General features: G+C 35.8%; 6 protein-coding genes across 8 annotated transcripts in view; 4 read left to right on the plus strand and 2 right to left on the minus strand.

Moving 5' to 3' along the window:
• The first annotated feature begins 9,115 nt into the window (after window positions 1-9,115).
• LOC144562002 (selenium-binding protein 1-like) lies at window positions 9,116-13,610 on the plus strand. Its single transcript, XM_078311122.1, has 7 exons — window positions 9,116-9,379; window positions 10,076-10,271; window positions 10,818-11,045; window positions 11,436-11,667; window positions 12,341-12,448; window positions 12,662-12,934; window positions 13,061-13,610. Exons 1-7 carry the CDS (start codon window positions 9,268-9,270, stop codon window positions 13,340-13,342), a joined length of 1,431 nt encoding a protein of 476 aa, XP_078167248.1. The 5' UTR covers window positions 9,116-9,267; the 3' UTR covers window positions 13,343-13,610.
• A 6,923-nt stretch (window positions 13,611-20,533) lies between these two features.
• On the plus strand, window positions 20,534-22,608 carry LOC144562005 (glycine-rich RNA-binding protein 4, mitochondrial-like). The gene is made up of 4 exons (XM_078311127.1): window positions 20,534-20,708; window positions 21,182-21,250; window positions 21,740-21,846; window positions 22,239-22,608. The coding sequence occupies exons 1-4, from the start codon at window positions 20,576-20,578 to the stop codon at window positions 22,398-22,400; spliced, it is 471 nt and encodes a 156-aa protein (XP_078167253.1). The 5' UTR covers window positions 20,534-20,575; the 3' UTR covers window positions 22,401-22,608.
• A 3,295-nt stretch (window positions 22,609-25,903) lies between these two features.
• On the plus strand, window positions 25,904-27,316 carry LOC144562117 (uncharacterized). Its single transcript, XM_078311279.1, has 3 exons — window positions 25,904-26,208; window positions 26,652-26,779; window positions 27,133-27,316. Exons 1-3 carry the CDS (start codon window positions 25,904-25,906, stop codon window positions 27,162-27,164), a joined length of 465 nt encoding a protein of 154 aa, XP_078167405.1. The 3' UTR covers window positions 27,165-27,316.
• An 831-nt stretch (window positions 27,317-28,147) lies between these two features.
• LOC144561808 (pentatricopeptide repeat-containing protein At4g14050, mitochondrial-like) lies at window positions 28,148-30,072 on the minus strand. Its single transcript, XM_078310903.1, has one exon. The coding sequence runs from the start codon at window positions 30,023-30,025 to the stop codon at window positions 28,163-28,165; it is 1,863 nt and encodes a 620-aa protein (XP_078167029.1). The 5' UTR covers window positions 30,026-30,072; the 3' UTR covers window positions 28,148-28,162.
• Window positions 30,073-35,273: 5,201 nt separating this feature from the next.
• THO2 lies at window positions 35,274-57,351 on the minus strand. 3 transcript variants are annotated; one of them, XM_078311124.1, is made up of 33 exons: window positions 57,071-57,351; window positions 56,157-56,282; window positions 55,449-55,490; window positions 55,157-55,216; window positions 54,729-54,791; window positions 54,204-54,284; window positions 53,636-53,710; window positions 53,491-53,538; window positions 53,129-53,197; window positions 52,715-52,848; window positions 52,221-52,296; window positions 51,616-51,809; window positions 51,239-51,319; window positions 50,588-50,798; window positions 49,833-50,048; window positions 49,423-49,503; window positions 48,993-49,112; window positions 48,535-48,594; window positions 48,130-48,257; window positions 47,159-47,255; window positions 46,842-46,970; window positions 46,340-46,443; window positions 45,585-45,765; window positions 45,132-45,286; window positions 44,446-44,697; window positions 43,003-43,357; window positions 42,566-42,670; window positions 42,117-42,353; window positions 39,664-39,745; window positions 39,037-39,209; window positions 36,229-36,891; window positions 35,805-36,046; window positions 35,274-35,485 (listed from the first exon to the last, which is right to left on the minus strand). In XM_078311124.1, exons 1-33 carry the CDS (start codon window positions 57,212-57,214, stop codon window positions 35,416-35,418), a joined length of 4,854 nt encoding a protein of 1,617 aa, XP_078167250.1. In that variant the 5' UTR covers window positions 57,215-57,351; the 3' UTR covers window positions 35,274-35,415. The 3 variants fall into 3 exon arrangements, with proteins under 3 accessions (XP_078167250.1, XP_078167249.1, XP_078167251.1); XM_078311123.1 differs by having other exon boundaries at window positions 35,274-35,488; XM_078311125.1 differs by lacking the exons at window positions 56,157-56,282; window positions 57,071-57,351 and having other exon boundaries at window positions 35,274-35,488; window positions 55,164-55,216.
• Window positions 57,352-70,118: 12,767 nt separating this feature from the next.
• LOC144561945 (uncharacterized) overlaps window positions 70,119-72,089 on the plus strand; it is a 2,028-nt gene continuing 57 nt past the window's right edge. The window contains exons 1-2 of the mRNA XM_078311053.1: window positions 70,119-70,482; window positions 70,839-72,089. The exon at window positions 70,839-72,089 is cut by the window's right edge and continues 57 nt beyond it. Of these exons, the coding sequence (XP_078167179.1) occupies window positions 70,175-70,482; window positions 70,839-72,048 (1,518 nt within the window). The 5' untranslated portion in view covers window positions 70,119-70,174 and the 3' untranslated portion in view covers window positions 72,049-72,089. The remainder of the gene's footprint in view (window positions 70,483-70,838) is intronic.

Genomic DNA, 72,089 nt, shown 5'->3' on the forward strand with positions numbered 1-72,089 from the left:
GGGCAATTTTTAAGTGATGATATCTCACGATCTGTTCAGAAATTTTAAATAAAACTTCACAGACTTGTTCTACGATGTCAAGACTACATGGAAGCATGAGTACCTTCCCGAAGACCTCCAGGTTCTTAATTTATTCTCCTTTCATATGTGCAGTTATAAAGTTTCATGGTATTTTGTAGTTGCAAACTAAACCCTGCATTTTGTACTTTCAACAAAACTCCAGTTTGTTTCTGGGTTTTCTCAATTGATTCACTAGAGTTTTTTTTTCATTTGGTTAATGTGTCTGTGAATTGGAGATAAACATTTTTCATTAAGCAAGCTAATACCTTTTTATTCAATTGATTTTTGGAATATCTTATCAGTTATCACGGTCTGACAAACCTGTCAGAATTCAATTGGATACAGATCTTCATTGTGGGCAACTCAAAATCTTTGCTATTTGGAAATATATATAGAACAAATGTTGGTTTATTTGTTGCAAGTATTAGATATACCGGGTCTTATTTTTATGTATTTGGTGAAATTTGCATAACAAAATATTTTTGGATTGTTTTTCCTAGTTGCTTTCCTGTCGATCTTGGCATCGTAGAACAAGTCTGTAAAGTTTTATTTAAAATCTCTTAACAGATCGTGAGATATCATCACTCAAAAATTGCCTGAACTGCTAAAGGAGTGCTTCTGAGTCCAACTTTGCATCCCTGGTTAACATAGGAAAACATCTTCAAAATTCATGAAAATTGATCGACATGTAGTCTTAACATCGTAGAACAAGTCTGTGAAGTTTTATTTAAAATCTCTGAACAGATCGTGAGATATCATCTCTCAAAAATTGCCCGAACTGCTAAAAGAGTGCTTCTGAGTCCAACTTTGCATCTCTAGTTAACATAGGAAAATATCTTCAAAATTCATGAAAATTGACCGACATGTAGTTTTGACATCGTAGAACAAGACTGTGAAGTTTCATCCAAAATATCTAAACAGATCGTGAGATATTATCACTCAAAAATTGCCTAGGCCATTTGAAAAAAGCAAAAAAAAAAAAAAAAAAAAATTCGGAACACAAATATTCTAGGCGGTCCGAATTTTTAAATCCAAAAAAAAAAAAAATTTCGGACCACATATATTCTATACGGTCCGAATTTTTAATTCATGCCGCACATACGGTTTGGGTAAAAATAAAATTTTTCGAAAAACGTGGTTATTTATAATAAAATTATTTATTTTTTTGGATAAAAATAAAAATCTCGGAAAATTTTATATAAGCTTCATTTTTTTTTTTTGGAGTAAGAGAAACTGTCGTGGTCAGCGTATTACATAATACCATGCATACAAATATTGATGCATTGAAATAAATATTTGTATTTGATTCATCAAACACGTGCGTACATATTGTATTGGATGTATTAATAATTTCACCATCATCCAAATAAGCGTTTGGATTTTGCGAACTACAATTAACAAAACTAAAAAAAATTCATCAAATTTAGTTGCTATGTGAGGCGCCTCTAGGTGTGGCGCTCCACTAGCTATGTGAGGCGCCCGTCTGTCTGGCGCTCCATGGGGAGTATGGGCCGTCCGTGGGCCTGGCGGTCAGGGCATAAATAAAATAAAATCAGATATAGGGTTATTTTTAAAATTTTCTTTTTTGAAGGGGATATTAATAAAAATGGCCGTTTAATTTCACATGATAGCTGGGGACACCACCAGTCCACCACATGGGACAGATCAAATGGGAGAAAAATAATAATCAGCAGGCAACTCTCGCACAAATAATAATAAAAGAAGAAAAAAACAGTACAAATGTACAATATTCAAGCCATACTGCAGTGATATATAAGACAAACAGAAGTGACCAGCAAATAATAATAATAAAAATAATTGAGTGAGATACATGGTCACGTATTAGAAATTTATATCTCTATTTTTAAAATTAAAATAATCAACTTAAACCGTTAAATATAATCTCCGTATTTTATTTTTTTACTTGGAAACCAAAATTTATATTTTCTTAAAAAAAATGCTATTTTTTAAAATAGATAGAAAACCACTTCGTCTCAATTTTTGAAACATCCGAAAAATAATGACTTTGTACTAATTTTGAAAAATTAATAAAAAAAAAATTTAATAATTCTAATCGACTATTAAAACTTAAAAATAAAAGTATAAATCCACATAGCACAGCACAGACTGGATCTGTAATATAGATAATAGTTGACTTCAATATGATAAATTAAAATTATAGGAGTGATAATAAGAATAATAAGATAAACAGAAAAGTACAAAAAAAAAAAAAACGTGTGCACGCCCCCAATTCAATTATTAAAGCACCGTGGCCCGTGGGGACACAGATCCAATAATTACGAAATGGTCCAAGATTCTCTGAGATTTCTCTAGTGGAACTAGTAGAAGGAGAACTAGCTAGCGTCTTAGCCATGTTTGGTTGTGGAGTAAGAGATGGAGTAAACCTCTTACTCTATACTTAAGGAGTCAAACGAGGAGTAACATAAACGGTTTAAGATGAAGTAAGATTTGAGCTAAACCGGAGTAACTTATACTACCTAGAGAGGTGGTTTAGCTTATTTCACCAAACATAATTAACTTACTCCGGTTTAGTTTGGAATAAGAAATTTAATCTGATTTAACTAGGAGTGAATCCGGAGCCGGGCATAGAAATCCTGCAAACCAGATCCAGATCCATCTCTCCGGGCTCCGGCCGTTCATTTATAATCTGATGAAATTATTATTGGGTTTTAAAAACACACAAACCAATCAGCTATTCAGCTCAGCTAGCTTATAGATCTATCGATGCTGCCCTGCATTAACTCAAATTCTTAATTAATGCACAAAAATACGTGTTCTCGGTCTCGGGTTGTATGACATACTGTCATCTCTAGACGTGTCAATTAATTAATCCGATTTAGATGGGATGCGATGGGATGCTAACTGGATTTAATCACGTATTTAATAAAATTTTAACTACAATCTACATATATATAAATTTGACTTATAATTTGGAGATTTCTAACACAAATAGTAGAGTAAAACTATGGTGTTCTTAAGCTCATCAAGGTGTTTGGTGTGCAACTTCAAAATATATTATATCGGTTTTAAACGACAAATTCAAACCGTTCAAATCCATCTAGTTCACAAGTGATGAATTTACATGCAAATATTTTGAGTTTTTGAATTATTTATTTTATTACAAAGTCAAGCGGTCAAAATTAGAAGGTTTATAATTAATTTTAGTGCATTTATTTTTTGAACATTTTTGACCAATTGACTTTATACAAAGTTAATTTAAAATTCTAAAAACTTTACATGTAAATTCATCACTCGTGAACTAGATTGATTTTAACGGTTTGGATTTATTGTTTAAAGCTAATCTAGTAGGTTTTGGGGTTAAGCTCACCAAACACCTTGGTGATCTTAAGAACGTCCTAGTTCTACTGTTAATTTAGTAGATTTTGAAATAAAGCCATATCATATTTCAGATGTATGAAAATATTTTTTTTGTAACAAAATGTTTGTACGAAAACAACGAACATGATTGCACGTTACACTGTCAAAGTACAAATGGAGAAGGCAACTTAAATCAACTAACTGATAAGATATAATAAAATATCCTTCTATTTAAAAGTAATTATCTTCCTATTAAAAATTAAAAATTCAAGCAATCTCCCATGTCCCATAGGTAGTGTTATAATGACGGGCAGGGCATGAACGGGTCGGGTATACTCGGGGACGGGCACGGACATGGCGGGTATACGGGTACCACGGGTCGGGCATCACAGGGTTTTTTTTTTTCAAAAACCCTGCCCTGCCCGTCTTATACCCGTGTCCGTGGTACCCGTGGGGGGCCGGGAGGTCCAGCCCGGTCCGGTTTTTTTTCTTTCTTTTTTACGGTGTTGTACGGATATTATTACGTGTTTATAAATTATAATTCGACTTTTTTAATCTGAATAGTTCAATATCAAATAGTGTATATAAATAAATAAAATTTGTAACTTATATATAAAAATTATTTGTGCGAAAAATTTGTATATTTATTCGGCTAAGTACAAATCTATTTATTTATTTATTTCTTTACACGTGTTTATAATTTATTTATATCTCGAAATTTTTAGTTTACATTTTAAATTGATACTATATTTTATAAATCAAAATTACTAATTATTTTAAAACAATGTTGCTTAAATCAATTACTTTAAATATAAATCAAAATTACTAATTATTTTAAAACAATGTTGCTTAAATCAATTACTTTAAGGGGAAATTAGTTCCATGCCACTCCAAAATGGTGAATTTAGAAAAATGACACTCCAAAATTTCTCTTTTGCTAAATGCCACTCCAAATTTTATTTATTAAGAAAAATACCACAAATATCATATTAATATATAATTTTAAATTAACAAATTACATAATAACTGAAGTTATCGAAATAGCCTTAATCCAAATTTATTTTTCTCCTTAGAAACGCGATTTCAAAATTAACGCAAGATGAACAGAATATCACTGTGAAAGTTTGATCGTTGTGAACAAAATATCACTGTGAAAATCTAATATCGTCCTCCAAATTAACTTCTATCTCTATGAAAGTTCTACCAATCTATTCCACGCGTACTAAAATTCAAAATTTATTTGGTGCATCTGTCTAAACAAAACTTTTCCATAAAAACTCCAACAAAACCCCTAAAGACTCACATAGTGTCAGTTTGTTCAGAAACTCAGAATTTACCATCTTGACTGTAACTCATAATTTAACTCCAACAAGATGAACAGAATTAACGCCAGATGAAGCTATGAACGGAAAGGGTTAGGGACTGAGGGTATTTTTGGTATATACGAAAATACTCAACATATTATGTTTATTTTTTATTACAAATGTATAATAATATGATATTTGTGACAATTTTCTTAATAAATGTGATTTGGAGTGGCATTTAGCAAAAGAGAAATTTTGGGGTGACATTTTTCTAAATTCACCATTTTAGAGTGGCATGGAACTAATTTCCCCTTACTTTAAATATAAATCAAAATTACTAATTATTTTAAAACAATGTTACTTAAATCAATTACTTTAAAAGTCGATCTAAACCGTTAGATGCTTATAAGTTATTTTTTCATTAGATGCTTATAAGTCGATCTTAACCGTATATGTATATATAATATAGAGGTTGGCTACTCTACTTACATAAGCATATGAGGGTATATGCTTATAAGTCATTTTCTCGTTTTCAAAATCCAAAAAGTCAATCTGAACCGTTAGATGTGATCTCTATATTGAAATGAGCTAGAGACCAAATTTTATATTTTTCTGATTTTTTTACTATTTATTAAGCCACTTTGAAAATACCGATCATTGTACGTCTATCGTCGAATGAAAACTTAAACTGAATTTTTTAAGCACTAAACGACATTTTTTTGAAATTCTAATATTTCCGATGTGACAATGCCCGATGTACCACCGGGTAAAATCGGATCCGCCTCATCCTCCCCTTGCCGAAAAGTGCTCATATGCGTAAATTCGACTTTCCTAGCCAAAGTTATGGCTGTTTAAAGTTTTTTCGAAAATTAAACTTTGAAAATTTATAACTAATTGTAGAAAAATCCAAATAAGTTGAAATTTATATCAATTCTGTGTATTTTTGAATGCTCTACATGCTGGTGCAATCACTTTTATAGTTTAGTCCCTGTATCAATCCATACTTGCTGATTTACCAGCAGAGGTCAAATGCCGCATGCGCCGCATTTGATATACATATACATATATTATATACATATATTATAGAGTAGAACTAGGGTGTTCTTAAGCTCACCAAAGTGTTTGGTGAGCTTGACTTCAAAACCCGTCAAATCGGTTTCAAATGACGAATCCGAACCGTTGGAACCCGCCTATTTTACGTGTGATGCATCTACATGTGAAATTTTTAAACTTTCGAATTAGTTTAGTATAAAGTCAATTGGTCAAAATTAGAAGGTTAATAAATTAATTTTAGTGCATTCATTTTTTGAACATTTTTTGACCGCTTGACTTTATACTAAACTAATTCGAAAGTTTAAAAATTTTACATGTAGACGCATCACACGTAAAATAGGCGGGTTCCAACGGTTCGGATTCGTCATTTGAAACCGATTTGACGGGTTTTGGAGTCAAGCTCACCAAACACTTTGGTGAGCTTAAGAACACCCTAGTTCTACTCTATATTATATATACATATATATACATATATTATACATATATTATATGAGGAGGGATCAAGTTATGACATTTTTTGAATTACAACAAGTTACAACAAGTATTTTCTACATTTTGAAAGTCCAAATCGTCGATCCAAACCGTTAGATGTGATCTCTACAATAAAATGTGCTTGAAGACCAAATTTTATATTTTTTTGCTATTTATTAAGATGGGTACAAAATTCAATGGTTTGAATTTGACTAGTTTTTGCACTCATCTTAATAAATAGTAAAAAAAATTCCAAAAAATGTAAAATTTGGTCTTCAAGCACATTTTATTGTAGAGATCACATCTAACAGTTTGGATCGACGATTTGGACTTTCAAAATGTAAAAAATGCTTGTTGTAACTTGTTGTAACTCAAAAAAATATTGTAACTTGATCCCTCCTCATATTATATATACATATTAAACCTTCTTAAAATATTTTTATATGTTTTTTCTTTAAAATTCATAATATCATATTTAACCTTCTAATTAAATCATCTTTGTTCGATATATTTTTAAAATATATCAAACCCATCAGAAACTCGGATTAGTCAAGTTTAAACTAAAATGACAACTTTTATTAATAAATTAATTAGACACTAAATTATATTTTTATTTTAACTCCATGCTGGCAGCTTGGCATCAAGAAAAATGAAGTTAAACTTCATATAATTATACACTAATTATAATAACTTTTATGTATGAAATAAATATAAAGCTTGAAGTTTAGCTTAAGATTTGAAGGAAAATATTTATTTGTAATCATACATGAAGATTTCCTTGGATATACTCATATACATATATATGCACATGTGCAGTCACAAGAAAAATTGCATTTTGAATTTTATATGCACACCCGTGATATTATAATTGCATTTTGAATTAAGTCATTAGCATTTTTTAATAATCATTAGCATTTTGAAAAAATTATAATACATATAAGCCCGTGCCTTTTTTTTCTAATGAATGCAATAAAGAGAAAAAATTGTATATGTATATATAATATAATACATGTATAATATATGTATAAACATATACATATACATATACATATACATATACATATACATATATATATATATGTGTTTATTTGTTTACATATTGAACATATTTATTAAAAAAAAATTGTATATGGAGAATTGGAGGGAAATTTGGTTTAAATTTTGAATTTTTTTTAAAAAGAAAAAGAAAAAAGGGTATCATGGGTACACGGGCAGTCGGGCACTAAGGACACGGATATGGCGGGTCCGGGTATGCCCGGATTTTTTTTCCGAAAAACCGGATCCAACCCGTTTAATACTCGTACTCGCCATATCCGTTTACGCGCCTATACCCGGGCTAGGACACGGATACCCCGGGCAGCAGGCACGGGCTGCCCTTCTGGGGTATTATCCAAACACTGCCCATAGGCCATAGGCTATCTGCCTATCTCTATCTCCACAAAAAAAAGTCAAAGATCAACAACTCAGAAGTCAGATCAAACAAAAACTTACCGTTTACTATTCTACAGCTAGCGCCAATATGATATATGAACCGTCCGATTTTCATGATTGATAGACACCCAGGGCCAGGGCCCCAGTCCCCAGTCCCCAGGCTCTAACAAAAGTACAATCTGCAATCGATCATCAGTTCATCACTCACTCTTTTTTTGAGAAACAATCATAAGTCGTGTCGTGTATAAGCATAGGATAGGATAGGAGCGGATATGGATGGAGTCTATGAATTCGTCAATATATGTTTATCTGTGAGATTTAAAGACTATATATGGATAAATTTGACAACCTTTGGCTGACACCGCTTCCGCTCTCTTCTCTTCTCTTGAGTCTTGGTGCAATCTAACACGTGATATTAACCCTTTTAAATCTTGCTTTCATTTCATTTCAGTATTAAGTCAAAAAGCACATCTGACTTGTTAATGACGCTGCTCTACTGCATATATATATAGTATTATATATTGTTGCTGCTGCAATAACTCCGATTTTTTGGAACTGGAATTGTGTAGTTTACCTCTACTGAGTAAATGTATATGATACATTTTATATGTTGCAGAGCATAATGGCTGCATTTTGTGTTTTGTTTCTACGGACCAATTACGCCTGCATCATTATGTCACTCGGCAGGTATTGATTTTGTAGTAGAACTAGGGTGTTCTTAAGCTCACCAAAGTGTTTGGTGAGCTTAACTCCAAAACTCATCAAATTTGTTTCAAATGACGAATCCGAATCGTTGAAATCCGTCTATCTTACGTGTGAAATTTTTAAACATTCGAATTAGTTTAGTATGAAGTCAATCAGTCAAAATTAGAAGATTAATAAATTAATTTTAGTGCATTCATTTTTTGAATGATTTTTGACCGCTTGACTTTAGATGTTAAACTTAAATACGAATATGTACTGTGTGTCAGTGTCCTGAAAATAAATGAAGAAGGAAAATATGGGATCTTCAATTTGTTAGCCACCCGGCACACTAAATAATGAACTGCGAGCGTAACAGGAGGTCAAGTTTTATCTTTTTCATTATTGGACAAATATGCGTCCAGATACGGACAAAGACGTTGAGATGGAGATCCTCTGATCTTCTCCATTCATTACTCAAAGTAGACATCTTTTTCTCTAAAAACATATCATTGACTGGAACTGGAAGTCTGGAACTCTATACTATACTAATTAATAATTAATTATACATCGTTTTCAGAACTTGAGAGGATTTGTAAACAGAACAGACTACCACGTTTAGAAACGGCTCTCTCATTCATTATCATGTCATGTCTTAGGTACATCCCACCTGGACCCATTTCAGACCCATCCAACGCCAATCTGCCACGTACCACTCAAACCCTCATAAGTACACTCCTTAAATCAGCGCACACACCAGCACTCGGAAAAACAACACACCTCATCTGATCTCATCTCTCTTCTTCTCTCCTTTATCTCTTACCAGTTTGGCAGTTACCATAAGGTAATTGAGAGGATTTTGTCTGGTCGAACCCTTTAGATTCGAAATATTGAGATCGATCGGGAGAGGCGACCTGAGAAACACAAAATGGGGGAGGGTAATGGATGCTGTGCTAAGAAGGGACCGGGATACGCATCTCCCATCGACGCCATGACTGGACCTAGAGAAACCCTTATCTATGTCACTTGCGTCTACAATGGTATTTTTCTTCTCTGTCTCCTTACCTCTGTTTTTGTTTGTTTGTCTCTAGTTTTTCCTCAATTTAGTTTTGGTTTCAGGATCAGTGAGGTTTTGGTTTAATTGCTCTTATATTTCTGAAATTTGCTCATGCCTGTCTTACTACAGCTGTATTTCAGGTTCACTTCGGATTTTTTTCAAAGTTTCTAGTGAATTTGACTTGGGATTTTGATTTTTGAGGCTGGGAAGGATATTGAAACCTTCTAAATATAGTGGATTGGATCAGTATCATCAGTTTTAGGTTTCAAAGGCTGAAAAGCTTACTGGATTAAGTTAGATTGTGGTTCGACTTGTTCTTTATAAAAGAAGAAGAAGAAGAAGAAGTTAAAAACAGGGATTTAGCTCCAGTTGTTCTTTTGAACAAGTTGACGGGTAGCAATAATGTTTTTTTTTTTTTCTAAAAATAAATAATACTTAAGCAAGTTTTGCATTCGAGCAAAAAAATCCCATAAAGAAAAACGTCCCTAATTGGAATGTTGTCCGTAACAATCTTCTTTATAGAATTTGTTTGTTGAATATGTAATATTTGAGCCTTTTTGAACCTTAATTATAAAGTTAGAAAAGAAAATTAAAATTAAAATTAAAATACTGCACTATATCAAAGAAAATAACAAAATTCTATCTATATTTTTTTAATTCTTATTTTTTTTTTTTATAGGTACTGGAATAGAGAAACCAGACTACCTTGGTACGGTTGATGTGGACCCCAACTCGCCAACCTATTCCCAAGTGATACATAGATTGCCAGTGCCGTACGTTGGTGACGAATTGCACCACTCTGGTTGGAACTCGTGCAGCTCCTGCCATGGTGACCCCACTGCCATGCGGCGTTTCTTGATCATGCCTTCTTTGTTGTAAGTTTCTTATGAATTTATCATTTTTCTTCCTAAAAAAATAAAGCAGTATTATATGTACTTGAGCCAAAATTAGCAATCATCCCCCTTTCCTGCACAAAATATCAATAATATTACATGCGCCCCCTTACAAACACTAAAACTAATCTGCAGTGAACATCAGAAGTTCCACTTGTGAATTGTCCCCAAAATTCTTAAACATTATCTAAAGATTTGTGTAAAATGAGTCTTAAGGATATCTTTCGTGCTTTATGCCGGATTTATGTGAGTCTGTATCCCCTCAGGTTCCATACCTGCAATTAGGGAAAAAAATGGTATGGATTTGGTTCCAGCTGGGTCAAAAGAAATTCAGTGGCTCTTGTAGATATAAGGGGTCCGTTTTGAGATTCGTGCTAGAGTTAAAGAATGGTCTGGATTTAGTAATTGTAGGTATGGTACATGGGGTGATCCGAATTCAGGTTTATGTAGCATGATATTTTGAGGTTTTACATGGTACATACATAATTATCTCATGTCTCCGGTTCTTTATTTTCTACCTTTTTTAAGGTCGAGCCGAGTGTATGTGGTGGACACGGCAACTGAGCCCCGAGCCCCATCACTGCACAAAGTAGTGGACCCCACTGAAATAGCAGAGAAGACAGGCATGGCGTACCCGCACACCTCGCACTGCCTTGCATCAGGTGATATCATGATCTCCTGCCTCGGTGACCCCCAGGGAAATGCAAAGGGCAACGGCTTTCTCCTCCTTGATTCTGAGTTCAATGTGAAGGGAAGGTATGATGCAATATACCTGAGTTATTTTGTACTGACATGAGCAGGCTGGTTTGGCACATTGTTCCTTGGTCAAATTTGTTTTACCCAATATCAGCTCTCTATGTTGCCTTTTTCCTTGTTCTTTTTTGCTTGCAATTATGGGGGGGGGGGGGGGGGGGGGGGGGCTTAAATGGGCTGATTTGGGCTTAGCCAAACTAAGTGCACAACTGAGGCTTGATGAGGTATCTTGCATTATTACTTATCTAAATTAAAATGAAATTGGGCCTATTGTGGTAGAAGTAGAAGCTATTTTGGGGGTTGAATAACATTATGTTGTGTTGAATATAGCCTCAGTTTCAGATGACTTAAGTTGAAGCATGCTTACTTTTATGTTACTGGAAACAAAATCAGGTGGGAGAAGCCAGGTCACAGCCCAGCATTTGGATATGACTACTGGTACCAGCCGAGACACAAGACCATGATCAGTTCCTCTTGGGGGGCCCCATGCGCCTTCTCCAAGGGTTTCGACCTTCAACATGTGAAAGATGGTCTTTATGGGAGTCACCTCAGTGTGTACAGCTGGCCTGATGGGGAATTAAAACAGACACTTGACCTAGGTGACTCAGGGCTTCTGCCTTTGGAGGTATTTTTTATCTTACATTTTATGAACTTTCAAGGACCTTTGTGTAGCAAAGTCCTTCCCGGATTTTAGCTCATCTGCATATGATGTCACCAATTGTTGTATAATTTCAACACACAACCATCAATGTTGGGATCATTTGTAGACAAAACAGAATCCTTTAATCCTCCATTTACCTAACCCTCATTTACTCCCTTGAAGTATGCCCCGATTCCAAAATAGGATTAAATTGGTAAGTAAGCTAGAAGTTAAAAAATGATTGTTGGATGTTGCGTAAGCTAGCTTGGTTGTTGAAAATGATATAATCATGCACGTTTATAATTTTTCTTCCAATTGATATTTATTTATTGGTTGATTTTGCATGCAAACAATGCCAGATGTATAGTAGTTGTATGCAAATATGAGAAAAGTTTAGCATAGTTTGAAGATAAAGCAAATTTGCTTAACTTTGCTGGGTTTTAATTGGTGTTGAAGTCAAAACGAATTAATGCAATAGTGCTGAACAGTCGCATTATCATGATGAAAAAGATTGTTGTGGTCAAGATAATTACTCTTTCCACTAAACAAAGCCAAATAAGAATGGTCCTAATGTCTCATGTCAGCTTTTTTAAATAATTAGCTAATGAGCAAGTGACATCTGTACTTCGTTTCATTTCTTGTTATTCTCATATTGTAGATAAGGTTTTTGCATGACCCCTCGAAAGATACTGGGTTTGTGGGATGTGCTTTGACAAGCAACATGGTCCGCTTTTTCAAGACAGCCGATGGATCCTGGAGCCATGAGGTTAGTGTGTTTACTATGATTTTAACTTAATTTGTTAGATAATTAAGAGGTAAAATGGGTTTTTCTTTCAGAAATATGTTCCTGATCTGTTGTCACTTTGTAACATTTGCCAAGTTCTGACACCAGGAGGTGCGCTATAATACAAGTTTTTTCCAATTAGTAGAAACTGCTGACTTCTTTATTCATTTTTTTATGCCCTTTTTGTTTGTACAGCTGTCGATATCAGTAAAACCATTGAAGGTGAAGAACTGGATCTTACCGGAAATGCCCGGTCTGATAACCGACTTCCTCCTATCTCTGGATGACCGCTACCTCTACTTTGTCAACTGGCTCCATGGTGACATCAGGCAGTACAGCATTGTGGACCCCGCCAACCCCATTTTGACTGGTCAAGTCTGGGTTGGTGGCCTCCTTCAAAATGGCTCCGATGTGGTGTACCTCACTGATGATGGTGAAGAGGCCCAGTTTGACGTGCCTTTGGTCAAGGTATGTATAACTGTTTCATTGCCAGTAACAAACAATGTTCCTCTCCATTACCTGAATATTAATTGAGGACTCAGTCACCAATTCAATAAATTAGCATCGTTCACTCAAATTTGTTCTGGTTATTAGGGAAATCGGCTGAGAGGTGGGCCCCAGATGATCCAGTTAAGTCTAGATGGAAAGCGCTTGTATGTGACTAATTCACTTTTTAGTGTATGGGACAATCAATTCTATCCCGACATCTCCAAGAAAGGTTCCCACATGCTACAAATTGATGTGGATACAGAGAAAGGAGGCTTAAGCATTAACCCTGATTTCTTTGTGGATTTCGGGGCTGAGCCTGACGGTCCCGCTCTAGCCCATGAAATGAGGTATCCAGGTGGAGACTGCACTTCAGATATCTGGATTTAAGGTTTTAAAGGTTGTTTTTAGTTTGTTGAGAGATGCATTACTTTTCAATGGCTTCTTATGTGATGGTGGTTAAGGTCTAGAAAGTTCCCTCTGAAAGCTGTTATTTCAGGGTGTGTTACTTATGTAGTAGTGGTGAACTTGACAAAGCACACTGGAAATTATGGTGCATTTCCGGAGGAAAATAAAGCCGCTTTGATTTAACCAATAAGAACTGGAAAAATTAGATCGCTATCTATTGCTTTGGCATGATGATCAAAATCTCCAAAGATAATAGCATATTCTTTGGAATCCTATATATTTTGCTCTTCTCTGTGGATGTCTTGAATTGTAACAGTATAAATTTTACTTGTGTACAGCTGCACGAGCTTATATTTTACGCGGGTTGAAAATATCTTTCTAACAATCCCTCTTGTGTATAAATTTTGGTTTTCTCTCGTAAGATTAAACAAGCACGACAATATTTGGATCCTATTGGTTGTGAGAGGTCCCTTCATTTTTCAATAAAATACAGGACCTGGCGTTTTAAAACTGTAGTTAATATACATAATTTGTATGAGTGAGGCTATGGTACTTTGCAATGCGCGGATCGTTCCGTACATTGCAAAGTAGCATAGCCTCACTCAATTTGTATTACAGTGTCTGGGGAAAAGAAATTTGACAATTCAAATCTAGAATTACAGTGTCTGGGAAAGAGCAAGTAGAAGTTCTTTCCAGTGCAAGTTTTCTTTACAAAAGAACCAATTCAACAAGGATGTATTAGTGGATTAATAAGGTTGTTAAAATTTGGATTAGTCATAAACGAAATCCAAAAGAAAGGACAAGGAAATTGACCTATTTGAACCTAAGAGAAAAAGTATGGAAACATATTCTACCTTCATAAAATAATTTCCTTGCAGAGTTCTGACTTGATCAAAATGTCAGTATATCTAAGATAATTTTAGAACAATGCATGAGATCAGTTATTTTTGATGGGTATGACAACAATTATTCTACTTTAAAATGAAAAATAAGAAATTTGAGTGTTTTAATTGAAAAATAGATAATTTAGAATATTTCAATGGTCACACCAACAATTCTTCCTTTTAAATGAGGATTCAACAGGTGGAATTCTAAAACACGTTCCCCAAATATAAACAAAAACATTCATGATAAATTAAAACTATCCATAATGTTGGAAGAGTTCAATCTATTAATTTTAATGTACAACTCAGGATTGCTAAACCATTTCGTTAAAAACTAAAAAAAAAAAAAAAATGCCAATTTGATCCAGGTACAACTAATCAGTTGATCGGACCTGAATAAATAATTAGGTGATTGTACGGGCCAACACAACATAAATCAAAATTCAAACAAGAAAAATCAATAAACAAGGTTGTCAACAAGAAGAAAAAAATTATATAGACAAATAAATCAATGACAGCGATATATATATTTTCTGCAATTTATATTCTAGAAAGACGAAATTAATAATTATTCCACAAACCATATATATATATATATATCCTTCTCTCCCAAATCCCAATAAAGAGCACGAAATTAAAATGGCAATTGAAATGGCAAAGCTGTTCCTCTCTGGTTTGAGCACAGCATCTAACATGATATCTCTTGCCATATTCAAAGGAACTGCTATGCTGCTAGTTGCGATTTTCCGGGTCATACAGTTACCTGGCTGGGTCATAAACTGTGGTCTATGCCTGATCAGAGAATCCATCGTAACCATGATGGAAACAATTGTCGACAGTTCTGGTAAATGGTTTGTGTCGGCTGTAAATACCGGATCGGAACTCGTAAGCAATGCAACCACGACTGCGGTTAGTTCGCTTGTAGAGGTGGTGACGGTGCAAACGGAATTACTGGTAAATGCTACTGCTGAGGTGTATCAGCTTGCATCAGAGACAGGTGCGGGAATTGCATTGAGTCTCTGGGAGAACTTCCGGGAGGCTGTTGATTTTTTTATCAAGTATGCTGCCAATAATAATAATTAAATATATAGATACTGTTTGTTTTAATTTATTCTTTCATCAAATTTTGAAGAAAATTAATACGATGTATATTATTTATATATTGTAATCGATCGGACTTCTTTCTTATCTAATTTAATTTGTTTTAAGTTACCAAACTTACAAAAATCACAGTTTTCTTGTCACTCATCATGCAATACATATACAGGGAAAAAAGACAATAAATAAATTAAGTAAATTTGTGAGTTCCTTCTTCATTACCACTTGAATTATATATATTGAGACAAATAAACATGCCACTTAACATAACATGCATAAATTAGCTGACATTATTTTATATAACATTGATATGAATTTCTCATGATGCGGTGTTTTTTTAAGTGATGATTCATTGACCACATATAATAAAAGGCAAATGCAGTAAAATTATTTTTCCTGAAATTTCTTTGATCATGTCACATTGAATGTGTTTAAGGGTCATAAGAAAGAGGAGTAAACAATGCACGGTATATATAGTTCTAGTTTAAAATTGTACGTAGACTGAAAATTTTATGAAAAAAGATTAAAAAAATAAAATAAAACACAAGCACGAACAGATTCCGGATTTCTATCATAGTAGAACACTAATCGGACTTAAATAGTTAAATAGATTCAAAACCATTAACTATTCACATACTAGATTAAAAACAATTAACATGATAAAAACGACAAAAGCCAAAAGAAGAAAAAGAAGATACAAGTAATGATGGTGGTAATCTTAAGAAAGGGTTTAAGTTCACTTAATTATGAAAAGTGGTCCTCTCTGCTCTAAAATTCACGATTATAGATTGTACGGTATCAACCATTAGCAGCAGAGGCAAATCCACATTCATTGAATGGGCCGAAATTTTTAAAAATACTATATTAAAAAAAAATAATAATAATCACGAAATCCTGAATTTCAAAAAATACTTTGGCCGCATCCTCTAGATGCGGACTTTTTTTCTGGGGACCATATTTAGGGGATGCAGACCCTCTTTTTTTTCGTTTTCGTTTTCCTTCTCTCTGTTAGCTGAAAGGTCAAATTTTTTTTAAAATTGAATTGCCACTGTTTGGTTTCAATTGAACTGCCACCGCTTCTTCTTTTTTTTTTAAATATTATAATCAAATATTTCGGTCGCAGGAGAAAGAAAAAGAAAAGGGGGGGCATCTAGGGGATGCAGCGTTAATGGTCTGCATCCCCTAGATGCGGCCCCCATAAAAGAGGTGCGCATCTAGGAGATGTGGCCGTGTCAAAATTCAAAATTTTCAGAATTAGTGGTTATTTAGTTTTTTTTTATTATTATGGTATTTTAAAAAAATTCGGTTGAATGGGGTCAATTGACCCCCTTCATTTTCAATTTTTTATTTATACTTTATTTTTACTATAATTTAAACTAAAATATCATGGATAGTGTGAAATTGACCTCATTCGTAGTAAAAAATTTGTATATATTTGACACATTTTTATGTTTGACCTCCATAATCTGAAAGTCTGGCTTCGCCCTAATTAGCAGCACCCTATTCATCATCTCCTGAACCAATGAAACACTCTTGAATTCTTGATTTTGACTGATACTTGTAGCGGGGCTTTCTTTCTGACAGTCTACATATATCAAATTCCACTAAGTCCCAAGTATCCATCACGTTATGCAGCTAACCACAATATTAATTAATTGCACCTATATATATTCAAACCCTGTTTAAAAAATTACACCCTCCTATACTTTCATTTGTTAAGTATTTCCATTACTTTATAGCAGGAAAGCCCGCTAACTCCACTTGACATACTTAAATTTTCTATTGGTAATAATTAATAAAAAAAAAAGAGAGAAACATAAAAAGTACAATTATATTTTTATTAGTAGTAAAATCGGTACGAATTGTACTGATTTTAAATTTAAAGGAGTTTAAACCTTGTCGTTTCTTTACATGAGAATTGAGAGGAGCATCCATATAATATTTAATCATTACAATCCATATACCATCGAATTGAGAGGAGCATCTAGGGGTGATTAATGAGCGACCATGAGAGAGTTAGGGTATGTTCATGCTCGCTTATTAAGTAAATGAGCGAGTTTAAATGAGCGGATAAATGAGCGAGTTGTAAATGAGCGAACTTTTAATGAGCGAGTTATGAGCGGCTCACGAGTTATGACTTATGACTCATAACAAAATTATATAGTGTCCCCACGCATAACAAAATTTGTTAAAAGTCATCATAACAAAATCCAACAAATTGTCATAATTCATTTAAATGAGCGAGTTGTTATGACTATTACTTGTTTTGGGTTTTAGGCGGAGGTTTTGGTTCTGTCGATTTACAAAAAATATATATATATATATATATGAAACTATGAATATTAATATATTACACAAGATTAAATGTTACATTGTGCTCACTATATTACACAGAATTAAATATGAAACTATGCTCATTATCTATCAATCTTAATGGGGCAAGGTTGATGTTACACATAATTACATAGAATTAAATGTGGCAGGGATTAGATGTGACAAATTCTTAATGAGCGAGTTATTAGCGAGTTGGATCATGCTCATGCTCGCTCATTAAGTAAATGAGGGAGTTTAAACGAGCTTTTAATGAGCGAATTATGAGCGTCTCACGAGTTATGAACAATTTACTCACCCCTGAGAGCATCCATATTTAATTATTATATGCTAAAACATCAAAACCTTGTCGTTTTCTTCACATGCACCGATCAAAACAATTAAATCAGAAATCTAAGTTAGCATCGATGCATGTAATACCGTTTTAAAGTTTGATATTTTTAAAATCGATACAATTTGCACCGATCTTACTACTAATAAAAATATAATTGTACTATTTCTGTTTCTCTTTTCTTTTTTATTAATTATTACAAATAAAATATTTTGAGGAGACACTGCAGCAAAACGAATTTTCTGCGACCGTTCTCAGCAACCAGTGCGGATGCCAATCGCAAAAAATGATTTTTTCCAAAAAAAAAAGAAAAACCAATATTCTCTGGCGATCAGGATTTTCTGCGACCGGCATCAACAGCCAGTCATTTCGCTGGTCGCAGAAAGTATTTTTTTCCGAAAAAAAAGGCGCCACGCACCATCGCGTCTAAACCCTTTCTCTTCTCTCTCGCTCTCTGTCTCCGTCGATCGATCGCTCTGCCTAAACCCTAATCCTAAACTCGTGCCTCCTCTTCTTGTCACCCCGCTTCTCTCCCGTTAGTTAGGGAAACAAGCGAAGCCCCGCTCCTCTCCTCTTCTTCTTACGCCGGTTCTCTTCTCTTCTTTCTGAGCAGCCATCCTGTGCTAGTTCGTTGCCTCTGCCTGCACGAAGAAGAAAGATCAACTCGCTCGCCCCCCGCCGCTGCCTCAGGTACATTTCTCTTCTCTTTTCTTCTCCACCACTTATGTGTGCATGGAATTCATATGACCTAATTTACCTCAAATTTTGAGTGAGTTTTGATTCCAACCGTCCCATTTGCTTTGAGTGAGTTACTCAAATTCATAGACGAAGGGAGCAAAACATGATGTGCGGGAATTTTTTATTTGTAGAAATTATAATAAAATAATATAGGTTATTAGATTGATTGTGGTTATGAAGGCCCAATGACGCGTAACCAAGGATAAGAACTAATTCTTTGTTGGAGACGATAAGAATGTAACTTTTATTTAACCTCGAAAGGTCGATTATATATGATCACTAATAAAGCATAATTTTGGAAAATTGCTGAAATATATGTTTTAAATTCATAATTTCATGAGACATCATATCAATTTTAGTTATGGGTGTTTGGTATAAGGTGTCAAGGACATCTATGACTGACTTTACAATTTTTAGAATTTTACTTATATTTTTAAAATATTTGATTCAAACAGGGAGGGCATTATAGTCCACATAAATAAATGAATTGCTTGTCCCCAAAAAAACTTATAAAAAAAGGCCTCCGTGATAAAAGAAAGCTAAGGACATGTTCAGCAGCCCGATAGAGAATAAAAATGAGTATATGAATGAAAAATTTTGAATTGAACTTTACTGTTCACGTAGAAAAAAAAAAATTCAGTCTAAATAATTTTTTTTTTCACAGTACTTTCAAGATTACTATCAAACATGAACTAAATGAAAAGCAATAGACATAGCCGCATAGGTTGTGAAAAAGTGAAATACTCCGTTTGAACCAGCAACAAATGAAATAGAAAATAGGCTTTGTTATTTATTTATTTTTCTAGGTCAGAGATAGGCATAAGGAAAAAATTACACTGGGTCAAAATGTTTTTTCAAATTCAAAAGTAGACAAGTGTCATAAGACAACCAGTTTTTTTAATTTGTCTAGATCCAGTGTCACAACTCGGTCAACGGAGTGGAATCCGGTTCAGTTATATCTTATATGACGGTTTCGACTTTGGACGGAACGTGATACAAAAACTTGAACCAACCCGGTTCGCCGAATGGGACATCCAATTATCACTTTGCTTTGGTTTGGTTTGGTTTGGTTTGATTTGGTTTGGTACTCAGGGTCAGGGAGGAAGATATTTTCATGCTGAGTCGGCAAAAGATTATAACTTACAAATATTTTGGCTGAACATGGTCTATATTATTAATGAGAACTAATATCAGTTATTACCAGGTCGGTCTCAACTTTATAGTTAACGGATTATGTCTTAAATTTAGGCCGTGTCGATTAGAGAAATTTATTGCTGCACTGGTGGTCTACAAAAGCATGACCTTTTGAGCTAAAACCCTAAAGCCTCTCTTCCTCATTCCAATTCCCTTGCTCAGCCTCCAGGTATAACTGTTAACTCGCTAGGGTTTAGTCATTTTGTTTTATTGATGATCTCGTTCACTTGTAGTCTCTTTGGATTTGTCACTACTTTTTGCTTCCGATCGTCAACTGAATAGTTTTTTTTTTTTTTTATTGTTGTTTGAATTAAGATTTAACTCTACTGTCTGTTTACTTTATCGGAAAAGCTTCCAAATCTAGTGCTTGGAGCTTTGTAAATCAAGTTTTTGTTATGAAATTTCTAAAAGTTTGAATATTTTAGCTGTATTTGTTAAGTACCTTTAGTTTAAAGCATTGTAAATCTAGTGCCTGATCTTATTTCTCTACGTATTATATGTCCTAGTTGATATTTTATTCAAGCAATTTGAAATTGAAAATATAACAAGCTCGAAGCTTCTGATTACAGTCTCTTTTGATTTTGTTGATACCTGATGCAAAACTTTTTCCTCTGGTTCACAGTTAAAATCTCGGTACAGATGGCTTTTCGCAACATGCTTGGGAGCCTTGTAAGACGAGGAAATATTAATGGTGGGGTCCTAGGAGGACTAGCCCCAACTTCAAGTATGCTTAATTCGGTTCGGTACATGGGCACTAAGCTTTTCGTAGGAGGTACATATCTTTTAAAACTCATTTCAAATTGCATCTATGACCGGCTTAGTGGAATTGCTTGTATGTAGTATGTACTAGTTAGTCCGTATTGGTGGTACTGTTGTGTGGTACTGGCTCATGCAGAAGTTTCATTAACCAAAGATTTAACTCAACAGAGCGTGAGACCAATTCTTGATTTGATCTGAGGGATTGAACCAGAACTTGTTTCAATGGAACCAAACTTGGCTCAATTTTCTTGCTTGTTCAACAAAACACTCAATCAGTGATTCACCTGGTTACAATATTTAGTACCTTTTTTTGTTTATGCTCTCTGTCAAACTGATTAACTGGTTGTAAATTACATCATGTGTACTGGATTTTATTTCTTATAAGCTTTTTTCTTACTATAGTATAAATATGATGCTGTTTATCTCAATCTAGCTGTATTCTACGCATGTATTCAATGATGATTTGGTGTGCATTCTTTTGAACAGGTTTGTCATATAGCACAGATGATCAATCCCTCAAGGAAGCATTCGACAACTTTGGAAATGTTACTGAAGGTATTGGAACTATTACATGCACTTTTTTGCATTTTCTAGGTTACAGTTGTATGTCTATCAATGACACAAGGAAGACCATATCAAATTGATACGTATATTACCTTTTGTTTGTTGGCCATTCTATTTATCTATAGAATTGTATGCGACTCTAGGATAAGGTGTTGAGGCTTTCTATCATTGTCCTGCACTTAAGTCTGTGGAATTCCCAACAGAGGCACCCTTCAGGTACTAGTATACAAACCAGCCAGCGCTGTTGCTGATGTGTTTGACCATGGAACTATCAGTGGTAGGCTAAAATGGAGTTGTGTAATACACACGCTTCTAAGGACTCTATAGTTGTCTGTTTTGTTGGGTTTTTTTATACATTAATTGGGTTCTTAGATTATTTTTATACTGTTGCTTGTCGGCCAAACTAGTTATCCTCTGTGAGATTCAGTAGTGTGTTAACTTGTGGATTTAATTTTTTTTTTTCCTAAATGTATTTTGCAGCAAGGGTGATAACAGATAGAGAGACCGGGAGGTCGAGAGGATTTGGATTTATAAGTTTTGATACTGATGAAGCTGCCGAAAGTGCCCAATCCAGCATGGATGGCCAGGTTTGACCTTTTGCTATGTATAATTATTTTTTAATTACTATCTGGTTTGGATCATACTTTGTGGATGGAATTTCTAAATCAAATTTCACTCGACAAAAGTTTTTATTTTTCCATCACCAAATTTCAGTATATCCTTGAGAAACAATAATTATCTGGTGTGCTCCTAAATTTCAGCATCACCTCAACTGATCCTGGGATATTTCCTTCAAAAAATATTCAAAATTGCGCCCTCATTCCCTAACAGTGAATAATTAGAAAGAAGTGGACCATCTTTTCAAGCAGATGTAGATGGGGAGGATGTCATTTTTTAGAGATACGTATGGGCATGGCTTTTATCACTGTACTAATAAATAATATCAATTTGCTTTGAACTGATATTTTTTTCTGTGCAGGAAGTCCAAGGTAGAAATATACGTGTAAGCTTAGCTAACGAGAGACCTGCTAGTGGATTCCGTGGTGGTGACCGTGGCTCTGGAGGTGGTTACAGTGGTGGTGGTGGTGGTTACCGTGGCTCTGGAGGTGGTTACGGTGGCTCTGGTGGTCAGGACTTCTGAGTTCCATCAGCATTAAACTGGCAAACAAGGAACAATTTGCATATCAGGCAGGGTGTGTACTTTTAGTGGATTAATCCACCAAGCGAGTTTTTGATACCAATATTCTTAGCCCCTTTTCCTTTTGTAATTTTTATTACAAAAGTACGTACTTGAGCTATTGAAATTTGGTGAAACGAACATTAGGGGATTTATTATTGTTGTTGCTTTTTAGATCAGGCTGTACTTTCTCATAAGTTTCTTGGCAAGTACTCAATGAAAGCGTGAATTTTGTTCTCATTGGGTGGTTCATGTTATTAGCACGCATGCCTTTTATATGTTCATTTTGTTATTTGAATACGCAAAATGTATTTTTTGGAAACTTTAACTAATTGTTTTTTCCTTTTTAAGAAAAATGATACTGAAAGAAATGGGTGTTTTTAATGTGATTTGTAAATAATATACAGAAAACTAGAATTAAACAATTCATTACAATTACCCTCAAGAGTATATATATGAAGGTCGGTATTGGATACGCGTCTGATATTCTGATATAAATGTCTATACGAGGTTATCAGGTAACAAAGTCATTATAGTTTGTTTCTATAGCTCATGTTATTTGTTGCTGTTTGTTGGGGTTTCATTTTTGTTCAATGTTTTCTCAATGGCTGTTTTTAATTGCGTACTGTAAAACTAGGCAAAACCAAACGAGTGTTAAGATCTCGAACCTTGTTTTCACTAGAATTTGTGCAGACCATAGCAATAAGTCAGCTAAAAATTCTCTAACAAAGCTCAAATAGACAAAAAAAAATGTTGGAAATGTTATTCTGCAATGCATTAACAGAAGAAAGTATATGGTTATCAAAAATAGTTTTTTAAGAGGATATCCAAAACATTGAAAATTATTATTTAAAAATAAGCTAAAATATGGAAGGCAACAGCAGACTAACGAATGTGGCAGTCATTAACAAAGCGAGCTTCCAATATTCCATAAAATAATATAGAGCAAGTCAAGAATTAGACTACATTTAGATCGACAAAAGAGAAATTAGTTGAAAAAGAAATATGTATTTTTTTTTAAACAAAAGAAATGAAAAGAAACAGGATTGAAGATGGGGAATATCAGAGGCAATCTTGTTGTGTGATAATTGTACATTTTATCTGACCAATTATAATTTATTCGAAGTTTTACCGGTCATTTTTTTAATACCCTAAAAAAAAAAATTAAAACTACCGTCCGATTTTTTTTTTTATAAATGCAATGACCGCCTGAATCTGAGGTGGCCCAAAACATCCAACGAACCGCCTAAGCCTGGGGCAGTCCAAAACACCCAACGGACCGCCCGTGCCACGATTGGGTCGGTACCCCAGGAAGCGTATCCTCTGCGGAGGTTTTACCTGCCGAGCTATGCGGTGGTTTTGATCTGGTCTATTTGTTTCGAATCGGACGGACCAGATTAGATCTTGCCTGAATTTTAAAAAAATTCAAAATTTGGTGAACCCTTAATCCAACCTGTCCGATTCGAAACGAACGAACTAGATCAAAACCACCGCACAGCTCCAGAGAGAATAGCGTTTCAAGTACCCCAAGTAGATCGTCGGATAAAAAGTTTCAATAATTTTTGAAACAAAGATGCTCTAATGTCGGACTTGACATTTCTTTTCAGCAGCCCCTTCGAAAAAATTTCGGACCTTTTTGTCCCCCATGGTTTTTTTTTTTAATTTTTTTTTTAAAAAACTAAATAGGTCACGTTAGGGGTGGCAACGAACCGAACCAAACCGAACCGAACTTACCTTAGGTTTGAGTTTGGTTTGAATTAATTTCGAACTGAACCTGGTTTGATTTGTTTCGAACCGAACCCATTTCGAACTACACATTTTTCGAATCGAACCCGAATCGAATCACGAACTAAATTATTTTTTAGCAGTCCTAGTTATACCGGTAGTTTATACATTAATTTTTTCTCGTGGGACAATTCACATGGCTTCCTTTTACCGGTATGAACTATGAAATGAGTGTTTTTAAGTTGAAAAATTGTTCATGAAAAAATACATCAGAGACGGCTTTCCTGGTATGAACTATGAGAGACGACCGAAGAGAGAGGAGAGACAGTCATCTAGTCCGGAGAGAGGAGTGACAGCCGGAGAGACAGCCAGTCGCCGAGAGCGTCAGCTAGATTTTAGAGCTAGAGGGAGAGTGAGTTAGGGAGAGGTGGAGAAAGAACTAGGTTATTGAGATTTGAGAACGAGGGAGTGTCGGCTAAGTTAAATTATGACTATCTATCTTGGATTTTAATTTCATCAGGTAAATGGACGGCCGATGTTATTATGAGATTCGAACCATAAAAATAATCGAACCCATTTCGATCGAACCAGGCTAGGTTTGGGTTTGGTTTGAATTAATTCCGAACCGAACCTGGTTTGGTTCGTTTCAATTCGAACCCATTTCGAATCAAATTAAACTCGAATCAAACCCGAATCGAATCACGAACATCGAATATTTTTGCCAGCCCTAGGTCACGTTTCCAATATGGTGTTTAATATCCGAAATTTTTATTAATATTCAGAAAAAAAAAATCTACACTATTTGATCACATTTTGAAAACTGTTCAAACTATAAATTTATTTCCCGATTTTAGGCTACAAAATAGGAAATTTATTTACCTATTTTCGAATTCTAGAACCGGCAAATATATAATTTGATTTATTAGATAGTCTATGACAAATAATCTGGATCAATATCTTTCATACCGGATTTATTAAAATATTTCTTTGTGTGTTATTAGACAAAAATAAAAATATTTCGAATCTGAGTTATCGATTTCTGTTCAAAAGTCATTTATAAGTAAATACAAAAAATATTTGAATTCTTCGGAAAAAAAACAAAAAAAATTTGAGAAAAAGTTCTTCACCGAAATTTTTTGTCAGAGAGAATGATTTGTTAATATTTTTTTCATCTCCGTCAGCAACACCACAATATATAATTTTTAAAATTAAATTAATTAAATAATTAAACAAACACAATTTAAACAAGCATAAAGACAAAAATTAATTAAACAAAGACAACATAATAATAAAAAATAAATTAAATAAGCATAATTAAACTAATAACACTTAATTTTAAATTAAATTCAAATACAATTAACTCATTTCAATTTAAAAAAAAATGATATATATATAAATATATTGATCTTAATAAGTAATTAGTATCAATACACTTATTAATATAGTTTAATTTTAAAATTACATCTTTTATAAAAAGAAAAAAAATCAACATCCTAACTAATTTCTCCTTTATTTACTAAACAACTATATTATAAAATTTATCGTTAATTAAATAATTTTAATTTTGAACAAATTAAAATTTTCCATTTTTATTTTCAAAAGTTCCCATTTCCCATAAAATTCATGCTGCCGAATCAGTTCTCAGTTCTCAGTTCTCAGTTCTCAGTTCTCAGTTCTCACCTCAAGGAGCTGAACACCCTTCTTCCTCCAAAACCCCTCTTCGACTCGTCGCCAAAACAAAGATGCCACCTCACTCCCGCCAAAACCCTAACCCTAACTCTAACCATCGACAGGATCAGTATCACCTACCATTTCCTCACGCCCACATCCCTGTCCTTTTCTGTACCCACCACCACCACCACCACCACCACCACCTCCACCTCCACCTCCACCTCCATCATCTCCATTTCCACGCAAATCAGGTCCCATGCAATTTCTCACTCCCTTCCTCATCTTCTTCATTGTCCCCTTTACCCCATTCGCAAACATTCAGTAACCAAACAAGCCAGGGGCCAGATATCAACCTTGCTACTGTTTCTGACCTTGAGTATGTTTTCTTGTTCTCTTATGATTCTTTTTCTGGATAAACTATTTATAAATTCTAAATCCCAGGGTAAAATTGCGTTTGAGGGTTATGCAAGAAGTAAATTGTGTGGTTTTTTTATATGCAATTTTGCATTCAATCCTTCAGAGTACAAAGTACCTTTTTTTGTAATAGTTGACTCTGTATCTCAATTTTATCCAAATAGCATGACGTTATGACTTATGAATCATGTTCTTTGAAGCATTTTGTCGAATACCTTATGCAGAGGAGAATGATTCTATAGTAATGTGAGCTGTAACTGGTACACTCCATGCATCAGCATTGAAATCTTGTTTGAGTGTTCGGTGACTACTGCCTTAATCTTGTAAAAAAATAGTGCTCCAAGTACCCTTAAATCCTAATGGTATGGACCAAGAACTGATCTTTTTTCTTTTACTGGTTATCAGGTTGCCGCCACAAGAATTAGCTGCAATCAATATATTAGAGGATAATGAGGAGGAAGAAGAGGATGTTTATGTTTTGACGGATGAATGGGCAGAGTTTTTTGCCAAATCAGAGGCTAAGAGGCAACTAGGTAAGCTCTAATATTTAGTTTATTTTCTTGCATTTTTTTTTTTCATTTTGTGTGATTTAGGTAACTCAACATAAATTGGGTCTCAGTTGATGGTCAATTGATGTAAATATTGGATACTGTGCAGCTTAGGATTGTTTGAACTCAAGATTAATAATTATGATTCATTACACAAATAAATCTCAATTAGGCATATCTTGAGCCTAGTTTAACAGATTTATAAATTTTGATATGCTGGCACCTTACTTGCCCATACCATTTTAGTAGATAGAAGACTAAATGTACAAATCTTGTCTAAATGCTGCCTACATGCTTTTATGTCGGTCTCCGTCTCATGTTTATTTATCTTTCTGCAGCGAAGCAAAATAAAAAGAAGGGCAGGAAATAAAATCACCTGCGTCTATATATGTTTTTCTTCTTTTGTTTTTGGGAAGCTCCGAGCTTTTAAAAGAATAGTTTACCCGGAATGGAAGTCCGATTGTGTGTATAACTGTATGCACAAAGACCATGTTAATGTTTTCTTGTATTGGATTCTCTGGATTTAAGTTGTAACTTCCTTTTCTTTTAGTTTTTAGTTTCTACTTTATGCTCAATTTTCTTTTAGTTCACTGCATATTCTTTAGATTTAGTTTCGTTCATTTTGTTTAGGATCAACCTGAATTATGTTCGTCGGTCACAAATTTTTCTGTTGGCTCTAGTCAATAATTCCAGCTTATTTATCAAGTTCTGGTAACAAGAATGTCTATCTGGCCCAGTAAAGATAACACATACAAGGTGAAAGGAGTGAATAAGCCTAAACAAATCTTCTACTCGGTATTAGTAGTGTTTGAGTTTCATTAGCAAAGCTCTCATGGCGCTCGGTTCAAGCTTACTATAAATTTTTAAAGAGAGCCATATATTATTTTTTTTTCTTGGCAAGTACCTAAACTATGAGCTGTTTCACTGCCTATCTTAGTTCTATTATATATGCAAAAGATATGAAGCAAAACAGACTTAAACAAAACCTGAAAAGGCAAGGAAGGGGGTCCAGTTCCAACTTCAAGTATGCTGATTTCGGTTCGGTACAAGGCTACTGAACTTTTCGTAGGAGGTACATATCTTGTAAAAATATTGCAAACTGTATTTTTTGCAGGCAAACTGTATTTTTTGCAGGCATACTGGAATGACTGGTATAGAATTGTATGTGGCTCTAGGTTAAGGTGTTGAGGCTTTCTATCACAGTCCTGCACTTAACTTTTGATCATTGACTAAATTTCTCAAGGCAACATCAAAGCCTTACAAAGCAAAATAAAGTATGAGCTCTATAACACATCTGGCTCTACCTGGGCTCATATACTAGCATCAACATATGAGCAAAATTGACTATAACCCATAAATAATTAAATACTACCAAAAGTCTCCACAGGAACAACTTCCCTGCTCGAAATGGTGAAATCTACTTGCGTCTCTCACTACAATTTTTCTATTCTTAATATCACTAACAAACTTAAAAAAAGTATGGCAATCGCCACAAATCCTAAGATTCTTTACAAGCCTAATCACTGATCCAGGTATGGATCTAAGCAGCCCCTGTGCGACTGCTAACCTTTCACTGTGCATGGACAATTGATGCACTTTCTCTACCTCTTCCAAATCATGCATGACAAAGCTTGTATCGGGTATATACCCTCTCTCTCTCATCTCTCTCTCCAACTCTCCTAACAAATCCTTTATCTCCTTCATGTTTTTTGGTGCATCTCCTGCATAAAATATGAAACTCTCTTTACCTACTTCAACCCAAGTATAACCTGGCTCTTTCTTTAATGTCCCCAATTCGTCCATTAATATTCTCACCTTGGCAACATAATCCCACTTGCCAGCAACTGCAAAAGCATTAGACATGAGAACATATGTAGAAGGATCTTTGGGTTTTATATGTAGCAAATGATGAGAAAGCCTAATTCCCATATCTATATCCTTGTGTTTGTTACAGGCACTTAAAAGCACGGCCCACGTGAACTCATCAGGAGAACAAGGCATGCTAGAAATTATGTCCTCTGCTTCTGATAAATGTCCTGACCTACTCAGTAAATCCAATAAGCAAGTATAGTGTTGCAACTTCGGCTTGATATGATAATCTCTAATCATGGAATCAAAGAGTTCACGACCCTTTTGAACTAAACCTGCATGACTACATGCATAGATCAATCCTGTAAAGGTGACCTCATTGGGCTTGATGCCCATATTAGTCATTTTATTAAATAGCAAAATTGCCTCATCAGCACGGCCATGTTGTGCCTCACCTACAAGCATGGTAGTCCACGACACAACATCTTTTGTAGCAATCTCATCAAACACCTTCCTAGCATAGGATATACTGCTACATTTCGAATAAATATCTACCAAAGCATTCCCAATAATCATGCTACGCAGAAAACCAAGTTTGAAAACCAATCCATGAAGCTGCTTCCCCAATTCCAAGCTAGCCAAATGGGATCCACCGGATATTACATTCGACAGAATGAAACAATCATCTATTTTAATCCCTTCTTTCCTCATTTCATTAAAAATCTTTACACCAGAGAACCACTCACCACTACGGAAAAACCCTGATATGAGAGCTGTCCAAGCAAACAAATTCTTCATAGGCATTTCTGAGAAAAGATCCAAGGCTTCTTCTAATCTCCCATTTGAGGAATAACCTGACACCATAGCTGTCCAAACAACCTTATTCTTCTCAGTAATTTCGTCAAACACATTGCGTGCATTATCAGTTGCACCGCACTTACAATACATGTCAACAAGGGAAGACTGCACGATCGGGTCGGCCGAAGAACCGCAAAGTATAGTAATGCAATGTGATTGCTTGCCAAAGGACAAATGGCGGAGCGACGAGCATGTTTTGATAAGAGAGGAGAGGAGGAAGGGGTCGAGCAAAGAGCGGGAGAGGAGGAGGGGAAAGAAAGGGAGGGAGAGGGAGGGGTTGGAACGGGAAAGAGGAGAGAGAAGGGAGGAGAAGAGGCGAGGTGAGAGGAGACCGGAGGGAAGGGAGCGGAACAAAGAGAGGGAGAGGGGAGGGTAGAGGGAGGCGTAGGAGGAAATGAGGAGGGAGGGAAAGAGATGGAAATGGAGGTTACCTGATTTGAGGAGAAAAGCGTGGATTGAGAAAGTGGTCAAGAGAGGGGAGTGGAGGGGAAGGGAAGGAAGGGAAGTGGTGTGGTGGCTGAGATAGGTGGCAAGGTGGTGGAGAAATGGAGGGAGGCTATGCATCGGCGTCGGTGCATGGGCTCCGTTTTGGAGATGGATCAATGTACTATTGCATTGATTAAAACGGAGCTACAAGTCAATAATTCTAATTCTTAAGCTTAAAAGTTAAAACCAATTTAATATTTTTTTAGATTACGCTTATGAATTTCTTCAATGAGCTTCAAGCCTTCAAATCATTATAATTTATTTATTTTATAGTGTTTACCTTGAATACATTTTTCACAAAAAAAAAATGAAAAAGCAAATACAATATCTCTCTATTTGAAGAATCAATTTTTAGTCTAGTAACAAAGATAATATCTTCTGTGTGAGATAACGTATATTCGAAATTCAAAAGAAGCAATTATATGTGGATATTAAATAGTTGAGTAACTTAATGTCCAACATCTAGATGGTCGTCTGTATATTTAACTTGATCCTATTTTTGTGCTCCAATGATGCCCTACATCCTTACTTTTGTTTTCAAAGTTCAAACAATCAATCTGATTTGCTCAACATGATCTTCATATTAAAATATACTTGGAGGCCAAAATTTATATTTTTTTTACAATTTATTTATTTCCAAAATTCAAACGAGTGATCTGATTGATCCACTCAACATAATCTCCATATTAAAATGAACTTGGAAACCAAATTTTATATTTTTTTTACATTTGTTTACTAAATTTTTTAGATAGGTACAAAATTATAGTTTTTGGAAGGTCTAAAATCTTCTAATTTTGTATGTGTCTAAAAAAATGATAAAAATTTTCTAAAAAAAATATAAAATTTGGTCTCCAGGAACATTTTAATATAGATATCATGTGGAATAGTTTGAATTGACCATTTGAAGTTTGAAAATAGAGATATGAATGTGGGACATTGATTATGTGATAACGCCAATTTATATAGTGAAAATCACTACTTTTTAGTACGAAAAATGGTGAAAAAGCTTATGCAAATTATCCATTCTTCTGAATTATTCACCGCAAACGTGTTATTAGGCTATTTTGGCAGGTTTTGGAGAAAGTTGCGAATTTTGGCCGAAAACAGAGCAAAAATGTCATATTTAGGTCAATTCTGAAGGAAATGTCATATTTAGGTCAATTCTGAAGGAAATGTCAAAATAAAACATCACATGGAGTATGCAAACACCTCATACGACGTGAACAACATACAACATGACAAAATTCATTGAAATTCGGCCAAGTACAGTGCTGTACGGTATAAGCTATACAATATACGATATAAAGTCAGTACCGCATGGGCACACGGATTGGATCTGTGGATTGTCTAGTTTGGATGAAATCTCGGCCATTGAGCAGCAACCTTCTAAAATGATGAATCTCCAGATGTGGCAAGCCTTGCTATGATTGGAAGTCTATATTTAGTACTACAAAATATGACATGGGAGGCTATATTTGGCACCCATGTTCTCCATAACTACACGCCTTAGGAATACTATATAAACCCCTCATGTAATAGGAATTTTGGTGCATGTTTTAGTTGTGTAAGTTCATAGTTTAGAGTAGAATATTACGTGTAATTTCTGGAGTTGGAGAAGAAGAGGCGCTCGAAGTCCAAGGCGGAAGAAGAAGACGTCATCCAAGGAAGAGATGTTCTAGGTTTTAGGTTGTGTCTTTCTTTTATTACTTCTTTTATTTCGTCATGGCTTTGAGTAGCTAATCTCTTCCTCTCTAGGGTTTGGATGTAATGAATTCTATATTATCTCTTTACTATTATATTTATTTTTCTTTTATGTCTATTTGAGATTTCGTTATTCTTTGAATGTTATTGAAATATGTCATTGCATACATAGTTATGTCTGTTATACTAAGTGCACCTCTAATTGCTCAAAAACTGAAATTAAATTACAATTGAAAGTAAATAGATGAGTTTAGAGAGATTTGACACGTGGGATGTTAACGGAGTTCGGCAAAACAAAGGCCTACGTCTCCGGGGCTTCGCAACCTTGAGTGGTGCACCTTTCTATTACCCAATACGAAAGGATTACAACTTGTGAACCGTTGAGCCCTTACACACCAAGCGGGAAGTCAAACAGCCAACTCAAAGAGATGAGAACAAGGTCTCTTAGTTCAAGCTACTCAAGAGAAACACTCAATATATCACTCTAACCTAATCTAAGTTGAGATTAGTGAAGTGGGTTTGAGGTTGTTTGAGGGATTTTAAAGTTTTAAGCTCTCACAACAATGGAGTAAGCTAAGCTCTCAGAAAATTGCTTTTTAGAAGATTAGGGTCGGCTGAGATAGATTGGGAAGAAAGCCCAAAGACCTATTTATAGAGGCAGCTCAGAAATGAGCTAATTGAGCTAAAACGTTACAACGTTTTCTAAAAACGTTACAATGTTTTCCCTTTGCGATTTTAGGTTTTCAAATTGTCTGACAGCTCAGCTTAAATGCTCCAAAAACGTGACAACGTTTATAAAACGGTACATAACGTTTGGCACTGTAAAATCTTGATCAAAAACAGGATTTTTGAAGATCAAATTTAATTAAAACATTATAATGTTTTAGGACTTTTGTACAACTGGATTTCGTAGTCCCTTAACATCCTTAAAATGTTACAACGGTTTTGCAAAACATTATAACGTTTTAGGACCTTTTGTACAACTGGATTTCGTAGTCCTTCACATCCTTAAAACGTTATAACGTTTTTGTAAAACGTTGTAACGTTTTATGTTGTCTCTGAGTTTGATCGAGTTGTTACTTAGTGTTTTTGACAGGGGTAAAACGTTATGACGTTTTACAAACGTTACATAACGTTTGGCTCTGTAAAAACAGCCTCAAACATGCTTTACTAATTATTAAATATTACAATTTACATTCTTGACGAATATCTTCATGATTTCTTCTGTCCAAGTATTATATATTGCAATTCCAATTCTTCTTGAACCTACATAATCTCAAAGTAGAAGAAATCGTAAAATTCAATAATTGTATGTTTTTACAAATTAGTCAAATAGACGTAAATGATTATTGTACGAACAACAATGTCTACTATATGCCAATGTCCTGCACATACCTATAGGTGTTAAGTCATTGTATCTCGGTGTGAGAGGGGATACAAATAAGTACTTTAAACACTTCGGCTAACGAGGCTTGACAGTGGTTCAAAGACTAGGGTTAGAATCCAGTGGGCTCCCTTGGCAGGATATAGATTAGATAGCATCTCGAATTATAATTAATAATTTATAGGGTTTAGGGTTATTACTTAGCGAGTAATAAGGGAATATGATTAATTAGGTTAGTGTGAGTGATTTAATTATATTACATCCTGTGATAATATGAATTGTCCCCTACAAGCCGACCTTAGAGTCGGAGAACCTTTCAAATACGTATAGAACCGAACCCTGGTATTCGTAAGGAATAATAGTACCGGTATGCGGCTCTGTCTTCGGGGTGGTCTATACTGTGTGCGGTAGTGACAGTACCATATACGAGGCCGTATGCGGCAGTGACAAAAGGTCGTATACGGGTAGACATGAGTACCATAAATATGTATTGAGATAATTAGAAGAAATTCATCTAAAACCCTAGAGGCTCACTAAACTTGGTTTACAGCAATTATCATCTCCACCTATACCTTCGCCAAAGTAAACTGTAAAATCACCCCGTACCTTTATTTTATTATTTTATTTTATTTAGTATACACGCTACCCAATTAAACCCCGAAGAACCTAGACTAGTGATAACGTTGTTAAATAACTTAAGATCTATCCCTGTGGATCGACACCCGACACTACTACGCGGTATGATTATGCACTTGTAATCCGATAGAGTGGCATTAGGGTAATTAAGTATATATTTATATATACTAAAAGTTAGTAGTCTCATTTAGAGTCATCATTAGAGTACAAAAGAATATTTTTACCCTACTCATTCACAACCATGTCACCGCAATCTGAATCTATTTACCATTTTTAAAAAAATAATAAACATTATTGTTGTAAGCAATCTTTTAATGACGTTGTTTGACTAATTTGCAAAACATACAATTAATGAATTTAACAAATCCCATGTGTTGAGATATTTGCAGGTTCATAAGATTTACAGTTGCAAACATAGACCGTTGAGGTTCTTGTTGTTGCAATTCTGACTGTGTCATTATCCTGATGAATGCTACAAGTTCAAAATCAATATTTTCTTCTTGTAAGCTTTCCGAAAAGTGGTCATACGCTGAAATTGAGTACTCGAGTGCCAAGATACGGCCGTTTGAAGATTGGAGGCTGACTTATGAACTGACAGTTTCGAACACTTATCAACAGTTCAAACAGATAGTACATTTGAACTAACAGTTCTGAACGGAACTTTGCCGCAGCATCTAGAGAGTTTCAGAGAGACAAACAATTCTGAACGGATAGTACAAAAACCAATCTTTAGTTTTGAACGGAACTAACAGTTCTGAACAAATAGTACAAAAATCTCAAATCTGCTCCTCTCTCTATAAATAGAGGAGCCCCCTTCATTTCAGGGTCAAGACCTAGCCGCCCCAACTTCTAAAAAGGCAGATTTTTCGTGGTTGAGTGTTGTTGAATGAGCTTAAAACTTCAAGATATATTCAATAACCTCAAATCTAATTCACTAATCTCATTACTAATCTCATTATATATTATACTATAGTGATTATAGCGAGTGTTCTTTGTGAGAGAGCCACTTGAGTGCTCCACTTGAGTGTTCTTTGAGTAATTGATTAAAAGGCAATGACAATTAATTCCAACCATCGAAATAAAGCCACCCTTTATTTTTCAGTTGTTGCCCAAAAGAGGATCATCTTGAGTTGCTCAATTCAACAGAGTGATTAGAGAAAATTGGTGCAAAACATTTAAAACACCGGCCGTACAATACAATTGCAGAAATTCAAAATTTCTATTGATTTTACTAATAAATCACAATCACCTTTAAAAAACACAAAATTTCCCGCTCATCCAGAAAAAAAACTTTTCACTTCGCTACAAAACAAAACATTAATTATACAATGATAGGAGCAATCAATACAAGTGACACTCCTAACAAAACTAAATCTAAAGTCCTACTTATTACTACAATTTATCTATCAACTAAAATCCAAATTCGCTTAATGCATGTCAAATAATATAAGCCCATCTATCCATTTTCAACCAATGCATCCCAAATTCCAAATCCAACTGAACCATCGTAAGTTAAAAATAGCACATAGCAATGGGGAAGAAAATAAGCCTTTAGAACTAAGGTCTGCTTGTTGGGGCTTTCTAGTACAAATGGCTTACATAAACAAAGTACAACAGTTGAAGCATCTTCTGTACAGATATCTATCCCGTTGATCTTAACAGCATCTGCTAGGTGCCCCCACTTACCACAAATTAATTAATGAAAAGCTTGCTTTGACATGCGGACAAGCTGTCATTAATTGCACTTTCATTTGCGGTGCTTCCTTTTGGTATCTGGTCTCTGTCTCTTGTCTTCTTCCCAATCTCTCTCGTGAGAGCTACTGTTGTACTCAAAGTCAAAGAAAGCAACTGGAAGAAGGCAAAATTTCATGTTTACCTCTGCAAAATCCTAAAGTGTCACCTATACCCTGCAACTGATTACATTTGCCCATTACAGATTATGGTAAATAATACATATTTCTTCTTCCCCAAAATAAACGAGAAATACCAAAGGTCAAAAAATAAGTATCAAACATACTTTTCTAGCACCAGTTCATACCGGCCAATATTTGTATCAGTGACTGAGTAACAAACCAGTAAAAGTACCAATACCGAGGGTCAGCCAAGTTAAATAAGCGAAATAATAATTAAGGATACTGCTCAGTGTCCCTGCGCTTGCTGGAAGCATCTTTTGTATGGGTCCGTGCATTGTCATCTCCATGACCTCCCCAATGGGGTGTCCCAGCCACCTTTCTGTCTCCTCTTGTATCATATGAGTGAGATGACGGTACTGCCGGCGAATACTCTCCTGGCTCAGTAGAAGATGACCTCTTCACTTTTCTCCTCTTAGCATTAACCTCACTCTCTTCCTTCAGCTTCTCTCTTTCCTTTTCATCTACCTTCATGTAATCAAAAGAACAAACAAAAACAGAGAAAGCAAAATAAGCTTAAGAATTCAGGTACATGCTGGTCTGTCCTGCCATGAGCCGGTATGTGTTAATCTATAATAGTTCTCAAGATTGAAATATAATTGAATTTCTAAATTTCTTTTGGAAAATTTCACAGCAGAGGATATATTTACCTTACTGGAAGAACCATCCCGGTCATCCCGCTTCCTACCATCCCTATTATCCTCCTCTCTCCTCCTCTTGCTGACATCATCTTCTCTCTCTCTTTCCCTTTCTCTCTCAACACTGTGCCTGGATACACTCTGAGGGACAAAGCTTGGGGGAAGTGGGGGCGGAGGAGGAAGCTTTTCCCTCTCTCTCTCATCCTTGACTCCTCTATCCAAGCTCCTGTCTCTCTCTCTCCTCTCAATTGATCTCTCTCTCTCTCTCTCCCTCTCCCTCTGTTTCTCCCTCTCTCTCTGTTCCTTCTCATGTCTGTCATCTGCTCTATCCCTGCTTGATCGATCATTTTCTCTTTCTCTCTCCTTCTCCTTCTCTGTTTCTCTCTCTCTCTCGTCTCCCTTCCTCCTTTTTGCGAGCTTATCTGGCTCATCATTTAGTACTCTCTTTTGTGTGTGTTCATGAGATGTCCTTGGGACAGTACCACTTTCCACTTTTGTAATATGAGTTGAAGCGCTGCTCGTACTGGTACCTCTCTGGGATGATTTACCATTTGTGGCTGTTGTAGGGATCGACTCAAGCCCACTTTCTGATAGTTTCCCAGATTTGCCATCTTCGAGTTTTGGTGGCTTCCCAAGGATACTTGGTGCACCTCTCTGCTTTTGCTGAACTCTTGCCTAACAAATTGAACATAAAAAAATTATAACATTAAAGGTTTTAAGCTATAATGTTCTAAATAATGTTGTTCATATTATATTACACACACACACAACCATATATAGAGGTTGGCTAATATACCAACATTGGTATAGAGCAGTTCGTTATACCAAGTGAGTTTTTGTGATTTCGAAGTCCAAATAATCGATTTGAAGTGCTCAACAACGTGTTCTACATATTAAAATGTGCTTGGAGGCCAAATTTTCCATTTTTTGACTATTTTTTTTCGGATTTTTGAAAATCACTGTTTAATATGGTAAAAAAAATAATATGAAAACTGGGATTTTCAAAAATCCGGAAAAAATAGTAAACAATTTCAAAAAAATGTCAAATTCGGTCTCCAAGCACATTTTAATATGGAGAACATGTTGAACACTTCAAATCGATTTTTCGAACTTCTAAATCACAAAACCCATTTGGTATAACGAACTGCTCTATACCAATGTTGGTATATTAGCCAACCTCTCTCTCTCTATATATATGTATATATATATATATATGAGAATGGCTAAGCTCAAATCGTTTGTTCCTGGGCTCAGGAACAAACGACTGGGTTCTCCAATTTTCGAAGTTCAAACGGCCGATCCAAACCGTTAGATGTTTAATCTATATTAAAATGTGCTTGGAGACAAAATTTTATATTTTTTGGAATTTTTTTACTATTTATTAAGAGGGTTTGAAAGTTGCTGTTTTTATTAAAATTCTGCACCATAAAAAAACAGCGACTTTCAAAACCTCTTAATAAATAGTAAAAAAATTCCAAAAAATATGAAATTTTGTCTCCAATCACATTTTAATATAGATTAAACATCTAACGGTTTGGATCGGCCGTTTGAATTTCGAAAATTGGAGAACCCAGTCGTTTGTTCCTGAGCCCAAGAACAAACGATTTGAGCTTAGCCATTCTCATATATATATATATATATATATATATAGAGGTAGGCTAATATACAATCGATTGTTTCTGAGGTCCCGTACAACCAAGTCATTTTCTGATTTTTAAAGTCCAAATGATTGATCCAAACCGTTCATCTTGTTCTCCATATTAATATGTGCTTGGAGACAAAATTTTACATTTTTCTGAATTTTTTTACTATTTATTAAGCCACTTTGAAAACCGCTGATCCAACGGTGGCTTAACAAAACAGTAAAATCAGAAGCCACCGTTGGATCAGCAATTTTCAAAGTGGCTTAATAAATAGTAAAAAAATTCAGAAAAATATAAAATTTGGTCTCCAAGCACATATTAATATGGAGAACAAGATGAACGGTTTGGATTGATCATTTGAACTTTAAAAATTAAAAAATGACTTAGTTGTACTGGACCTCAGGAACAATCGATTGTATATTAGCCTACCTCTATATATATATATATATATATATACATATAATGGATTTGGCTAATATGCTATGGGTAGCTAAGAGGCCTCCCGTGCTACGGCTTAATATTCGACTTTTCAAAATCTTAACGGTCGATCCGAACCGTTCATCTTGTTCTCCATATTAATATGTGTTTGGAGACCAAATTTTACATTTTTTGGAAATTTTTTACTATTTTTTTAGATTTATTGAATATCGCTGTTTTTTATGGTCCAGATTTGCCTGAAAAACAACGATTTTCAATAAATCTAAAAAAATAGTAAAAAATTTCCAAAAAATGTAAAATTTGGTCTCCAAGCACATATTAATATGGAGAACAAGATGAACGGTTCGGATCGACCGTTAGGATTTTGAAAAGTCGAATATTGAGCCGTAGCACGGGAGGCCTCTTAGCTACCCATAGCACCATAGCCAAGTCCTACATATAATGACATGTTAGACTTTCATTTAGATATGACGTATACCGATAAGCTTCAATACTAAAATTTCAAGGCACAATGCTAATATAATTTCAAATTTACAACCGAGTACAAATAAGCAACACATTTCTTTGTTTTCTTTTCATTTTTCTTGGCATGTTCGGCATTTAGTCACACATTTAAGTACAGACTATGCTACTTGGGGTAGAATTGAGGGCATTTGAAGCTTGATTAAGGATTACTTGCACAAACATTACTATCCCAGGGATTTTTGTTATATAAAAGAAAGAAAAGAAGGGTTTGCACCTCAGATTCAGCTGACGGTCTTGAAGCCTTGGATGAAGTTTCCTCGGATTGGGCCTTTGGCTGCTCATCTGTCAGTCGTGAAGCAACCCCATTTGATCTCTCATTTTTAGCATCTGCAGTTGACTTGTGGCGTGTTGTATGTTCTTTAGGAGGATTATTCCCAGAATCAACAGCTGTATGATTGTTATTACGTGTTTAGGGTTTTGACAATTAGTAAGATCTATATAGTTCACGAATAAGTGAGTTGTATTACATGCAGATCAAGCTGCACAAAGGCATGATTGCATGTTATTGTTTTTGTAGGGCTCTTGTATTAGGTGTCAAATTGAATATAAAAGATTGGTCCGAACAGTCAGCTTCACTTCTTACCAAAAAAAACTCGTGTAAAACAAGTTCCCTTTTTTAGGAAGATTTCAGGTTGAAAACTTAAAGAGTCAGATCGACTTAGGCTTCAGGTTCCAGCAGGTCATTTGATTTAGACTTTTACCAGATTAAAGTATAAATTCCTGGAAATATCGCTTTATGAGATGAGAGTTCACTAGTACTGGCCTAGTGTTATACCATACCCACATTAGACCATAAGTTGGTTAACGACTAGTAAGCACCGGCTAGAACCCAATAAATAACCTGGAGGTGCTTTTGCAGGTGATGCCGCAGGTTTAGATTCCATGTGGCCCATACCAAATTCTTCGTCAGTTAACCACGAGCTCTGCAAAGTACCAAATAACAAGATGAGGTAAATATTCTTATTTTCCCTTTTCCTTTTTTTTTTCTTAACTTCCACCCAATATTTTTCACGTTTCATTAGCAATAATCAGCAGTCATTTCTTCAGATAACGATAATACAAGGTGTAACTTTGCTGCAATGGCAAAGGTATATTAAATGTTGATGATCTATTGAACGATAATCACCAGTCACGTTTCATTGTCCCTATTTCCCAAAATAAGACCTATTGAACCCAAATAGAACTAAACCAAGCAAGGCATGGATCGTACATATATATAAGCATGCAATTCCATATCTGTGAACAGTTAAGATTAAGTTGTCAAATGTCAGATTTAATCTTTGATTTCCAGATCTGATAATGGTACAGATTCGTTGATCCTGGTCGCTCTGGTTTGAGCTGTCCACTCTGATAAGGTTAGCTCCGTTATCTCTCATTCTTAATTTCTTCCATCATTATTCTCTCCCCTACTCCCCTCTTGTCTAATCTTACGCCTCTTTCACCTTCCCACAGTGACCGACACCCCACCTTTTTGACAAACATGGACTCATTCCGTCAGGCCTTTTCCTGGCTATATTTGGATTAACTTCTACATACTTGTGGTCTCCCTGTCTAATTTTATTGGAATTTTTTATTTATTCTAATTTTTCGTGCTTGTTTAGAAATAAATTAATTTTGTTAATTTAGCATAACAACTCAACAAAGGAAGAAAAGGTTTTATATTAAAGTAGTAAATTAGAGAGGAAGATGGGAGAAGATTACACCATGATTTTCATGATTCTTCCCAAATTTTATTTTTATTTCTAGTTTCCAACTAAAACATAATTATTGTTTGTAAGTTACATATTTTGTTACTTGAAATATTCCAGAATACTAGTTTGTTTCACAGATACAATATGAGGGTCATATAATGCTCGCATCTGGATACGGATACGGATATTTATTAAAATATACCAAAGTTTATAATATTTATCTAATTATTATGATGAATAACATAATTTTTTTCATAATATATATTAAACCATATGGTATATATCTACTATTCAGATATAGATAATCGAAACGGAAAACCATATCCACACAAATATTCAGATATTGGATATCCATATCTAATTTTTCGAATACGGATCGGATATTATCCACTTCGTTTTCACCCCCACTCTCCCTATCTATGTTTCTCTTCTCTGAGAAAAAAGCTACCTGGGGGAAGCATAGGAAAAACAAAAATAAGGAAGACACAGAAATATAGGTGCAACCTTTCATTTTCTCTCCAAATCAGACAAGAAGCAATTTGGACCATATTGTAAAGAGCTTCTTTAGATCCGTAAAGATACGTACTCTCTAACTGACTTAGACACCAAAAGATCTATCTAACTTGTTCTCACATGAATTCAAAGTGATTTTTCATATATATTATTTGTATAGAAGGTAGAGGTGCGACACTGATTGTTGTCAGTGATCATCTCATTTTATTGTACTACTCTCACATGAATTCAAAGTGATTTTTCATATATATTATTTGTATAGAAGGTAGAGGTGCGACACTGATTGTTGTCAGTGATCATCTCATTTTATTGTACTACCCCCCACCCCACCACCCCCAAATTTTCTAAACTCTTTAGTTGAATTAGTTCCCCATGCTCTATAATTTAGCATGGTTTTACTTGGTTCCACGTTCCACTCTGTTGTTTTTTCTCTAAGAACAACTTCTGTGTTGACATAATTTATCTGTGATTTTTGTTTTTGATAATGATAATACAAAGAACTAATAAAACCCATAGTGACACGTGCTAGCAGCAAGATTAACTGAAAAAATAAAAAATTGACTTGAAGATTAACTGAAAATTAATAAAACCCCCAGTGACCTATAAAGGCCCCGCGTCGGTTGCCAGATTATGAAATGTTGAGGGGTCACGACAACACTGATACTGGTTGACTTGACCTTATTTTTTTTTTCCCTTTTCCCTTAAGTCAATCATATTTTGGGATATTTGCAAAACAATACCATGTATTTTCAATTACTTGGAAAGTTCCTTTTTTGTATTACTTAACAAATAACACATAAACATCAAAAACAGGGTAACAAGAACCTGTTTTTTTGGCAGTTCCTCTAATACTCAGAACCTAACAATTTAAATTTGCTTTGGTAGGTATTAATCCTATTTCATATGATTTTTTTTTTATGGGGGGGGTGGCGGGGAGGGGGGGGTGGTAATCAGGGCTAGTATTACCTCTACTTGCAACAAAAAAGATGCAGAGCACTAGTAACAATAATCACAAATGCTGGGTAATGATCCCAGACACAAAAAGATGCAACACAATCCTCCACTTTTAATGTTAGACTTAGGGTCTGACCTTGCGAGAAGCGAGTGTGGCAGCCACACCAGTAGCCAGAACCTTGAGGTCTTCTCTCTCATCGGCTTTAATTTTATTAACACGTTTTTCGATGTTGACACCGCTCTTTTTCGTAACTGGGAAGACAGATGAGATTTTTGTCAGCACAATCAAAGCATTACGGATCTCCATGTATTCAGTTGACTCTAGGCATTGCGCCAGCACCCTTGTAATCTTTTGACTCCACTTGATGTGCACCTGTTAAAACCAACATAATACAATATTAAATATATGAAATAAAGGCTCATGCCAATAGGGACCAACTTACTACCAAGCAATTGGACACAAGCAAAATTCATTACTAAATTGTGGTCAAACCAGCACTGAAACTGGGCTAAATGTGCGGTTCTGTGAACCATAAATGGTTCTTAGAAGTAATCAAACATCTGGTATAGCGAAGAAAAACAGACCCTGACGAACTGTGCGAAGGAGACACGCTGACTGTTCGGATTTCTGTAAAACAACGCAAATCCTGGCATGTTGGCACATTCCCTTTCATATAACGACTCGTCTTTCTGTTAAGAATTACAAAACAAAATATCAGAGCTGACCAGAAACCAATCTAGGTAGATTACATCTACTATTTTGATCTAGGTTCGTCGTAGATGTGAAGTATATTAGAACAAGCATACGTACTAATTTGATTTCTAATCTAACAATTGCTGTTCTACATGGCTTTTCCTTGACTTGGTAGTGTTCTATGGCAGAAATCTGGCGTGGCCAGTGAAGACAGAATTGGCTAACATTATAAAACATCATTGCAAATTTAAAATTCCAGTGTGAAATCGTAACAGTAAACCAGTATCAGTATATTCCAGCCATATTTTAGTTTTGACAAAGAAAATACCTTCCAATCATAGGCCATCCTGAGGGTCTCACACAGGAAACGCCCGAACCGGCCAGCCTCAAGCTCCGTGCAACAACAAATCATTGGCTGGAGTAACTTGCAAATCAAGAGGTTAATATGTTCAAAGGTATTGAAGAAGGGCGTCCCCAGAGTGTGCAACATACGGACAAAGGCAGCGCAGTAGGCTGCATCAGTTGCGCTGAATATCAGACGCGGGAACACACAACGCTGCAGGAACTCCATGTTGGTTTTTACGGGTTCAGGGCACTGGGACAGCCACCTGTCCTTCTCCAGAGCCATCCTCTGTCGCACCGACTCCACATGCTTCTCGTGCTTCCGATATTCTGATGTGAGCCTATTTTATTTATGAATAAGCATACTGGTTGTTAACCAAGCATCATAACATTTCTTCAGTAAACAAAGAAGATTGACAACTCTCACATCCAATAAGTGCCGATAGGGTTTTGTTTTGTAACCGGTTAAGGCCAGCCTAGTTACCTAGTACATCGCCATTTGAGATACTAAACCAAGATCCATGAGTTGTGCTAATTCCTTAAATGACAGGTGCTAATTGGTAATAAAATTTAAAGCTTTCTAGTAACCAAAGAAACAAGAAGCTTAATGGCAGAATTCAATCTGAGATGCAAGTCACACAAGAAAAGCTAAAAAGCAAAAAAATGAATGCCTGCACTCAAGAGAGTCAATAACCTGTATAAGACTCATCAAGTTCAAGACCGAAAGCATTGTTTATGTTTAAGGTAAATTTATGGGAGGTTCTTTAACTTTATCCTCTGAACATCACTCATTTCATTAATCAAATTTTAGCTACTGAACCTTAATTGTTGTCCAAATTGATAATTAGTTATGTTCAAAATTAAAAATAACACATAAATTATTAAATAATTCATCAGACAATTGAACCTCCAACTATAATGCAACAAACTAATTGCTTTATAATGACAGTTTTTGAGAAAAACATATGGTGCAATTATATGGATTTTGAAAATTTTAATTTTTTTTGCAGATCAATACTACTTTTTGAGAAAAGGTTGGAGGTCAAATGACCCTACTATTTAATATCGACAAGGGATCCCCCCAATCCCGGTTTCAAACCTGCAACCTCCCATAAGGAGGGCATTGCCTTTGCCACTACACCAAAGCTGGTTCTCAGATCAATACTACATAGTGAGATTACATGTGAATTGTATGACTAATTATAAGTTTAGAAGACAACTGAATATTTTATATAGAATTTGCATAAAAGTTGAATTTAAAATGGAAAACAGTGGCCCACTCCAAATAAAAGTTCAGTTCAGTGACTAGAATAGGATAAATAAGAATTGAGTGACCAAGAATGATAGACTGCGAAGTCAACTGATCTTATCCACTTATAACAAGTCACACAACAGCAATGATCACTTCTGATACCAACAATATCCATACCTGTCAAGAAGTTCTTGAATCTTTTCCTTGTCTTTCTTGCGCTTGGAGATCGCAAAACTGGATGTGTCTGAGAGCTCTTCTAAAGCTTTCAGGGCAATATGTTGTTTTCCTATCTCAGCCTCATACCTCTTTTTTGGTACATAGAGGTCATACAAGGTTAGGCCCCAGAAAGTTGCATATAAGTCAGGTGAGAGGCTCTTCCACGATTTTGAAGGAACCATTGACTCAACAGTATTTAGGAGTTCTGACCATCTGAGCAAAGTAAAATATGTGGAAATTATTTTAGTAATGTCTAGACATTTTCGGTTTGGTAAGTTGTTGTGGTGAAAAGCCAGGGAAGTGCTGGTACTGAAAAGAACTACCCTTTTGTTTTCTTTACTTAATTCTAACTGCATTTAGTTTGGGTCTTGTAAATGAACAAGTACTTCACTCAAAATGGATCAACAATATGCAAACTGTGCTCATACCAGTGTCAATACCAGCCAAGTCCAGTAAAGCTATGAATAGCACTCTTTTCTCCTAATTCTCTCTTAATATATTTTGGGGGAGGAAACTGCTTATTTGCATACATTTTATTTTTTTTCTGAAATAAGTACATAGGGGGTAAGTTTCCAAATGTATCAGTGATCAAATTGAGGTTTCTAGTTTCTAGGTTTAAAATGAAAAACTTCCAGCAAAATACGTACCTGACAGGCCCTTGGGATGAATCAAGATGTAAAACAAAATCTAACAATCCCTTTTCTGAATCAACATCCTCGCCAGCATCAAGTGGCCAGCAAACTCCTTCGCCACATGGGCTCTTAAAGAGCCTCATCACTGGACGATATATCAGAAATGCCACCTGGACATAAATACATAGATTACATTATTACCAGCAGGAACATCCTCCAAGTCTAACCCTTTTACTAACTAATATTCTCAAGAATGAACATTTTAGTGGGGATTTTTGGAAGTCTGGTACTCGAGACTACATGTATGCCTCTGTAAAACATGATAATCTGATCAGTACTGCTATATTAATTCATATGGCATTCTGGAGGAAAGTAATGATACGTCCAACTATCAAGTTTTAAATTCAATAATTGTGATAATAATAAAGCATGAAAGCCATAAAAGGCGACTACAAAAAATATTGTTACCTCAGGTTCAAGATGGTACTTGTGAACAAGTTCATTCAGAGATGGAATGAACTGTGCATAAGCCATTACAGGAGATATAGCACTAGAGAGGAAATCCACGTACTGGAGGAGTGTACCATGACACCTGTCGAACTGCTCGCTTACCATTTTTATGTAAGGTGCATCAGCTTTTATGATAACCCTAACACCATATAGAAAAACAAAAATCCATCATTCACATTGCAAAAAATGGAAAAACGAACAAGTCCAGACAAAAGAAAGCATCTAAGTCTCATACAGCTGTACTTCATATCAAATAACTGTGAGATTATTCATTTTCTGGAAATTGCACCCTGTATCTAATTGTACATGGGTCAACAACATGTTAATAGCAACCCGATACTTTTTATATTTGCATGAAGCAACTAACAATTTATTATCTTACACCAAGCCAGGCAGATTCATGTTAACTGGTTAAGAACTATGAAGTAATTTAATGAATGACAGGTACTCGCAAATAACCAAAACGCCATGTGTTATTTGCAATTAATCAAGCAAGGTATTGATCTTTTAGTAAAAGGAATGTTAAAGTCATTTGCTAATACTGACTATTCATAGCAAAATTGCAAATTTAAACACAAATATGAGGTCAATTATTAGGTTTAAGATATTCTCAATTATTTTCAATCTTCATAGAACTAAATATGAAGTAACAGCTTCAAATTAAAACCAAAATGAAGAAACTACAGAAGATAGAAGAAAATGGGATGTCGTACATGGAACGGTACTGGGCAATAAGCATCAAGAGGGGAATAGCAAGCTTAGGGTCATCCTTTGATAACAACGAGTCTCGCAGCCTGTTTGTCGATTTACTCAATACCTGTTTGAGAATAGTGTCTTATGTGTTTTAGCATTCACTTTATTTGCATGTAAATAAAGTACAAGGGGCCAAAAATGCACATACAAACGTAAACTATTTTTTTTTCTTTCTCATTTTTCTAAGAAAACTTTTATATTCTTAAACATTGAAAAAAAAAACACTCTGGTCGGTTCATCTAAGTGTTAAAAGAAACAATGATAAAACAAATTTAAGTACCATCACTTGAGGTACTCTTGGTATTTAGGTATTTTTCTTATCTTTTTGTTCCTTACTCTTGTTGGCTAAAATTACATGCTTACACAGTACTGTATTGTTGACTTAATGTGTTAGCACTAGAATAAAAAAGATGGTTAATTTGTTGGGAAATATATAAATAAATAAGACCGATAGAAGTTAACCTTGTTATTTCGAGTGCTACCGTAAAGGGTAGATTGTAATCGCAAGGTCTCACTCCCAGCCAAAGCATCAAGTTGCTCCTCTGTGATGTTCTCAGTGTAATGCACATTTGCCATTTGCTCTATTAATTCCTGCAAGTTCATTATTTATGAGATTGTGTATAAAGAGAAACAACTAATGAAATAGGAGTTCAACACTCCTTAATTCCAGCTGGCTCTGAGACCCAACAGTCAACTCCTATTGGAGTTGCAATTCTAATAGAACAGAAGAAAAAAAATTCAGAAGTCACCATGACAGGAAATTTTAATGAAAAATGCACCTCAAGAAGAACAAGCTCAGTGCCAGAGCCCTTCTTAAGCTGGTTGATAAGGTACTGAAAAAGGCCTCTCAGCTCCATTGAAGGGTACTTTTTGCACCTATAATGTGCCCACATGTGAACATGAAATTCAAATACAAGTTCAAGCATAGACAACTGAACACCAAACTTTAAACAATTGCTTTTCCTTGTGCGGTCTTTTGTATCCAACTACTATTGCAGACAGATTCTGGAAGTACATAACAAAAATTCCAATACTTGGTTTGAAATAATCAGGTAGACTAAGGTGCTTCGCAAAGCACCGATCAGCCGTGTGCTTTGGCTCCAAATCTAAATTTTCAAAGCTAATGGCCCGTCAGAGCCAATGAATGTGATTTACAAATCAAAATCTTGTAGAACAACACATTTCATATTTTTTTAGATTTATCTCACTATGTTTTTGGAAGGAAGAAAATTCATTGATTTCAAAAATTCCAAACCATCAAATAGCAAGAGTTTTCTTTTGATCCAATAAAATAGTAAAGATAAGGTACAAAGTATGGTCTTATACAAGTTTAGATATCGTAGAGCACATTGAGTGGCTCACATCCCCTGTTCAAATTTCAAAAATGAAATAATGAGCCAAAGCACCTTAGCCTACCACTTGTTAAAATACCATTATAGGTGGGGAACGTAGTGCTGGACAGAGTGTTTTCATGTGGCATCTCCTCTGTCCCTTTTATCATGACAAGTATCAGCGTAATATTTTCCTTGAGATAACGGAAGTACCTTCATCACAGTTTCTCCCTCAAGAAACAACAGAGAAAGGAGGTACAATTTAAAGATTTTCCAAAGATAATTTACAGGACAGGAGAAAACATTTCCTTCTTTTCTAGAGATTTCCAGATCATTTTTGTTTTGCACAAGTACATTGAAATTCCAGTTCTCCTTGTGGGTGTATATCAAACTCATGGAGAGATGAAAAAATAACTAACAAGGAACCCCAGAAAGAAGCAAGAGATTGAAGCCAATCCGAGAAATTGAGACCATCTTCTTTTAACTTATCACGCCCTCCTTGAGCCAACCTTTCTATCACCACATACTCCAGAATGTCATACTCCAACTGAAATATAAATTAAAAGAAAGGAACTCAGAAAAAAAGATATATATTTATAGCAAGTTCTACGTATACCAGCCAGAGCAGTAAGCTGCAGCACGCCTAAATGGCCAACAAGTTGAGATTAGGCAAAGCAATACCAAAAGATCAAAATATTTGTACATGAACAACTCAGATTAATAGCCCCAGAAGACAGATCACATTATTCACTTCTAAGGTACAGTAGTACTCGGAATCCGTATAAAAGAAGGAACTTTAAAGGAATATTGTCCGTGTTAAATACCTGAGTGAGGTACTTGAAAGCATCTACCACGGGCATTATCATATCTCTGTACGCTTCAATCTATAAAAAGAAGGAAATTAAAAAATTTCAAAATATGCATGGCAGGGACTAAATCATCTGTGTGGCTCAATTTCACATAAAGGCTTGAATAAAACTCTGATTATATTGATGACAAATGAACTTTAACAGATGCTTCCACAGAGCTGCAGGTTAACTTGGGTTAAAACTGATCAAGCCAGCAAAATGAGGCATATGTCCACAGTTAAGTGAGAAAAAATCAGGTTAAATCAAGGCACAGTAACACCATTAAATTAGGTCAAACTGAGCATATGTTGGGATTAGTTGCAGTTGGTAAGGAACAAATACAAGAATGTGAACAAGACTCCTTTGAAAGAGGGTAGCAAGTTTAATAAAGATATACAAGGGACATCAATATAAAATTTCAACATTGGTGTAACCTGTTGCACAATGGTACGTAGCACAGTCATGGGATTGGCATGAGCAAGCTTAGCAACCATACGACCTAGCTGCTTCAAATTCTCTTTAGCTAGCCTCTTCAGTATTCTTCTAGTGTCCAACTGTTACATAAGGGAGACAAATCACAGAAACTTCCAGTCATGACATGTTTCGTTATGTTTAGAAGAGATGTCTGATACATGACACCTTTGACTATGCATAATTGCATGAGGCCAATCAAACAAATTTCCAGATGACAACACAAACGTTCAACATGTCAACATAAGCTTGTATAAAGGAAGTCCTGCGTGCATACAAGTATAATTTCTAACACCCACAAGATAATATAGTTACGCCACAATGGTAAACTATAAGATAACACATAAGTATACTTTATTCACAAAAAACATCATTTAGAATAAGACTTAAAACCTTTGCCAGTTGCCGTGCAGAGAGAACTAGAGGATTCCGTTCATCGTCCTTTTCCCACTCGCCATACAATCGATACCGCACCTATATGCAGAAAGTCAGAAGATTAGGCTTTAAAGGTTAATGAGAAACAGAACAAAACCTAAGATGCTCAAGCAAAAGACGCAAACAAGAAATATCATATACATTTCATTAAGATGAAATGTTATCCATAGATCTATAACCATTGCACTCTCATTTCTTCTTACAAGAAATTTCCAAATCTGCTTTTACCCCAACAATAAAGTGATTATTCTTGATATATTGTGGGGTTATGTGCAACCTTTCCAAGTTTTGTGGGGATATGCATGATATTTCTCATTATGCGGCTGTGTAGGAGGACGATGGTGATGCAGTGATGATAATGGTACTACCTCATAAGGAAGGAGGGAAAGCACATCCCATATCTCATATCCAATAGCCGGGTTAGCAGGTATTAACTGCAAAGAAGGGAGAAGGCACGAACCAATAGCATCCTCAACCCTTAACCTAGCCTCCTTATATCTCCTCGATTCATCTGACTCTATTGAGTTTGCCTTTGTAGCATCATCTCTCATAGACGTGTAATAGCCCCTCAGCACTCTGCATACCTGTGCATAAAAAGAACTTAAGACATTTATATAAGGATTTCTTTTTTTTTAGAGGATATATAAGGACCAGGAGTACAGGTACAGCATACCCCCACAAACCCTTAATGACCTCTTAGTTTCAGAATGCTACTTTTGCTAATCAAAATCCTGTGCTAGTATATATACCAACCAAAACATCAGAATATGACAAGTGCATTCCAAAAAGAACTGCCTCACTGATTTTAGGAACCATTTGACTAAGTGAGTTAACAACAGCGACGTGTCATTCAAGCCTTCTTTCAGCACAAAATCATTTGGATATACTTTTTTCATTCTCTTTTGTTTGCTTATGTTTTTGCTTAGCTTCTAGATTGAACCATGGCTTCGTTGAGGCTATAAATACATCAACAGCTGTGTGCTGTTGCCATTCAGTACCAAGCACCAAAAATGCCCTCTGGAACAGGAACTGGAAATCTCACAGGCGCAATTGCACACTACCTTACTGGAAATCAACTCATACAAGGGCAATTTTCATCGAACCGAATAGAACAAAGTTTCACCTTTTGAAGAAGCGCTGTATCACGGTGGAGATATGGGCCTACAACTGTGAGCATCTGAAAAAACTCCCGTGGGAGTTTGATTGATGTGCTCGAGGTTGCTGGGGATTCCACTTCCATTACATTATCAAAATTTCCAGACTTACCAGGAGGAGCTTCTTGGTAACTTTTACTAACTATGCCGTATGCACTTGACATTGTCTTCTCAATTACCCTGCATAACAAAGAGGGTCAAAAGTTGCATTATTTCGTTCTTACTGCATGTTCATCTCTTTTCTGTTTTAATTCTTGTTTTGGTGGTCAATGTTTGGCAAGGCCTTTAACACACCATGGTGCCAGCTACTGCCTTAGCTTTTATTTTTCTTTTCTTCGGGCATCTACCAATTTGATTTTCCATCTACACATGGAGTAGGATTAAATGATGCTCCAAAATATTCAGATCAAACTACCTCACAAAGTTCCATACCAGTCAGGTCTGCTTTTGGTAAATACCAGTTGAAACTGAAACGTGTCAACCAACAACAGTGATTCCATATTTATATGTTCATGTATAGTTCATATAAACACTTACCAGTTAAACTAATTCTGACAGCTCTCATAGTAATCTACCATCAAATAGAATGATGGTTGAATGTAAATGTAAAGCAAGATTACCTGAATAAACCCTTGCAAATCTCAACATGCTCAACTGGGTTCATAGGAGATAGCCGTTCAAAAAGTATCTGCGCATGATACCTGAAAAAATTAACTCAAGATCAGAGAAAAGATGCTTATAATATGGTGCAAAATTTCAAGTGATACCTAATATACCCCTTCAAAAGCACAAGGGATATCCTACATACTATTTTTTTTTTTTGCTCTTGGACATCACATGTACTCTTCCACTTATATATTTAAGTCGGGAATGTCCCGCAACGGCCACACCTTTCCATTTTATCAAGTGATTACCAAAATACTTCAACAATTCTGATTTTGCAGGGTGTAGTTGGAACTTCCCTAAAGAGAATGGGTGAATTAAGAAGTAAAGGTACCAGTCATGAACAGTGAGGAAGCCAATAAGCAAGCCAAGCTTCTGATTGGTCCTGACCTCAGGGGCCCGCTCGGCTAGCACATCCAATTCCAGGTCCCACACCGCACAGAAGTCAACACTCACATCTTGCTTTTCTTCAGTTTCCATCAAGTCCTTTCCTGTTGCAGCTAGATTTATTCTACCGATCTTATTAGCCTGAAATTTTGAAAAAAAAGGACAAAACGGATTCAGGCCTTCATGCCATATATTGCATTTTTTCATCAACCAACCTCCCTCCCCTCAACACGCCCCCCACCCCCCCCACCCCCCCCCCCCCCAAAACCACCACCCACCCACACAAAAAAAAAAAAAAGTAATTTTTTTTTCTAGCAGAGCATGGTACAGAAAGTCGTTAGTATGGAATACTATTGGCTCCTCATTATTATTTTACCTACAATTAACCTCAATAACCATCAACTCTGAAAAACAAAGAGCTTAAAGTAGGCCATTAACCAGAAGAGAAGAGGACATATACCAGTTTAACCTGATATCAGACCCCCACAGTGCTGAAATCCCAACAGAAAAGAAAACTAAATGAAAAGCTTCAACAATAAAAGCAATGTAAACCTCATCAATTCTTTTTGAAAGAAACCCCTCGTAATGCGTGAATGCATCTTCGTCCTGAGGAAGAAGATGTGGATATCTGGGACACCAAAGGAAAAAAGTAAATATGCATAATAATCAAGGGCTTATAAGGTTCTGTGCAGAGCCGGAGGCACATGTAATTGACCCCCATTTATTTTTAAAATTCCATGATTTTACTATATATTTTAGAGAAAAAATATACAAAATTGCTATGGATGCTGTAAATTGACCCCCCGAAACTCGAAAGTCTGCCTCCGCCCCTGGTTCTGAAGGGCTGTAACAGGTATCATTTATGGACATGGAGCACATGTTTATCAGTTGTGATACCAGCATAAGTAGCTATCATGCCGGTCATAACAGAAAACAGTAACATATCTACAATGACTGAATCTAATTTCCTAGCTTTGTTTTTTTGTTGTCATCGTTTCAGTTTTGAAGGGGGAGAAAGGGAGGGAGGGAGAGAGAGATAGCCTTACATGCTATCAAGATCGACAAAGTTCTCCTTAACCAACAACGCAGCAAGATCAAAAAGAGAAGAAGGAACCGGATTAGTGACCTCCATCCTCTGGTAATATTGGAACTTAAAACCCAATATTTGAGCAGCATGCGACTGTCAAATTCAACAACATCCACGTAGATATTTATCAATGATAGCAGAAGCAACAGAACTATTAGTAGTGGTAATGCCCCAAAAATCAAAATTATAATACAAAAGGGTCATATCAGCAGATATACAATTATTTTATTATCATGGACCAAATCATCTGCTGTTAGGAAAATACAAATTGTAGTATTTCCATAATGGGATCCAGCGAGAAGTTTAACATTTCTGCAGGGCTTTCATGAAACATGACCTCCTGTAGTAATTGGTTAATAAACAATCTACATACCTTTGGAAATATAGGTATAAGATCGTAAAATATTTTCTTCTCCGGATATAGTTCGAAGCAGTCAAGCACCTAAAATATATTCAGTTTTATTGCAATTTAGTTTGAGAAAAAATAAAGGAACCAAAAATGAAGATATTACTTTCGTCTGGCCAGCACATGCAATGTAAAAAATCCTTCTTGATCTGGTGTTAGTTGCAATTTTCTTTTTATTGTTGCTTTCCTGGTTTCTGTTAGGTGTACGGGAAGCATTGATGTTCAAGTACAAGATGGCAAAACAACAATATGGAGACCTAAAGTAGGCAAGTACTATAACAACTATAACACACCTCAAAATTGAACTATGAGGCATGAGTATGACTTACAATATCAAATACTCGATTTGGATCCAGATCAAAATGTCCGATCAATGACTGCAGGCAAAAGATTATAATTGTGTTAGATGCATAAAAAATTAAATAGATGCACAAAAAATTAAATTAAGGCACGATATTTGGCTAAGACTTTAACCTTTATAATGCTGATTGTGACAGCCAGTGAATTATTGCTTGTCGAATCTAAACTGCCTTGACAGAGTAATGTTACCTACATGCTCAAGTGCAAAAACATGGTGAGTTACTAAAAGGAAGATAAAAACAATAACTAACATATGAGTCATATGAACTTCTGGGTAGTCAGAGTAAATAGGTTGGGTGATTCTCTAGTAGAGAGACGACATTAAATTCTCATCATTGCAATTAACACCCTGCAAATTTATCATATGCTAATAACACTCAAAACCTTAATTTCAGGCTCAATACAGGCGCGCAACTTGACTGTGTTGCCTCCATGTTGTCATATTTATTCAGGCAAATTTCTTCTTACCTGGTCGACAGAACCTCAAAAAAGCACTTAAATCCTCGTAGTTTTTCCCGTTCAAATTTGGGCTTATAGAAAGAATAGTCATAATGGATGAAGGCACACATTAGAAGTGGTGTTTGGTATGTTAGGCAAATACCAGAAAATGTTGTCTCATTTGCAAAGAAAAGGTGCTATTTCCTTATTTGTCCCCTAAAATTTAAAAAGGATTAATACACACCAGTTTGGCATAACCCTCGCTCTCTTCCCTTAGGAGGTTGAACTTTGTTTGTTGATACAGAAGCCGTGTGTTTACTCTGACCTGAAAATAGTAAAATGTTTTGAAATCATGAAAGAATTAAGTACCAAACCAAGAAAGATGCAGAGATGAAGATACACACCGATACAAATCCTTCTAGCACCAAATCGATACAGTTACCAAATTAACCACATTTTACACCCTTTCTTCAGTGCACGCGCATTTTGGTTTAGTCTCCTATTGGCATCTAATCACACAGCTGAGGTTAAATTGATCAGGAGTACAACGTTGGACTAAAAGATTAGACTCATTAAACAATTTTGGGCTAACTTGGCAAATAATGACTTAAATTCCCAATTCAGATACAACAATATACTGGTCAGCTATTGTCCCAGTTTAACCCAACACCGTAATAACCAGACAGATAAATCTTGATTTTCTTAATTTGGGATTTTTATATATATAATGAGATAAAGATTCTTAACAGCTCTCAAGCCAGCCACATACCTCTTTACTCTTTAATTCTTGTGGCTTCATCCTACTGAGCTCAGCCTCAAATAAAAACTCTTCCTGATAGAAAATATTTAGCAATTTTTTTTTACTTCTTCTGATCAAACGCAAATCAAGTAGATAACAATCTTCAATATCAGTGGCATTTTTAGTCAGGTTATATTATCTGCAGGCAGCATCCAGAAAATGGTTGTGTTGCTTTTGATCAATTTTTAACATTTGAGGGTCCAGTTACAGGATTGATGACAAATTGCAGCTAGGTTGATTTAAGAAAGTGCAAATGTGATGTAGTGAAGAAAGCCATTTGGGCTTAATTGAATTGCAATTACACAACTAATGAGAAAGTGCAAATGTGATGTAGTGAAGTAGTTGATCGATTAAAGAAGATTTAACTAAGAAACTTAAGTGCTAAAAGAGAGCTTCACCTCACACCTCTCTTGAAGAAGCCTAGCTGGGAGCAATGAAGCCTCCACTAGCCCCTTTGTCTAAAATGACATGAGTAGAAAAAATATTTAAAAGGAGATGATGTTAATACATGCTGGCACCACATGAGTAGATCGTCTTCATTGGGTTTAATGCATACTAGCAGCAAGTTTGTTTTTAAGGCAGAATTATGGTATTATGGTATTATATTAAGGATTATCTGATCCCTAAAAAATAAAAATAATTTTTTACACTATATTATACAAACAGACAAAAATACAAAATTTCATTTACCATTTTGACAAGACGAGCACGATAATCCCCGGATATTGTTAGCTGAACATAAATAAAATTATATATTAGATATGACTGCAGTAATGGAGGTAATGAAAGCTTCATTGAACATTTAGGGGGGGGGGGGGGGGGGGGGGGGGGGGGGCAATTTCAATCGGTCTGGTATAAGCACTAAGTCGCTGATTTCTTATAGATACCTTACCCAATTGGTAAGGTCTGTACAGTACCAATAGAAGTACATACCAGCCAGCAATGTCCAGGACCAGTTTGATCATTTCTAGTCCAAAATTATTTTGTCCTTGTGGCAGTAAATCTAAACCTAAATATTCCCTCCTAGGCCATTTTTTCCCTCAACTAATCGCAGATAACCCCACTGTATCTACTAAATTAATTATTCCGGGCTATGTTTGGTGGTAATTCACAACTGAGGGAAAGGTGTCACCAAATTAAGTTAAATCAGTACTCAATTGCACAAATGACATGTAGCTGGGCAAGAGTTGGGAGAAAGGTCACTTGATTGCTTAAGATTGGAGCATAATTAAGTTCTTAAAAGGGCTTAGCAAAACAAATAGGATAAATGAACTATTCTTCGTGCAGTTATCTTCATTTGCATCCATATGAGGTGCTGCAGTTGCACCTTTACTACTCGTAGTATGTGAAAAAAAAAAAAAAAAGGAAAGAGAACAAAACTGGGCTTAGACATCTTACATCTTGTGCAAATTGAGCTACAATATCAGCTAAAATAGATCCCATCTCATCACCATATGGATCTTCCTCAAACTGCACAGAATCCAATGCAGTCTTGCATTTTTGGAAAGGCAGCTCTCCACGTATCTGAAAACCAAGACAACACTAATCAAATTGTACAATGATAAAAGGTTATGTAGGGGAAAAGAAGCAATGCCAGCAAAAGGAGTAAAATAAAACAAGGATTTCAGTTTACGCCAAGTTTTTCTAGCACCAAATTTGGAGTTCATTGGTACAGATTATTTGGTCAGACATCGGTGCTTTTTAAGTTTAAAAGGAAAATCAAAACAACAGGGGGGAAAAAAAAAACAGGAGCAAAATTGTTTGCCAAACAAAGGAAACAACAGTAGGAGCAAAAATTTCAGCTGAAACCAAATTCTATGGTACGGTGCAATTTCAAGTTTCTTAACCAGAACAGTAGCTAGTAAGTTTCCACCATATGCTACTTCTGACAAAACTAAATTTATTCAAAACACAACCTAGAAATTCATCTGATAAATTATTATTTCGGAACCCCTTGGAGAGGGGAAAAACCCACAACTTCACCAACTTCTGTATGATAATTATGATGTCTTTTGAGCTGTTAAAGACCAAATTTCAGAACCCCTTGGAGAGGAAAAAAAGTACGAATACTGTCTCCAATTTCATATGCTTGCAATCCAAACTAATAAGTGAAGCAACTGAATTTCAACAATCAAAGAGCCAAAACGCCACACCTTTCCCAATTTCACGAGTTTAAACTGCGCAGAAGAGAAACCGAACTAAAGACTAACAAAAGGCTTCGGGCAAAAAGGCAGGGGAAGGGAAGGTGAAACCTCACCTCCCCTCGTTGCTCGAGCACTTAAGATGATAATTGAGGAAAAAGATGGACTCACCATCGCCCAGCAGAGTTCGTAGAGGAAGCGGGTCATGGGTACGGGATCCGTGACCCGGTAAGAGCCCGACGGATTCGGGTTCTTCCATTCTAGAAGGCGCTCTTCAGTCACGTACTTCGAATCGGGCGATAGTACGACGGACATGGATGAATTCAGGAGAGAGAGAGAGAGAGATGAGAGGTGTCTGGCACTAGCTAGGGTTTCCCCGGAGAGTGTAAAGAAACAAGGGGATAACCGCCGAGGTCTAAGACAAAAAACTTTTTCTACCAAATGCCTACTCGATACTCTCTAATAACAGTTGACAACCGATTTTAGCCAGATAAAAAGAGTTACAATAATAGTATTGTGCCCGTCCGTCCTGTTTCATTCACACAAAATTAAAAAATATATTTAAACAAAAATAAAATATACAAATTCAAATGAAAAAAAAAATAATAAAATATAATATGAAAAAAATTCATGAAGTATTATTGGGGCTGTTCGGCAACACCTCTTAATCCTAGTTAGAATTAAGTCTTGAGGAAGTTTAAGGAACCGATGTTCGGTTGTCTTAATTCGTGAGTGATAGCTAAGGAGGCTAAAGGAAGGGGTAGAGGTGCCTTAAGACCCGGACAGAGGATTAAGATCCGGGCAAAAGGAGGCTAAAGGAGGTAATCTTAATCCGTGCTAAGAAACCGATGTTCGGTAGGATTAAGCGACTAAGGAAGCTAAAGGAGGCTTAAGGAAGCCTTGCCGAACAGCCCCATTGCGATTTAATATCTACTTATCTCTACAAGTAAGACATGTCTTTAAATGATTTAGAGAATAAATGATCTACAAAGAAATAAAAATTGGAAAAGATGTGATTAAATGATTTAAATAAGGATTTTTCAACATATATATTCTTGATGAAAATTATATTAATAATGAGAATTTATCTACGGATCACTTCTCTACACGAAAGTTCTTGATATTCTTCATTTTCTCTTCAGATTGGAAAGATATAATTGTTTCCATCAACACAGGATCTGTTATTCATCTATTCACAAACATACAATAGCCCTAAACATAATATAAAAAGTGTTGGGGTTTCGGGCAGTGCTAACCGGAAACCCGTTTAGGCTTAAGGTGCGGAATGACCGTAGAACAAAAATTTCTACGGCCAACTTAAGCTCAGGATTAAACGGGGTATGTCTGGAAACTTTCCAAGGCGGTCCACCTTCAGTATTCCTTTGGCATCAAAACCCAATTTAATCCTTTTACAGATCTACTCCATGATTGATTTCTAAAACTTTAATCTACTTACAAATTAAATAGATTAATATAACATATTTATACCTTGTTTCCAAATCACAGTTGGAATGTAGACCGAGCGAGTAGAGCCTCACCAGGGAAGGAATCTACTCGGAGCGGAGCATCAGACGTCTGATGCCTCTATCAGTTATCCACCAGGACTAACCGGAGAGCGGTTTATTTCTTCTGCCAGAAATACCGTAAACCGCGGAATTCTGCAAAAACACTATTCACGGGAAAAAGACGAAAACCCGTAAACATGAATTTTCGGTTGCTCAGTTTCATCAATATGCAAAACTGACATACCGCTAAATTTGGTAAAACACTATTCATCGATCCCGTAAATATACTCCACAACAACCCGCAAGATTATACGTCAACTACGTATAACTTTCTTTTCTCAACCGAAACACTATTTGGGAGAGAAACCGAGAAAGAGAGAAAATACCGATCCGTTTCGACACGAAATCGGTACGAATGAATTAGTTATTTTCTCTCTACCCCTCCAACCCTATTTATAGTGTTTAGGGTCGGTTGCAAAAGACCAAAATGCCCTCCAAGTTCGGCCTATTTACAAGGTATGTCATTGACACCTCATCCTTTTATATGTGAAATGACCAAAATACCCCTTCCACACCCTTCCACACTCTTCTCCATGTTTCTACACATGCAAGGTGGCATAGGTGTGAAATGACCATTTTGCCCTTGTGGATAGGATTGATGACATGTCATCTGGATAGGATCAATGACATGTCATGCGGATAAGGACGAATCTGAAAAGACCCGAATGCCCTCGGCCCGAACACAAATAATATTCGTATAATTATTCTGAACAATTATATATATATTTTTCTTGCGGTTTGTTGTTTCGGTAATTTATACAACGTGTCCTGCACATTTATAAATTAACCGGTTAACTTTTATACAACGTGTCACACACGTTTATAAATTAACCAATGTTTTTGCTTGTTATTTTTACATAACATTTATAATTTAATTATAACACGTATAATTAATTATAACCATCTTACTATTGATCATAACCAATTTATAATCAATCACAATAAGATTCTCCGATTAACTCCTATATGGTGTGACCCAATAGGAACTGTGTTATGTTGGTAAATAGAATTAAAACTGTTTTAACTTCTATAATCATGGGTGGCATCTGGCAACACATCATGACCATCCAATTACACAGATAATGCTGTACTGTACAATATCACGATCCAGTAAACAATTTACTTTTGTCTGTTCTTCTGTCTCATAGCTATCAGATCAGTTTAAAGGTAGATGTGTGTCATCCTTGCTAACTGAATCTTTTCTTGATCTTGAGCAGATTATCAAATATAATTACTCTTGTAATTATACCGCTAGCAGATAATCTAACTCTACCAAGGGGCCCAGTGATGCTATAGCTCGTATAGAGATACGAGGGACAAATAGTATTCTTGGTAAACTATCACTTCCTCAGCTAAGCTATACATATGGAAAAGCTACCGTTATGACTGCTTTTTACGGACAGCGGTGAATAACAATCACACATACATATTTCTCAGTGGGAACGATAAATACCTCATACTGTAGAACGTGACACTGAATGAAAACATAAATGACACGAACACAATTCTATTTAATGTTTCATTCGGGGTCTGTCAAATACCATGTTCCTAGAACATGTATCTATGTGATTAAAATGACATCTCGTGTCAGGTGGTTTGTAAAACTTAACCATCTTTTAATCCACATACTAACCTTATCGCGGTAATTAGTGTTCCTGCTAATTACCTTGGTCAGTGACTTTTTAAGAGTATATATCATCTATATTATGGAGTTTCACAATTTCAGTCATGAACTCGAAATGATCCATAAATTCAATAATACTCAAGGCAACAAAATGATATATAAATAAACATTCAATTCATGAACAAAACTTTATGATAATTTATCGTATTATTGACTTCTAGATTATTACAAACTAACAAAAAGATGTGATTGTTTTCATTTTCATTGTCGAAACTATAGAGGAAAATGAGAAATGAAATGAAGGAACGAAGAAATAAGGAAATAATTTAATTAAATGAATCAGAGATAGTTATAAAGAGAAATAAGAAACATATTGCTAGGGATTCATTCAATTTTAATTGTGACAAACTATGCAATAGTCTGTGTGGCGAGTATGTTTTTAACAAAATTCAAACTTCTACACATAAAATGGATATATTTAATTAAAAGAAGACATATTATGTGATTGGAGGGCTGATATTCAATTCGAAAATTCATCTTTCAATCTCAATTGTTGATGGATCGGGACAACTATATGTATGATATAAGAATAGAGATGTATACCGGTAGAGATTTGAATAATTTTTAGAATTTTCGTTTTTATGTTTTATCAAAATTTTGAGTATTTTATTTCTCGATCAAATATAAAAATTCCTCTTTATTTTCTTATTATAGTGAATTACATTTAGCAAAGAAAATTAGTCACATTGTTATCAGTCACATCACATCACATACTCACATAACACATTACATAAACAATTTTTTAAATATTATTTCTTAATTACAATTATATTATAACAATTTCTTATTTTTGGTACATTTTTTTAAATTAGCTTAAATTTGAAAATAATAATTAACCGTAATCAGTCATGTCACGCGAATAGTCACGTCACGTATAATTACGACGTGACCACACATGACGTTACTATCATCCACCATTTTAGTCACACCATATCATGCAAAAATAAATTCTAGTCACATGACGTAATAGTACGTCACGTTTTTCCTTCTCTAATTACATAAACAATTTTAAAATGTCATTTATTTATAATTTTAAATTTCAAAGATACTAATTTCTTTTATTATAAATTTTCATTTTAGATTCAGATCGTCTGATATATTTTAGCATAAATATTAAAGTTGCATGTACATTCTATCTTAGACTAGGGCTGCAAACGAATCAAGGTTACTCTAGTTTGAGTTTGAATTTGAATAAGATTTAAACTGAAGTGATTGATTTGTTTCAGAACGAACTTCAACCGAACAAATTAATTATGACTTTTTTTCGAATCGAAGTCAATCAAATCATAAACCACAAGCTTTTTTTTGGCAGCCCTATCGCCATTTTTTATTTTTTAAAAAAATGGATAGCTTACACTAAGGCTGTGCTCCAGAAGCCTGTTGCACAGAGGAAGGGGACGGGAGAGGAAGGAAGGGGAACGCGTTCGTGTTACTCCGTCTACACCCCAAATCGGGGGTACGAATTTCGCAGCTCTGTACGCTTGATTTTCCCCTGCCACAGTGCCGTCTCCCCTCCTCTCCTCTCCTCTCCTTTCGGATCTCCTCGTTTCTGGAGCGAGTAAACGAGGCGGGCAGCAGCGGTCTGAGCGCGTCTCCCCTCCCTTCCCTTTAATGAGCGTTACCCTCCGCGTTCTGGAGCACAGCCTAAGCATTACATTGGATCTCATCTGATCATATCAGATACTTATTTGTACCTATTTGAAATGAAACGTTGATTTTGCATTGAGTCACTGGCGTTGCTCTAATTTGAGCGGTACGTGTTAATTTGAGATTTGAACCTAAGTAGTTTGCGAATCAATTTCGAACGAACTATACCCAATTTGAGTTTAAGTTTAAATAAAATTCGAACCGAACTGATTTGATTTGTTTCAGGACGAACTTCAATAGCTAATTTCCATCGAGGCAGAGTACTTAATTAATTGACATTAATATACGGTCTAACTGATGAATTCGGATTAATTAAGTAACCCAAATATTTATAGGGGCTGAGCTCTGTGTATTCCACGTGAAGCCGAATTAGCCCGAATTCTTATACGGCCACGGCCACGGCCAGGATCTAAACTCAATATGCATGGGTTACTTTAGGAATCGATCCAGACCCCTAATTATTATTTATTTATTTTTTGCTGGGCAAGAAAAGAAGCCCGTAGGCATGATCGATCCAGACCCCTAATTGATTTTCACAAGGTGCAAGGAGAATGTAATTGTTTTAATTTGAAAATAATCTAAAAAGGCACTTATTTGAAAATTATATATACTGTAGTACGTCTGTATGGCTATGGTGATCTTTATATCAAAATTTGAAAATGGTGCTAAATGCTACTTCTGTTTAATTAGAGATAGCAATCATGCAAAAATCTTAAAACACGGAGGTGCGTTTGGTTTTCATATTCAGGGGCTCATGAGTCATGTCATGGCAGCATTCCGATCCGATCGATCATGCTTTCTTTCAACTTGGTTTAAGTTCGCCAGTCAGATTATATATATATATATATATATAGGATTTGGCTAATATGCTATGGGTAGCTAAGAGGCCTCCCGTGCTACGGCTCAATATTCGACTTTTCAAAATCCTAACAGTCGATCCGAACCGTTCATCTTGTTCTCCATATTAATATGTGTTTGGAGACCAAATTTTACATTTTTTGAAAATTTTTTACTATTTTTTTAGATTTATTGAATATCGCTGTTTTTTATGGTCCAGATTTGTCTGAAAAACAGCGATTTTCAATAAATCTAAAAAAATAGTAAAAAATTTCCAAAAAATGTAAAATTTGGTCTCCAAGCACATATTAATATGTAGAACAAGATGAACGGTTCAGATCGACCGTTAGAATTTTGAAAAGTTAAATATTGAGCCGTAGCATGGGAGGCCTCTTAGCTACCCATAGCACCGTAGCCAAGTCCTATATATATATATATATATATATATATATATGCTGTCCACTTGTCTGTATTTACATTAATTTGGTCCATTTTAATTTTATAAGAAAAAAAGATGACCCCTGCCACAAGTGAATCAAAGTTTACTCAAGTGAATCCGCCACTGGTACGTGTACTCAAGTGAATCCATGATTACAAACCATGCACCTATTATATATTATATATGACGATCGAGGACATTAATTAATTAAGTACTAGTAAAGTTAATTTTTCGGTCATTGATTTAAAACTAGGGCCTACAATCTACATAATAATAAATGCACCTCTACTGAAATTAAAGAAGCCATTCACATCCCATGCATGCATGACCAACTCTGCAACTCCTTTTATTATTATTTTTTTATATATATTCAATCGGTCCCAAGCTTCCAGCTCATTTTGCTTCAGGCATTGATTTTTTTTACTTTTTGTTTGTTTGTTTTTTTCATTTTCTTCGCATTATTGGTATACTTAGGACGGAATTAGAAAATTTAAATTGAGTCAGTCATAAACATTAACATTTTATTAGAAGTTGAACTATATAAAAACTAAAAAAAAAGTTAATTAAATTTTAATAAATATGAGTAAAGAATAAAAAAAAATTATAAAGATAAGCATTTCCTTCAGTGTGAGCCAACTATATATAATATCAAACAAACAAATTTGTGCGACACTAAAATTAACTTTCTGAAGATCTCAGAGACGGAAATTGTTTATCTATAGAAATTATAAAATTGAGACCGTACGAAAATAAAAAGAGTGCCTCATTTTGAGTAAATATAAAAATATCGAAATTGTTTATCTCAGAGACGGAAATTGTTTGTATCAAAGGTTTGTATAATTTATATAATTCGTCAGATGGTTCCGATTCCACTTGATTTTTTGTGGTAATCCATTTTACTTTACTTTTTTCTCGAAGATTTTTATTAATATCCCTGAAACAAATCAAAATTTTAAAAATGCCCCTGTCCCCAATTTTTTTTTAAAAATGCCCTGACCGCCTGGGCCCAGGGCGGCCCAATATTCCCTTTGAGGCGCCACCCTATGGGGCGGCCCATAGCACAAGTGAGGCGCCACGCAGCAGGGCGCCCCATATCTAATCTGATTTAAACCCCGTTTTCTGCCTCTGTCACTTCTCGATTTGAGAATTTCGCTCGAGGCGAGAAACTGAGTGAATAGGTATGTTTTTTAATTATAATAATTAGTCATTATTGTAGTTATTTTTTACTGTTGTAATTACTGTTGCGTACTGTACATTTACTGTTGCGTACTGTACATTTACTGTTGCCTACTGTACATTGTCTGTAGCGTACTGTATGTTTAGGGTAGCAATTTAGTTGTACAAGCACTGTAGCGTACCGTATATTTACTGTAGCAATTGCTGTACACGTACTGTAGCAACATTGTAATTTTTTAAAAAAAAATTTTAATTATTTTTCAATTAGTCATTTATTTTTCAATTAGTCATTTATTATTGTACCCATTATTATGTCATGTAATACTTGTCATTTTTTTTTTTAAATGTAGTTTGTTAAAGAAGAGATGTTAGTTGCACTGTATGTCGGCGGCAAGCTAGAAAGGGATGAAGATGGCGTGCATTACACGAAAGAAGTCGCATTTGGCTTCGAGATTAATGAAAATACCACATTTGAGGAACTGAAGGAGCTAATATACGAAAAGACATCTGTAAACCCCAACAGGTATGAAATAGAATTGGCTACATGGATTGACAACTCACGTGTGGGGGGTAGACCTTACTTTGTTAAGTTTCCAATAACAAATACCAATTTGTGGAGAGTTGTGTATACTCAATTTGTGGCTTGTGGGGTCCCGGTGATGGACATATATTCGAAGAGGGTTCCCCAGACGAGGGCTGGACCTTTAAGTTCGGCTGGGGTGGGACCTTCAGGTTATGACAATTCGGGTTATGACAACCAGGGGTACCACCAGCACTCCCCTTATGACAACCAAAGGTACCACCAGCACTCCCCTTATGACCACCAGGAGTACCACCAGCAATCCCCTTATGACAACCAGGAATATCACCAGCAGTCCCCTTATGACAGCCAGAGGTACCACAGCCCCGGTTATGACAACCAGGGGTACCACAACTCCCCAGAAAATACTGAAGAGTTGCCACCACCACCCAGACAAACACCCATAATCCCTAGATTTCCAACTATGCCAGAGTCAGGACCGGTACCCGTTAATCGAAATGATATTGATGTTGATGCTATTGATGCCATACCAGAAAGGGAAATGGAAACGGGGGACGAATACCAAGGGGTTTGGGAAGCTGATGACTTATCAGATGGTGATGCAAATGTACCAGGTTTATCCAGGGCAGAAAAATTTCCGATTACAGGTCGGGGAAGTAAGCATCCGGTCGCCACATTCAACGACACCACAACTTTCGAAGAGGCAGACATTAGTTTCTTCGGTCCTCGTGTTGAATACAATAAAGAACTTGCCGCAGGGCAATTTTATACCAACATAGACGAACTTGTAAAGAAAATAAATGAGACTCATGTTCACTGCAACTGGGAATGTATACTACACAAAAGGGACCGAACAAGGTTAGTTGTGCTGTGTAAAACTCACCCGCGCTGCGAGTTCCGCCTTTTTGCAACCCTGTGGGTTCAGGGGAAGCATGGATGATTAAGAAGTGTGAACCACCTCATACATGCAAGTCTGCGTCCACAAGGACAGACCATGCGCAGCTGACGACATCACTAATTGCCGATGCAATTGAGGAGGACATTAAGTTGGATCCATCGATGAGCATCAAGGCGGTGGCTATGACCGTCAGACACAAATACAAATATGTAATCCCAAAATACAACAGGCTGTGGAGAGGTCGTGAACTTGCTATCTGCAGGATATTCGGTAGTTGGAAGGATTCGTATGGCTATCTGGCACCATTGCTCCAGGCCATGGCAAGTACAAATGTCGGCACCGTATATGAGCGATGGCATGGCCCTTTTTTTGATAAAGACGGAGTACTAATAGAGGGAGCTCAACAATTCAAGGGCATAGCATGGGCTTTCGGTGCTTGTATCCAGGCTGTGCCATACATCAGACCCGTTATCAGCATTGATGCATGCTTCATGTCTGGCCGTTACGAGGGGAGGCTACTGATAGCATGCGCATATGATGCTGAGAACCAGCTGTTGCCTTTGGCGTTTGCAATTGTTCATAAAGAGGACGGCGAGAACTGGGGATTCTTTATGCAGTTTTTAAGAAGACGGGTGATTGGGGAAGGGAAGTTTTTCTGCGTGATATCAGACCAGCACAAAGGAATAAAATATGTTTTTGATCGTGAAGATTACGGTTGGTCAACACGTACTGGCCAGTGTGTGCACAGGTTGTGTATGCAACACGTTGCGGAGAACCTTTCCAAGGCAACCGGGGGCGATAAGTGGGTTACTGATACATTTAGATGGAATTGCAGAAAGAAAAAGCCGAGAAGGGTGGTAGAGATGACTAGCAGTTTTGCAAAGGTACATGTATTTCAATTGTTTACATATATTATTGTACTTTAAGAAAACAATATTTTTTAGTACAATTGTTTACTTACATTATTCTATTTCCTTATTTTTTATGTAGTACATGCCAAAGGCAAATCTCTACTTAATGAAGGTGGGCAAAAATAATCCCCGAGATGTCAACGAAGATCCAGCATACGAGAAAATATATCAATCCCGTGATGGAGGTTGGCGTTGGGGAATTATGACCACCAACGGGTCCGAGTCGCTGAATGCAGTATTCAAGCAGAGCCGGATGTTGCCTGTGGCTGCAGTTGTAGAGGACACATTCTACAAGTTAAATGCCTGGTTTCAGGAACGACGTGCTAAGGCCGCAGAATTAATAAGGATGAACCAGTCATTTTCAACAAGGGTGGAGGAGAAACTAAGAGGACACAGGGACAAAGGTGCAACTATGACCGTGATCCCGATGGGTAATGATGGAACAAAATTCGAAGTGCAAAATCCAAATGAGTACGTTCCTACCAGCCGTAAACCAGACGGCACTATGGCATTTGTCAAGAGGGCTTGCAAGTACGTGGTTAAATTCGAAGATGCCAGGGCGGTAACCTGTACATGCCAGGGACCCCAACTAAGTCACATACCATGCAGTCACGTGATGGCGGTATGCCGAGTGAGGAACTACTGCGAGGATCACTATGTTGCTGACATGTACCGTACCGATTACCTTGCTTCCACTTGGGGTGGATCTTTCCATTCTTATCCCGATCAGCACGAGTGGCCTGCATATGTCGGTGATAGAATACTCCCTTCAGAAGGATGGATAAGGAAGGGGAGGAGGAGACACAAACGTGCTATAATGACCATGGACGAGATGGGTGGTAGGAGGCCATCGGGAAATCAGGCTCGCCGTTCCGTTTCTGACAGGCGCAACGCAGGTATGTAGCATTTTTCGGAATTCATTTATGATTTTATTATATTACTAACTGAATTGTATTCTTATTTTCAGATGTCATAAACGCGCACAACGAAAGAGAAAATGCTAGAGTTGTTGCTGAAGCAACTGGTAGAACACAACCCCCCCTCCTCCGAGCCAATCATCTAGTAGCCAAGCCTCTACAAGTAATGCCGCACCTGCAGCTCATACCAGTACAACTAGTCGTTTGTTAGGTTTATTGAGACGTCGTGGTAGGGGCAGATAAACTTGCTATTTTGCTTGTGTGAACTTTTTTGTTTATTGTAATATATTTCTGACTGAAGTATTTTTACTATGGGACCGCTGTATTACATTGGCGCGCATATTTTATGTTGTTTGCACTTTACATTTCGTTATTGTAACACAGTTTAATAATACAATTAAAGTTGAACAATATAATTAAAAGCGTAACAATATAATTAAAACCGTTAGATGTTCAATATATTATAAAATATGATTGGAGACCAAATTTTACATTTTTTGACATACTCATAATATTTTATTTTTTGACATACACATATACATAAACCCTAAACTTTTTTCACAAAATTATTCAAATCAAAATACTAAGATTTCTCTAAAAAAAAAAAAAAAAAAAACACACACACGTGAGGCGCCCTGCTGTGTGGCGCCTCACTTGTGCTTTGGGCCGCCCGAACCCCAGGCGGTCAGGGCATTTTTAAAATTTTGATTTGTTTTAGGGATATTAATAAAAATCGCCGCTTTTTTCTACATAATTTATAAGAAAAAGTTTAAGTTAGATCAGATTCATTGAACAGGTGAATCTGATCTTTTTAAATTTGTTAAAAATAATGTATTTTTTTTTTTTTTTCATATATTTTAATTTAATAATTTATATAGATTAAAATTTTCCACAACAGTTCAAACTTCAAAGTCGATATACTTTTCATGAAGACTACTATGCACAACACACTATTTATGAGTTTATGAGAATGTACGAATTGGACCGATAACCGACAATTCAAATCACTGCTGTCAATTATTTTTTTTCGCATTCATTATTGTTCTATACTCTATAGTATATAATAGGAGTGAGTGAGTGAGTGAGTGACCTAGTGAGGCTATTATAAGCAGTCCATCTCATCGTTCAATAAACTACTCATATAAATATATATTTATAAACTATTTTTTTTTTCCTTTTAGAATTTCTTTAGAAGAAGAGTTTCAATACTTCATATTTTTCATATCTCATCATATCTTCTATTTTATATCTAAATTTTTAAAATTCAAACTGCTCAACATGAAATCCATATTAGAATAGATGAAATTTTATAATTTTTTAACTTTTTTTTTTTTACTATTTTCTAATATAGGTACAAAATTGTTGTTTTTGGACTATTAAAAAATTCTAATTTTCTACATATCTAAAAAAATAGTAAAAACTTTCCAAAATTTATAAAATTTGGTCTCCAAGCATGCATATTTTAATATAGATATCATGTTGAGCGGTTTAGATTAATAGTAAAAACTTTTCAAAATTTATAAATTTTGATTTAATTTCTCTGCGAAGACATTATATCTTTTTGAAGCAACTAAAAATATATCTAGCTTATTAGAATAAGAGGAGGGTTCAAATGTCTCCATTTTTTGTGCCTTCACCATGCTTCTATTTTTTAAAACTTTAATAACTTAAAATTGAAAACTTAAAAGTCAAAATAAAACCGTTAGATGTGATCTATGTTATTTTCTCTATGAGCTTATAAAAAATCATCACATTTCAATTTTGTTTTTATGTGAATCAATAGGTTCAAAAATCAATGTCTACAAATCATCCACATTAGTACGTTTTTTACAAGCTCTTGATGACAATCAAAATAAAATTAAAATGTCATAATTTTTTAAACGTGTATAGATAAAATAATGTAGATCATATACAACGGTTTTATTTTGACTTTTAAGTTTTAAATTTTGAATTATTAAAGTTTTTAAAAATGAAGACATGATGGAGGCACAAAAAATGGAGGCATTTAAACCTTCCTCTTAGAATAATATTGCTTATTGAATTTTGGATTCAGATCGTGCACGCTTCAAATCAGGGAGGTAAAAAAAAACTTAATTTATAGTAGCAGTAGCCTGTAGCCGTCTAAATAAAATCCAACGCTTCAAATTAGTTCAGAAAAGTAGAGAACCCCCATTAAAATTTAATTGACATTGCGCAGAAGCAGAAGCAGAAGCAGAAGTACAGAACCCACCACTACCTGGCACATTCGTGTCATAGCTTTTATGACAGCGGAAGGGAAGTTCAGAAACGACAAGTTGACAAAACCAAGATGCCATTTTTTTATATCAATTCAATTTCACAGCATGAATGATTACCCCTAATGTACCTGAATTTGTACAATATTCATCGTTGCATATGGATATGGTAGTCCTACTGAATGAAATACAAGGAGTCCGTTTTAGATTCGTGTCAGATTAAAATGAACGATTACGATTTCACTTTACACAGTCAAGTATTGTACTGGTTCTGAATTGAATTCCAATGTCAGAAGGAAGAGAAGAATAAATTATAGAATCCTGCATCCACATTCCACGCCATGATGTATACCCAACATGTGAAGTAAAACCGACCCCATTATTTTCTCACTGAGAGAGAGAGAGAGAGAGAGAGAGGAGAGAGAGATGGGAGCTTGTAGCGAGGAGCTTCTATCCCGCCTCTTCTGTCTTTGTTCCTCAACTGGAGATATCAAGCACAACAGCTCCTCGTCCGACGACAAGGTCAAGGCCACCATTTTCTCCAGTAAAGGTGCTGCATTTGCCACCCTCTTCTCTCTTTCCACTACCGGGTCCGGGTCTGCTGCTACTGGGTTCTTGATCCACCGCAATCTTCTACTCACTACTCATTCAAACCTCCCCTCAGCAACCGTAGCAGAGTCCGTTATTGTGCGGATCGGGTTCGGCCGGGTCTCGGCACGTCTTGTACCTCAAAGGTCAATTCTCTCGATCTTTTGTTTTTCTTACATGCACGTACAATCTGTTCATATCAATTTCACTTAATTCTCTGGATTGAGATCTCTTGGCACCATGGTGCTGGTTCATACTGTGATTGGTGGCCAAGGCCAATGGTACAACACCAAAACACAAGGGAATCAAGTCTTAATTAAACTTGCTCAATTCGGGCTCCTGCCTCCGGAACCGAGAAACTAATTTAAGTACTAACATGCTAGCCAACAATAAATGCTTCATACTTTTATTTGGAACAATTAATGGTCCATACTTGTATCTATCGATCATTGAAATAAAATGTCGGTGTTCTTATCTTCATTCCCCTTTATATTATGTTCAGATTCTTCATAACAAGCTCAATCCTTGATCTCACAATTGTTGGCCTTGAGCAAGTTGACTCTGATTCGACTCAACCGCAACTGCACTTCCTGAAAATCACTTGCAAACCTATCTTGAACCACAACAGTACCGTCTACCTGGTTGGACATACCTGCCAAACTCATAATTCTAGTGCTGGTACCAACTTAGTTGTTGGTACTGGCAAGGTCATCGTCTCAACAGATGATTTAATAAAGATTACTGCAACTGGAGCCACACTTCCTCCTGGATCTGCCGGTTTTGACTCACATGGAAACCTCGCATTCATGCTGTGTGACCCCATGAAACTAACCTCCAAGGAAGAATGTGAATCTGATCCCCTCCAATTTGGAATTCCACTTGCGGTAATTTGCAATTGGTTGTATCAGCACTGGGCAGGTAGCTTAGACGAGGTAACCAAACCGCGACTTGGTCTTGGTCACTCATGCACTTCTTTCAGTCTAAGCAATATGCATGTGTTTAGACTTGCCGGAGCTGAAAATGAAGAAATCCCACCTCCAGGGAGGTCACAATACTGGAACTTTTCAAGCAGTATAGTGAATGAAAACCCTATTTTGGATTTTAGGTTGTCAGCGCAAGAACAAGGAGTAGCAACTCCTGAGATATACGAGTCTCCTGGGCCAAGTTGCAGCGCAAACAGAAATCAGGAAGCTGTGTTTCCCAAAACCATTTTCCTGCCGCTTCCTTTGAAGCAATTGTTCTCTGATGAAATAAGTAAAGTTTGTGGTTCATCTTATGTTGGGAGAAACAATATGTGTCATTCAGTTAGTTCGGGTGAGTCGAGTTGTGGGGAAGCGGAGTTGCAAGGGGAGAACATAACCAGTGAAGAGGAAACCATGTATTCGGCTGAAACAATGGAGAGTCGTAACATATCATGTTCAAAGGAAACCTCGGTACCAGTACAGAAGGTAGGGAGGAGTCAGAGTTGCGGGACATACCGTAGGTGGAGTTACCCTGGCACTGGTAACTCAGGTGGTACCAGAGGGTTTTTGAGAAAACAACAGAGTTCCCTACCAGTCAGAAATATAAGTCCACAAAATACTGCCTTTCGTACCAGTCAGGATTATTTGTGCCCCACTGTCTCCTCTTCCTTAAAAAGGAGAAATTCCACTGCGGAAATGATTAGACATAAACAAGGCTCAGTTAGAGTTTCACCCAGATGGGTTTTTTAAAAAAAATTTCATAATTGTACTTATATGTTAAATTTTTGTGT

Source organism: Carex rostrata, chromosome 11 (assembly GCF_964058835.1).
Source record: "Carex rostrata chromosome 11, lpCarRost1.2, whole genome shotgun sequence".
Taxonomy (NCBI): Eukaryota; Viridiplantae; Streptophyta; class Magnoliopsida; order Poales; family Cyperaceae; genus Carex; species Carex rostrata.

Bases quoted from the DNA above. Each gene is read 5' to 3' on its own strand.
- LOC144562117 (XM_078311279.1), top strand. From the start codon at position 25,904: ATGCCACCTCACTCCCGCCAAAACCCTAACCCTAACTCTAACCATCGA. The intron at 26,209-26,651 runs GTATGTTTTCTT...ACTGGTTATCAG, and splicing joins GCTACTGTTTCTGACCTTGA to GTTGCCGCCACAAGAATTAG. The intron at 26,780-27,132 runs GTAAGCTCTAAT...ATCTTTCTGCAG, and splicing joins AGAGGCTAAGAGGCAACTAG to CGAAGCAAAATAAAAAGAAG.
- LOC144561808 (XM_078310903.1), bottom strand. From the start codon at position 30,025: ATGCATAGCCTCCCTCCATTTCTCCACCACCTTGCCACCTATCTCAGC.
- LOC144562005 (XM_078311127.1), top strand. From the start codon at position 20,576: ATGGCTTTTCGCAACATGCTTGGGAGCCTTGTAAGACGAGGAAATATT. The intron at 21,251-21,739 runs GTATTGGAACTA...TGTATTTTGCAG, and splicing joins CTTTGGAAATGTTACTGAAG to CAAGGGTGATAACAGATAGA. The intron at 21,847-22,238 runs GTTTGACCTTTT...TTTTCTGTGCAG, and splicing joins AATCCAGCATGGATGGCCAG to GAAGTCCAAGGTAGAAATAT.
- LOC144562002 (XM_078311122.1), top strand. From the start codon at position 9,268: ATGGGGGAGGGTAATGGATGCTGTGCTAAGAAGGGACCGGGATACGCA. The intron at 11,046-11,435 runs GTATGATGCAAT...AAACAAAATCAG, and splicing joins GAGTTCAATGTGAAGGGAAG to GTGGGAGAAGCCAGGTCACA. The intron at 12,935-13,060 runs GTATGTATAACT...TCTGGTTATTAG, and splicing joins TTGACGTGCCTTTGGTCAAG to GGAAATCGGCTGAGAGGTGG.
- THO2 (XM_078311123.1), bottom strand. From the start codon at position 57,214: ATGTCCGTCGTACTATCGCCCGATTCGAAGTACGTGACTGAAGAGCGC. The intron at 39,210-39,663 runs GTTATTTATTGG...ACAATCATACAG, and splicing joins ACCTGCAAAAGCACCTCCAG to CTGTTGATTCTGGGAATAAT. The intron at 36,892-39,036 runs GTGCAAACCCTT...TCAATTTGTTAG, and splicing joins GACCGTCAGCTGAATCTGAG to GCAAGAGTTCAGCAAAAGCA.